At 36.2% G+C, this 72,089-nt stretch overlaps 4 protein-coding genes across 5 annotated transcripts; 1 reads left to right on the plus strand and 3 right to left on the minus strand.

The window, feature by feature from the left end:
* Nucleotides 1-13,535: 13,535 nt before the first annotated feature.
* Nucleotides 13,536-17,201, minus strand: LOC136209492 (uncharacterized). 2 transcript variants are annotated; one of them, XR_010677554.1, is made up of 7 exons: nucleotides 16,981-17,201; nucleotides 16,624-16,684; nucleotides 16,165-16,300; nucleotides 15,712-16,039; nucleotides 14,788-14,916; nucleotides 14,031-14,707; nucleotides 13,536-13,873 (listed from the first exon to the last, which is right to left on the minus strand). XR_010677554.1 is itself a non-coding variant. In XM_066000962.1 (6 exons), the coding sequence occupies exons 1-6, from the start codon at nucleotides 17,069-17,071 to the stop codon at nucleotides 14,226-14,228; spliced, it is 1,227 nt and encodes a 408-aa protein (XP_065857034.1). In that variant the 5' UTR covers nucleotides 17,072-17,201; the 3' UTR covers nucleotides 13,971-14,225. The 2 variants fall into 2 exon arrangements, 1 of the variants encoding a protein (XP_065857034.1); XM_066000962.1 differs by lacking the exon at nucleotides 13,536-13,873 and having other exon boundaries at nucleotides 13,971-14,707.
* A 10,754-nt stretch (nucleotides 17,202-27,955) lies between these two features.
* Nucleotides 27,956-34,264, minus strand: LOC136209842 (monosaccharide-sensing protein 2-like). The gene is made up of 5 exons (XM_066001440.1): nucleotides 33,908-34,264; nucleotides 31,712-32,278; nucleotides 30,545-31,455; nucleotides 29,379-29,566; nucleotides 27,956-28,665 (listed from the first exon to the last, which is right to left on the minus strand). Exons 1-5 carry the CDS (start codon nucleotides 33,984-33,986, stop codon nucleotides 28,227-28,229), a joined length of 2,184 nt encoding a protein of 727 aa, XP_065857512.1. The 5' UTR covers nucleotides 33,987-34,264; the 3' UTR covers nucleotides 27,956-28,226.
* Nucleotides 34,265-42,196: 7,932 nt separating this feature from the next.
* LOC136208315 (mitochondrial phosphate carrier protein 1, mitochondrial-like) lies at nucleotides 42,197-51,003 on the plus strand. Its single transcript, XM_065999141.1, has 6 exons — nucleotides 42,197-42,905; nucleotides 45,549-45,898; nucleotides 46,728-46,771; nucleotides 48,103-48,317; nucleotides 49,365-49,489; nucleotides 50,666-51,003. The coding sequence occupies exons 1-6, from the start codon at nucleotides 42,729-42,731 to the stop codon at nucleotides 50,748-50,750; spliced, it is 996 nt and encodes a 331-aa protein (XP_065855213.1). The 5' UTR covers nucleotides 42,197-42,728; the 3' UTR covers nucleotides 50,751-51,003.
* Nucleotides 51,004-51,887: 884 nt separating this feature from the next.
* LOC136209078 (eukaryotic translation initiation factor 6-2) lies at nucleotides 51,888-56,602 on the minus strand. Its single transcript, XM_066000449.1, has 8 exons — nucleotides 56,474-56,602; nucleotides 56,332-56,400; nucleotides 56,124-56,220; nucleotides 55,952-56,037; nucleotides 55,802-55,846; nucleotides 54,299-54,429; nucleotides 52,337-52,447; nucleotides 51,888-52,249 (listed from the first exon to the last, which is right to left on the minus strand). Exons 2-8 carry the CDS (start codon nucleotides 56,339-56,341, stop codon nucleotides 51,992-51,994), a joined length of 738 nt encoding a protein of 245 aa, XP_065856521.1. The 5' UTR covers nucleotides 56,342-56,400; nucleotides 56,474-56,602; the 3' UTR covers nucleotides 51,888-51,991.
* Between the last annotated feature and the right edge of the window lie 15,487 nt (nucleotides 56,603-72,089).

A 72,089-nucleotide genomic window follows, 5' to 3' on the forward strand; every position in this document is an offset into this window, starting at 1 on the left:
AGATTGAGTAGAGGATCCGCCCCTGAGCCTGACAAACTCTAATGAAACCCAAGGAAAGGATTGATCAACCCGTTCACTTGCAAGCCGTCGAATGTTTCCATGCTCCATGTTCTCTGTAAACTTGTATCAATTTATATTTCATCTAATAAAGTCCGTTCTATTCGATAGATTTTTATGCAGCACTTATGGTAACCAATCCACTAAAGTGACTGCTGGTGTTTTCATTAAAACGTATTTAATCCAAAATCTTTACAAGGAAACTTTGTTGAACACTTAGGCAAATTATTATCTCGAAAGAGTTTTAATTTGATTAAGGGCAACTATCCCGAAAGGGTTTTGTCATGTTCAAAGCCAATTAATTAGAGGTTCCGTCATTTATTTCATCTTTATAATTTGTACAAAGTTTAAAGTTGTTTTCTTTGCTTAATGCAAACAAATACATTCGTTTACTTTTCTAAAAAGTACTAAACGTTCCTATCTTGCAAATTCATTCTTAAATCAGAATATTTTCTAACGTTTTCATACTCTAATCTAATTCTCGTTCTAGCAATTTCAAAACCAAAACCGATTAAACGATTTTTCCATATTATAAACCTTAAAGTAAATTTAACCAATTGTAAATAAGTTTTGTTAAAAAAACGTTCCCTGTGGGATCGATATCTTTTATTACTACAAGCGTATACCGTGCACTTGCAAAAATCGCTCAACATGGACTACTTCTGGCGTCTGATCTTCACCACCCATGGACCAGTTGTCAGTATTGGTTTAAACGATCCACCCTAGTCCAATAAGGACTAGGAGAGTCGGGCATCCGGTGTTTGTGAAGGGAGACGGATGACTCCATAGGATGGAACCCTGTATACACTTTGGGCTCCGAAGTTAGCCCGTAGTGTGTATCCTCTTTGGAGCGAGGTTACTATACAGGGAGAACATTCAGGATGGAATAGAGAGACGAATTGACATGATACTTTAAGGGGATAGACTCTTCGGTAGGAGTTGGTTGGCCGAGGATTTGAGGAGTTCTCGATGCCACCGGGGTTTTGGCCTGGCTTAGACCTGACCCGTGACATTTTGTAACGATTCGATTCAGAATTCATGGACTGTACCAAGGTAGAAAAACCGGGTAAGGAACGGTCCTAAGAAATGATAATGGGGGACATGTATGAACTGAATCTTACATCGAAAGAGAGAGTGATTGTGGCTTCTTAACAATGTGGATTTGCAATACATGTAGACGCATTTTAAAGTCGTGAGATACAATGTGTTGGATTTGAGTCAAAAGAGCAATATCTATATAGCATTGTACCGTAGTGTTTATTTTCAATAAAATTATTGAACTTCATATTTGATTTCAGTATGATTTCTGGCTAAGTTAAGTTAGAAACTCATTTTAATCTTGATGACATATAGAAGATGGTTTGTATACCAACTATATATCATGCAATCCTAAACCACAAAAACTAATTTAAAAAATTTTAATACATCTGTTGTCTTCTGAATTTGTTTTAATTCGCCTCCTAAAATTATATGGTGTCTTATTAGCTTTTTAACCTTAGGCCTTGTTTGATACAGCACTTAATTACTTAAATTAAAATGTTAAGCACTTATTTAATTTAAGTGCATTTGATAACAGTTGTTTCTCTACCATTTAAATTAGTTAATTAAGTTTTTTTTTTTTTTTGAAAGAAGTTAATTAACTCAGGGAGAGAGGAATTCCGTGGATCTGGATCTAGACTTCTCCTTCTTCAAGGCTGCCGGCGACAATTTCTTTCTGCCTCTGTTGCCGTCCGCGTTCATTCCTTCGCCGTCCGCGTTCATTCCTTCGCCTTCATCGTTTATCGCCGTCTGTCCGCCTTCATCGTTCATTCCTTCGCCGTCTGTCCGCCTTCATGGATTAGATTCATTCTGAGAAAGTCGACCGAGATCTGGATCTTCCAAAGGCTGCCGGCGACGATTTCCGTTCCGCCTAACTGATGTTTCCGTTCGTGCCTCCTTCGCCGTCTGCGTGGCTGTCGCCATCTTCTGGTGATAGGCTGATTGAAGAAGGCGATCGTGATCCAGTGAGGGACTTGATTGATGGCTTGAATCTACAATTTGTATAATCTGAGATAATATATAATATAGTTTGACTTAAAAATTATTTAATTAATTAGTTTGAATGATAGGGTTCAATTAGTTCCACTTTTGAGGAATTTGATTGGTGGATTCATAATTGGAGTTCTCACATCCGGTTTAAACTTCCATGGATTACTTAGATAATTATCTAAGTATTGGGGTTTTATTCAATCCTAAGGCTCATGTTCCGCAATTGCATAGAGTTCCACTGTTGCAATCAGGATTGAACTCTCCGCCGCTGCAATCGGGATTGAACACGGATAAATCAAATTCTGGGGTTTTGGAAAGATCATTTGCAAAGGTTGTTGCTGGGAATTTGGATTCGGCACCCATCTCAACTGCTGTGATCTCGGATATTGGAGGTCTTAGATCGGTAAGAATTAATCAGTCTGCTTATGATAGACGGGCTGTTGTGTGTTCGTCTTCTCTTATTGGTAGGTTAATTCTTAACAAGAGGGACGTCCCATGGAAGGTCCCTGCTTTGAAGGAGGCATTAACAAAGCTTTGGGGTTTGAAGAATCCTTGGCGTCTAATTTCCATTGGGAGAGGATTTTTCCATGTTGTTTTGGATTCTCAGGAGATTAAAAATCAGCTGCTCGCACGGGGAATTATTAATATTAAGCCGGGAACCTTTCGCTTACAACCATGGATTCCGAACTTTGACCCTCATGTTGTGAAATCAACGAATGCCCAGGTTTGGGTTAGATTATACTCTCTTCCGTGGGAATACTGGGATCCCCAAATTCTATCTGATATTGATAAGGGCATTGGTGGGCTTATCAGATTTGATAATACCACTCTTGAAGGTGAATTTGGACATTATGCCAGGATGTTAGTTGATGTTGATTTGATTAATGATTTACCTGTTAAGCTGGGTATTGAACGAGAGGGTAAGCAAATATGGATTGATGTTGTGTATGAACGGCTCCCGAGCTTTTGTAAAGTATGTTCAAATATTGGTCACATGGCATATGATTGTAGGAAAAATATAAAACCAATTGGGGTTCAGAAGGAGCAAGAAAAAGCTTCAGAGGCTATGATCAGTGAAAGGAAGCGTGTCATGGTTTCACATGATAAGGCACTGGGGAAAAAGCCAAATCATGTGCAGAATGTGGTTTCGGTTCAGCAAGTCACTTCCCGGATTATCTCAGAGCTTGGGCCTTCTGCTGCTGCTCGAACCCTTGTGGAGGAGGTTGATTCGGCTTTGTCTGGCAGTCCGCAGATCAGAATGGAAGATGAGATTATTTGCGATGATGCTGATCGGCCAGCATCTCCTGGGATGGATAATATTCTTCCTGTTTGTAAGGGTGTCGATTCAACGTCTGAATCATCGCACTCTAAATCATGGGCTGATATGGCAGAGGAGGAGGAAAATAGCTGGAACACTGTCATCGCTAAGAAAGGAAGGCGCAGGGAAAGAATAATGACAACAACGGAGAATTTGCCATCTCGCAATAAGCGAGCCAGTAACCCTCCGGTTCGTTTTAAATGATTGTTCTTTTTTGGAATTGTAGGGGTATCCAAAATATGGATACCTAGGGTTACTTGTATCGTTTGTGTTTGCTTCATAAACCGGATTTTTTCTATTTGGCAAAGCCTATGGTGGAGTTCAACTCAGTGTGTGATGCCTTTTGGCGAAAACTTGGTTTTTCTTTAGTGGCGATGAATAATAGGGAACTTTCTACTCTTTGGGTTTTTGCTAGGAGTAATTCCTCTCTTGCTTCTAGCATCCATGTTAGGCATGATCAATATGTTATCCTGAGTTTGCTGACTTTGAATACTTTTGTTTGTTTTGTTTATGGAAGTGTCTGGGCAAATCGTCGTGTTAATATGTTTGAGGATATTTTGGTTCATCAAAGTAGATTAAAAGGGAATTGGATTCTCATTGGTGATTTTAACGCGGTCCTTGGCTCTCATGAGAAATCTGGTCGGCCTCCTGCTTCGCGACCGTGTAGAGAGTTTCGTGAGTTTATTGACTCAGGGATTTTTGTTGATCTTTTCTGCGCAGGGGGCGTTTTTGACATGGTCTAATGGCAGAGCTGGTTCTACGAGAGTTGAAAGTCGTCTGGACCGTGTGTTGTTATCTACTTTGTTCACGGATTTTTGGGATTCAGTTAGCTGCAATGCTCTGCCGCGTCATCATTCTAATCATTGTCCTTTGTTGTTTAACTGTTCAAAGGGTAATCGGATTGCTTCTCGTTTTAGATTTCAATCTATGTGGAGTATGCATCCGAGTATTAGGGAGGTTATTGCTAATTTTTGGAATGGGACTCATCCTAGATTGCCTCCAATGCAAGCTTTGTGTGATAAACTAAGGAGGCTTCGCCATGTCCTTCGTCGCTGGAATAAAGAAGTTTTTGGGGATATTGATGTCAATATTACTGCTGCTGAATCTCAGTTGGCTCTGATTCAGGCAGATATTTCTGAAAATGGACACTCTTCTGATCTTCATCATGCTGAGCTTAATGCACATGCCCATCTTGATAATGTTCTGCGCCAAAAAGAGGCTTTCATGCGTGACAAAAGCAGGGTTAAATGGCTAAAAGAGGGCGATCGGAACACTAGCTTCTTTCATCGTATGGCTTCCGCTCGCGCTGCGGCCTCTGGGATACCGGTCCTGCAAATTGGGGATGAAATGGTCTCTAATCCACAAATAATTGGTACGCATATTGCTGATTTTTACTCAAATTTGTTTAAAAATGAGGACATCATGCCACATAATTATGATTTAGTTTATGATATTGTTCCGCGTATGGTCTCTGACTCCGATAATGAATCACTAATTAAAGGTCCGGATATGAATGAGGTTCGCTTGGCTATTTTTTCGATGGATAAAGGCAGTTCGCCTGGACCTGACGGGTTTACTGGGGTTTTCTTTCAGTCTTTTTGGGATATTGTTGGATCAGATGTCTTTGCTATGGTCAGAAGTTTTTTTACGAGTGGTTTGCTTCATCCTGGCTTGAGTTCAAGCATTATGGTCCTTATTCCGAAAATTGAGGGGGTGCTTTCTTTGGATCATTTTAGGCCCATTGCTATGAGCAACTTCAGCTATAAAATTATTGCAAAAAAATTGGCAGACAGGCTGGCTTTGGTTGCTTCACGCATTGTATCACAGAATCAGTTTGGTTTCATTCCTGGAAGGAGTATTCATCAATGCATATCCCTGGCTTCGGAGGGCACTAATATGCTTCGAAAAAGATGTTTTGGTGGAAATTTGGCTTTAAAGGTGGATATCAAGAAAGCATTTGATACGATAAACTGGAATTTTTTGTTGGCTGTATTGGATGCGTTTGGTTTTTCTTTACAATTCAGGGATTGGATTTTAAACATTTTATCGGCTGCTCGGATATCAATTCTCAATAATGGTGTCATCAGTGGCTATTTCAAATGCTCTAGAGGGGTTACACAGGGTGATCCCTTATCTCCTATTCTATTTGGAATTGCTGAGGACTTTCTTAGTCGCTGGCTTCTACTTTTGAGTAGCACTGGACGTCTGAATCCGATGCATTATACCTCATCAGGGGTCTTTCCCACTCACTTATTATATCTGGATGACATTCTTTTATTTTGCAGGGCTTCTGTGAATAATCTTGTTGTTATCAAGGAAGTCTTTGAGATGTATGACTCTATTTCGGGTCAATGTGTTAACTGGAATAAGTCGGAGCTTTTCCTGGGTTCTTTTGTCACTGCTGGACGTGGGAATCATCTGGCCGGTATAATTGGAATTCGTCAAAGGAAGATTCCTTTTCGCTATCTTGGTGTCCCGTTATTTTTTGGCGGGCCAAAAACTTCACATTTAAATTGTTTGATGGACATGGTCCTTGCCCATTTTACTAAATGGAAAGGCAATGTTTATCAATGGCTGGTAGAGTTGCCCTGGTAAATTCTGTTATCACTGGGAGCTTTATTCATTCTTTTATTATTTACAAGTGGCCTGATGCGTTGCTCCGCCGTATGACTAAAAGTACGCGAAATTTTGTATGGTCCGGTTCAATTCACTGTAGGAAGCTGGTAACGGTTCCTTGGAAAGTATGTTGTCAAAATCTCAAAGATGGAGGGCTTGGCATCAAGGATTTGTTTCTTTTAAACAAGGCTCTGACTGGGAAGATGGCTTGGGGCTTAATTCAGGATAGCTCGCTATGTTTTAACTTGCTGAGAACCCGATTCTTAAATAAAGCGGGACAGCCGCGTCATTTGGTTTTGAACTCGTCTGTTTGGGCTTCGGTTAAGGGCATTTATTTGGAAATTTCGCAACATTGTCTCTGGTGGATTGGTTAGAACTCGGTCTTAAACTTTTGGAACGGGGGATGGATGTGTCCCTCACTGGCTGCTCAGGTTGGGTTAACAGCTCGACAACAACGTTCTTGTTTGGATTCGGTTGAAAATTATCTGGATGGAGATAGTTGGAATAACCTGCATGTGCTTCCTTCAGATGTTGAGGGTAGGGTTCGATGCATTAAGGGTGGAAAGGACGCAGATGATAAATGTGTGTGGAAGCCTGCTATCAGTGGGGTTCTTACGGTTAAATTGTTGTATGCTTGGCTTAGGGATCCAGATGATCAACAACAATGGTGTCATTTCCTTCGTCATCCGTGCGTTCCTCCTGCACATTCGTTGGTCGCATGGCGTGCCTATCTCAGCTATTTGCTTACTCACGACAAGCTGAGATTACGTGGATGTTTTATTATCTCGTGCTGCAGCTTATGTTTGTCTGATGTGGAATCAATTGATCATCTTTTCATCTCATGTCCGTTTGCTAGAATTATCTGGCAAGGTATTAGCTCGTTGTTTGGACGCCGGATCAACACAAGCTCGACACTTAAATCTCTCATAGGTGATGCCATTGTTCAGCGCTTTAGCTCTCAAATTTCTGAATTATGGGCAGCTGCAATTGGAAATTCTATTTGGGCGTTGTGGATTACTCGGAATAGATGCATTTTTGAGGATGAAAAACCGGAAACAGTAATGGTTTTAAGACGCATTTGGAGAGCCTTGAGAGAATCTTCTCATACGGGCCGGGGTACTACATGGAATTCGTTAGTGGAAACACATATTTTGGGAGAGCTTGGGATTCCTAAAAGGCTTGCTAAAGGGCCGCGAATCATCCCGATTGTTTGGCAGCTTCCTCCGAGGGATTGGACGAAGATTAACACTGATGCCTCTGTATCGGGTTCCTCTGGACCGGCGGGGTGTAGAGGAATTTTTCGCTCAAGTACTGGTTTGTGTCTGGGAGCATTTGCTTTTCCAATCACCGGTTCATTTGCCTTCCTTGCTGAGCTGTCTGCGGCTATTCATGCTATTGATTTGGCTTACAACAAAGGTTGGCGGATGATTTGGATTGAAAGCGACTTTATGTATGTAGTGCAGATGCTGAAATCCAAATCCACATCGGTTCCTTGGGTAATTAGACAGAATTGGTTAAATTGTTTGACACAGGTTAAAGCTATGAACTGTGTTATTTCTCACATTTTCCGCGAAGACAATCAGGTTGCTGACTTGCTTGCAAACTTTGGACGGACGGCTTCTAGTTTTACATGGTGGGATGATATTCCGAGCTTCTGTGAATCGGCTTTTCTTCACAATAGGGGAGGGCGGTGCTCTTACCGTTTCTCTTGATCATGTTCTGTATTTTTTTTTCTTCCATTCTTTTGTATTCGGATTTTTTATTTTTATTTTTTATTTTAATAATATTGGTTCGGGGTCATGGGATTGAGGTCGGGGGTGCCAGCATAGCTGGGATGTCCGTCTTCGACTCCTCCTCGATAACCAGCCTTTAATAAAAAAAAAAAAGTTAAAAATCATTTATTTTGATAAGTCAAAATATTTAACTTAACATTTTAAATTAAATATTATCAACTAATATTTTTATAAAAGTTACATCATTCAATATTTTCAGCACTTATAATATTCAGCACTTAAAATTCAGTATTTATTTTTTCAGCACTTAATTTTCAGTTTGATCAAACATCACCTTACTTAAAGTGTCATGATTAAATCCATAAATCTATAAAAACGTCATAAAAACATACAAAATAAAAAGTTAATTTGTTTTAAAGACTTAAAGTCACGAATTAAGCCTTTACCTTTTAAGGTTTGATTTTTTTTTACGGATTTAGATAAATTGTAATGTATGTCACTTTAAACAAGTTCAAGGGAGCAATAGGTCATTTTAAACAAATCTAGGTGGACAATAGGTTATTTTAAGCAAGTTGAGGGGGTTAACAAAACATTATATACGTTCATGGGACCAATCAATCTTTTTGGACAAGTTTAAGAGCTTTTAATGTTTTAAGCCTTTAAAATCACATCTTTGTTCAATATGCGCTTAGTTGGTGATGAGGGCATCTCTCTTCAATCACCAAGTCAAATATGAGGGGGAGCTCATACAGCATGTCACCTCATGTGAGTCGTCTACTGAAGGGAGGAAGTGATGGACGAAGAACCACACAACGTGTCACACGGTCACACATCGTGTGGCTAGCTTGTTGAAGCTCCTGGATAAAGTAGTTATAATATTACTTTTTAAAGTTTAGTAGTCACGATATTAGTAGGAATAAAGTTTAGTGACAATTAGTGTAATTTACGGCAAATTATTAGAAGCACCCAGTTTTCCATGTCAAATGAATAACCTTCCATACATATTTTGACACGTGTAATATGGATCCACGTATATTATAAGAGGTCCCACTATTTTAATTACTACGTAGGGTCACAATATACGTGTCCAAATGTGAATTGGGGGTCTCCCGAATGACATGGAATGCCGGATGCTTAATATAAGAACTCGTAATTTACCCCTATATTTTACAAAACTGAAAGAAAAAGAGGGAAAAAATCATGATGATTTGATCTTCCTCCCTTTAAAATGTATTCTCAAAATCATATTTAGTAAATAAATCCTACTAATTTAGGGAAAATAAAACATTCTAATATTAATTAAGAAAAGAATAAGGTGCAAAATACCCTTAACGTTTAGGGTCAGAAGCAATTTTACCTCTAATGTTATTTTACCCCTAACGTTGATAAATTAGATCAATTTGAGAAATAATTCATTAAATTGTCTTCTCAGCTATGAATCTTTTCATCTACACTTCATATGTGCGTCATTTTATCACTAATTAGTAACAAATCACAAACATATGATTAGACGTGAAAAAATAAAATAAAAATTAAAAAATATATTGTATTTCGTAAGAGTTTGACAAAAAAAATTCAAATATTTCATCAAATTTTTAAAAAATTAATCTCCAATTCTTTTATTAAATCACAAAAAAATATGTGAAATTGACCCAACTTGTCAACGTTGGGGGTAAAATTGTTTTTGATTGCCAATATTAGAGGTAAAATTGCACCATTTTAGATGTTAGAGGTAAAATTACTCCTGGATGTAAACGTTAGGGATATTTTTGCACCTTATCCCTTAATCAAAGCTTCCTAAAAATTATTGTATTCTCACATCCTAAATTGTGGACTTAATTTTCCTAAAAAAACGTTGGAGTGTTGTTAGCTACTAGTAAATCTGTTTATGGGTTGGGTCGAATCTAATCAGATTTACTATTTACTTATCTTGTTCAATCCCAATCTAACTCATATAATATTTACATCGGATTTTGGCCGAGTTAGACCAAAATAAGAAAAGGGTGAATTACAGAGAAGTCATGGATGAAGTATATATTTACAATTTCTTTATAGTCAAAAAAGAATTTCTTATTTTATCATATTTTTTCAGTTTTTTTACTACATCCGTATTTCAATTTTCTTTTTTTTTTTTCAAAATTATGGTTTTTGAATAATAATAAAAATAACAGAATTTGATAAAATTAGAAATAAAAGTATGAAATGATAAAATATAAATATAGAAATTACTTAATCTAAAAAAGAAAATTCTCTAGCCCAATATGCTCAATTAATGAATTAAGCGTAAATTTGGCTTTTAAAGTGGGTGGACATGTTGAGTTTAGCATGGGTTAAAATTTGGGAAAATTACATAGAGATTCATCTTTTAAAAATAAATTACAACTATATGAAATTATAATTTTGTATTATATCAAATTAGTAAAATCAGTACTTTTAATATATTTTAAAAATTAGAATTTATAAATTAGAAATCTATAATATATTTTTTAGGGTTTATAATTTATGAATTGGAGTCTATAATTTTAAAATTACAGTGTAAAATCATAATATATGAGGAATAATAACATATTAAGAATTAAATTTGATGATATGACTTAGTTGTAATTTTTTATTTAATTATGACCCTTAAAATTTAGATATCAACTCAATCCTAAATTTTGGAATATTTAACAAATTAGCCCATTAGAATATTTCCTGTAATGGAATTAATGATTACAAAGTATAAAAAAAAAAAAAAATTAGAAAGAGATACGTATGATATTTAAAAACTTAGTAGACAAATTTTTTGAAATTTTAATGAGCTAGTTTTACACTTCTCTATTTTCTTTTTTGCAAAGAATCTATAAATGTTTTGCAGGAAAAAAAAAAAGATTATTTCCAGAATTTCAATATAGTTGTGCAATATATTAATTTGTGATTAATAGGGGAAATGTATAAAAATAACCTCGTGGTTTGGCCGATTTGGAAAGAAGCCAACAGACGTGTTGTTTTTTCTCCTCGCCTCCGCAGTCAAAACTCGCCTCTCCATCTCGATCCTCTCTCTCCGTTTCAGAGTACGATAGCCGCCTTTTATTATTATCTACGCAATTAGTTCGGAAAAAACCCGGGTTTTAGCAACTTTTTTTTTATCTAAAATTCAAGATTTTAGAACATGAATTGGCTGTTCTGAACCTAGATTGCTTAGCAAGGGTCTTATATTCTATATCTATAATATTATAATATATAAATAAAAAATATATAAATAAAAATTCTTATTTATATATTTATATACTTAATTAAAATTCTATATTTTCTATTTCTATAGAAAAATAGAAAATATAGAATTCTATTAAATAGAAAAATAAAAATAGATAACTAGAAAATATGTAATTCTATAATTCTATAATAGAATATGTAATTTCGATGTAATCCACGTGGTTTAAAAGTTTATAAATATGGGCATGTACTTTGTGAATTTTGCAGTAAAAGGATATACGAGTCAAATTTTCGGCCAAATCATATTTGTGGTTTAATTAATTTGTAAAGTTAGATTTTGAATTTTGGATAATTTACAAAGTTAGTCTTTTTAGTTGCTCCAAATGGTTCTCTTTTGAAGCAAATAATCACGACAACAATTTTTGAAGGAATGACTGAATTTATAAGCTGAAAAAATACAGGTTTCTGTTTGCAAATTTTTAAACTACGTGGATTACTTTTACAAATAGACCAAACCTTTTTTTTCCTAATTAATATACTATAATTATTTGATTGGTGTTTGGCTTGTAAGTAAAGAATGGGTATCACATAAAATACTATGATTCTAATTCTTGGGGTAATCTTTGTTATAGTTAAGGGTGGGCCGGGCCGAATTCGGGCTTTTGAGACCAATTCTAAACCTAATTCATTTTAGGTGTGGATTTGGAGCGGACCACATCTAATATCAAATAAGCATGTCCATATTCAATCTATGAAAAGTGAGATTAGGTGGACTAACGAATTTATGAACACTGACCGTGACTAGGTTAAAACTAGGAACGAGTATGGTTCACTACAATTCGTGGATTTAAAACTGTCCATAATTGTACCTAATAAATAAGGGTCAATTACATGAATATCATAATTAAATACAAAATTACAATTAAATCATATCACCAAACTTAATTCTTATTATGTCATTATTTTCTATATATTATGATTTTACATAGTAATTTAAAGATTCTAGACTCCAATTCATAAACTATAAACCGTAAACAATATATTATAGACTTCAAATTTATAAATTCTAATCTTTAAATATATTAAAAGTACTGATTTTAACTAGTTTGACATAATCCAAAATTATGACTTGACATAGTTGTAAATAGTTTTTAAAATATGAATTTCTGTGTAATTTTTCCAATAAATAATGGCAGATCCAGGATTTGAAAGCAGGAACAAAACTCTATATAATAAAATAGCATTAATTGAAAAAAATATACTTTAATACATAATTGCTATTCGATACAAAATGTCTTAAAATAATAAAAAAAAACTTCTAATGCTAAGTAGATCGACGATTACGATGTGGCAATTGACATCTACGATCTGTCATAGTTTGAAAACGATCTGCTGCCTCTACCTATACTGCTTCTTTTTAGGGTTAAGGTGTAAAAATACCCCTAACGTTTTGGGTCAGGAACAATTTTACCCCTAACCCTAATGTTTGTAGCCAAGAGCAATTTTACCCTCTAACGTTGATAAATTGGATCAATTTCAGACACTATTATAAAATAGTGTCATTTTTTTTCTTTATTTTGCACCAATTGCATATCAATTTGTTCCAAAAAATGATATAATGTTTTTTGTAATTTAATAATAAAATTGGAGATTAATATTTATAAATTCGGTGAATTTTTTGAATTTTTTTTGTCTAATTCGTAAATTGGAGGGGGTGGATCACGTGTCTCCTGTTGGTAGGAGGAAATGTGATTAGATATCGGGGTCTGATATCCCTCAAGCCCACTAGGCCGGTGATTCTCGTGATCGGGCGTGATTATGGCAACGATTAGATCCTTAACTGGGTCTAGTGAGACGTCCTGATATGTATTCGTATTACTTTATTTTGTTGAGGAGATCCCACGCACTCTCTATCTTTAAGAGTGAGTTCTGGCCTCTGCAGCGCCATATGGTATAGTTATATTTACCTGATATCAGTATCTAATGGAAGTCAATAGTTCAATTTAGTTCAATTCTAAAAAAACAGTCACGATTCAATTCAATTCTGAATCTTATTATTCATATATCTCAATTCAATTCGGAGTCTTATTATTCATGTATTCGGTTTGATTCAAGAAGTAAGACACAAATTTACACAGTTCCATCTAATCAGCTCCCAATTAGTCCTTAATGTCTCATTTTAGCCAATATAAACCCTGCAATGTCAAAACAGAATATCAATTCAATTAAAAGGGAAAAGAACGGTTTTAAGCGCGTAACTCTGCACTGATTCCGCATTAAGCGCTATTCAAACTCAAAGTAACCCGTTGGATTTAATCATTACTGTTTGCTTTCAGTATTTTCAGTATTAGTTGTTACTAATAGATAGTAGATATTAGTCGATTTTTCTGCTAAAAGTTGTTGTTTTCCAATTCTTACTAAACACTTCATCTACTGTTTTGAATTGAAATGCAAAAAGTAGCTCCAAAAATTAAAAACAAACAGACACTACATAAGAAAAGTAGTGATGAAATTGATTTCGTTTTTATTATCAGTAATAATTGAGAATCTGATTCAAACTCTATAGAGTCTATACATACGACTACTTCATTCATACACGGGATAAGGGTTGATTTTGCTCGAGCAGTCGAATGTTGCCCCCATCGTAGAAAATCTAGTTCAATTTTACCATTTGCTCGAGCAGTCGAATGTTGCCCCCGTTTCATATGTTGAGTTCCTCTTCATCATCACTGCCACCACCAAACATGGTAGCCATTTTCATTGCCAGATTCGCTGCCATTTCTTTCCGTTGGTAATCAGGCATTAACCTTAGATTATCGCGCATATTTCCGATCTCAGACATCAACCGTTCCAAGTCCTCAAAGTCGAAAGGGGAAAACTCGTTTCGTTCTGTCTTTTTGAGGATCTTCTGCTTTTGACTTTGTTTCTAATAGATAGTAGATATTAGTCGATTTTTCTACTAAAAGTTGTTTCGAATTCTTCATCTTTTCGGAATTGAAATGCAAAAAATGGCTCCAAAAATCGAAACCAAACGGACACTACATAAGAAAAGTAGTAATGAAAATTGAACTCGTTTTTATTACCAGTAATAATTGAGAATCTGATTCAAGCTCTATAAAGTCTATACATGCGACTACTTCATTCATACACGGGATAAGGGTCGATTTTGCTCGAGCAGTCCAATGTTGCCCCCATCGTAGAAAATCTAGTTCAATTTTACCATTCTTTAAGTAAAAAGACCATCGATTTTCCTCGAGCAGTCGAATGTTGCCCTCATTTCATACGTTGAGTTCCTCTTCATCATCACTGCCACCACCAAACATGGTAGCCATTTTCATGGCGAGATTCGCTGCCATTTCTTTCCGTTGATAATCAGGCAGTAATCTTAGATTATCACGCATATTTCCGATCTCAGACATCAACTGTTCCAAGTCCTCAAAGTCGAAAGGGGAAACCTCGTTTCGTTCTGTTTCTTTGTTAGTATCTTCTGCATTCGACTTTGTTTCCTTGTCGCCGTGTAATTCAACTGCTGACGTTGAGGGTTGCAGCTCTTCTTCGTCGAACTTTTCCCAATCCGCGAGATCACATTCTGTAACAGGATTAATTTGTTCACTCGACGATGATACCCCTACGTTAGATACAGTATTCGTGCCATTTGCAGAAATCCATTCGATGTTTGTGTCATCGAATGGTTCAGCCGAACCAGCAGACAGCACTTCGTACTCGAATTCATAATCAGATTCTTCTTCTTCTGATAAGTCTGTGCAAAGCATGTAAAAAGATTCAGCACTCCGAATCAATGAATGCAAAATAATTTATACCGAAGAATATAAATAAAACCTTCTTTGTTACGTAAGACGGGCAGAGTTACGCTATTGCCGGATTTTAGGACCATCCCCGGCCACATATGAGCAGAAAGAGCACCAAGCAGACGCTCGACTCCTTGTAGATCTCCATCTGCTGATAAACCTGTCAAGAACAGCATTTCATTATCGAGTCAAGCGGACACCGAAAACTGATACTTAGAATAGCATAATTAGATATGATTTTCTTCTCCTGATTGTCTATCTATTATTCAAGCTGCAAACAATCTGACGCTTAATTCCTACTTCTATACAGCTGATTCAAAGTATATATAATTCTTAACCTTTAGTCCGTACGCTGCAAAAGTTTCGTGTGGGACGAAGCAGAGCTTCTTTTAAAGCATTCGGGATAGCGAAAACTCGCAACTTCCCCAATCTTTCCTTAAACCCCAGACACCAAAAGGAAAATGTACTCAATAGGCTGCCTTCTCTTTTCGGATGTCTCCACACCACAGCGACGTACATGAGGAAGAAGCCTCTGGCCACGGTCACAACCGCAAGACCTAACGACTCTAACGAATAGAATTCTAATGTTGCCCGCGTTGAGGCGAAAAGAAAGGCTCTGCAAGACCTATATAAGCTCATTTCTTCTTCAATCAATTCATCTCGGCCTTAGACTGCTACAGTTCACTCTTGCCCCGCACCTGGACTGCTATCTCTCAGTTCATAATTAGCGATAAGATCATAATAGGAACACTAGAAGATCATCTTATTGCTCTTCATACCACTTCATAAGCACCCAAATAATTGTAATCCTAATAATAAATATACAGAGAAACAACACAATCTAATTCAGTTCGGCGATTTTTCATAAGCTAACCAAGTTTCCGAAATAAATTAACCATCGTATAATGACCGAATACTTGTTAATCAAAGGCGAAGGGCAACTATTACTTCTTACATTTGTCAAATTCAGCATTGGAACCACAGGCTTCAATGTACTCAATATTGTGCTCGCTGCACCATTCAAGACACGACTTCCTGATCTCCAATGACGGCTCCTCACCACCCAATAGACTATTCCCTTCAGTTTCAGATATCCCGTAATCATACAACTCTGAATAAGGATCTGCAGACGAATCATCGAGTTTAAGAAGGCGTCTTCTATATTCAGCATGAACTGGATGACCTGGAATCAGATCCACTTTGTTTCCAATGCATAACAGTATTTCAAACTTGTGAATATCAGTCCGAGACACCCAATCCTGAAGCGCAACGAGGGAAGATAGCTGCACGAAATCCATTAAAACAAGCAAATTCGTATCAAATCAAATACCCTTCTACATCAGAGCTAACCCCCAAATGGAGATTGAAGTAAAGCAGTGAAATTATCAATAGGAAGGAAGAGGCTAACATCATTCATGTCGAAAACCATCACTAAAGCGGAAAGGGCGTTGTAAATTGGGAGCTTTCGGATCGAAAATTCATCATGAAGATGAGTCATCCACACAGAAACATCAGCTGTATAATACTTTGTATCAATAGTCCACCTATTAAAAGAACAAAAGTAAATTGCCATATTCAAAAAATTCGAATTCGAAGCAGAAGGAAACTGATTGAACCCGGACTCAAGACTCAAAATCTCACAAGCAGCGGATGCATTTACAAGATGGACCTGTCACTTGAGCACGGGCTAAGAAATTCCAAGAGGAGCTTCAAGTGCAAATGTTAGATATCTTTGGTCATATATCTAACATTTGCACCACATATAATTGAAGCTCCTCTTAGATACCCGGTAATCGCATCCGCTCCGGGCGAGATTCGGAGTCTTGAGTTCGGATTCTATCAGCAACAGTATTATCAGTGGACGCACCCGTAAGCAAGTACTTCAGATGAAGAATCAGAAGCATCATCAAAATCTACAGATAATAATCCTACAACCAGAGCACAGATTTAATTGGAAATTAATATTTTCTTCAGCTTGATTAACTTCTTCATACACATTACATCATAATATATGCAATCATCTAAAAACAAAAATCAATTTTATCCAAAATTGCCTATGAATGTAAATGAAAAATTGGGGATTAAAATTCACAAACTACACAGAAGAGCAACTTCATAGTTAAGCAATGTATAAATGATCAGAAGATTATCAATGCTTCACTGGAAGAAGCTTCCTCCAGATGAATAAAAGCTGGATCAATAAGAAACAAAAGAGAGAGATTACGGGAAAGAAGAGTGCGTTTGCCGACGTTGGAGGATCCGATGACGAAAATACCAGGTCTGTCCTCCAAAGCTGTTCGATCCGACGATTCCATTTCTTCCCTGTTCAATCAATTTCCGTTTTCAAATTGAATTCGAGCTTTAAATCTCTGAAATTTTTGGAAACCCTAGACGAAGAAAGAGAGAAACAAATGTTCTAACTTGGGATCAGCTCTGGCCAATCTAATTAGGAGTTCATTTACGACCCAATCATATTTTCCCACGTCATTTACGACCCAATCTCTGATATTTAATTAGTCATTTATTGAATGATTTATACTAATTAAATATTAAAATTTATCAATTAAATCTCATTCATTAATTTTATAATTAATGGTTGAGATTACAACTCCACCAACTCTAGAGGCTTTTCAACTCTAGAGGATCCCTAGGCATTTTATTTAGTACATTTGCAACTTTTTTTTCTTTCCCTCTTCTAATTTAACTAAGGATGCAACCCGAACGGGAACATTCCATCGGGAATCCCCATTCCCAGATCCCCGTGGAGTAGGAATAGAAATAGAAATGAGAATAGGAATTGTTCCCCACGAATGGAAATGGAGCATGATGGGAATAGGTATCCTCATACCCGTCATCGATATGTCATAAGTATCTAAGCTTTGACTGAACATCCGAAGTTCTTGCCGAGTTCGACGTTTGACCTATAAAACAGAACAAAAAGTTAGAGAAGGGACGAAGTCCAGCGAATCTTCTCTAATGTCTAAGTTAGTAGGTATTGGAAAAGTTGAAAAATAAGGATTAGTTGTGAGATAGTAATGGTAACGTACCATTTCGTGTGACCATATATGTTTATTTATAAGGTATGTGGCCGAACCCTTCTTCTTCTTCTAAGAACCCTATATGTATGAGGATTCCTACTTTCGGTGAATATCTGGCCTTGGAAAAGAAAATAACGTATTTCCATTTTTGCAGAGAATAAAAAGTTGTTTTTTTTTTGTTTAATCTCTTTCTATTTATAATATTACAAATGGATCAGTTGAATTGGTTCGAGTCCCATCAAGGGTGATCTACCTGAAATATCCAACATTAATCCAGACAAACGAACTAGTATGAAACTTGGCTAGTGGACTTTATTTTATTTTTTTGGGATAAGGTATCAAAATAGTTTTAAATTTGTTTGAAGAATATCAATTTAGTCTCGAGGTATATAATAATATCATTTTAGCCTCAATTTTTGTGAAATAGTATAATTATAGGCCGAGGCAGTGCCGTATATAGGATTACTTAGTTGGGGAGCCGATTTTACACGTGAGTCCGCAAAAAAATTGTTAAATCGAACTTGTTCAAATTTTTTTTACATATATGCATGTTATAATTTGAATGGTTAAGAACCAATTTTTAAGGATTAATGTACTTCTTTCAAAAAAAAAAGTATCAATGTACAATTTTTTAAAATTAAGCTAGATTTCGTTTAATAGTTTTAATATGTAAAAAAAATGGATTTATGGAGGGCTAAACAGGTAAAAAAAATTTTAAAAAAAAATCGATTTTAAAGGGCCTACCAACCCAAAAAAAATTAATAATTTGGATTTAACGAGGCCTAATACGTCAAAAAAAATTAGAAATTTGGATTTAGGGAGTATCTAGGCCAAAAATATTGAAAATTTGAATTTTGGGTAAACCTAACACGTAATGGGCCATTTTGGGAGGGCTAATTCCATACTCGATAAAAAAAAATACGACAGGGGCCGAAACTATCGGGGTCAAGGTGGTTCCAGCAGCCGAAGGAGCCCAAACCCCCGGGTAACGGAACTTGTATATTTGAGGTATCAAGTTCTATTAAGTTCCGTTTACTCATGCTTATAATTGCACTATTTCACAAATATTGAGTCTAAAATAGCGTTGGTTAGGGCTGTCAATATGAGTCACAACACGATAACACGATTCGCGTAACACGGAAATTAAACGAATTAGGGTTGAGATAAATGAGTTTGGGTCATAAATGGGTCGACACGCTTAACCCGTAAAATAAATGGGCCGGATCGCGGGTTGACTCGCGAATTCGTTGTAACCCGTATAATTTAGACGAGTCTATGGATCGTGTGAACCCAACCCGTGAACCCATCTAACCCGACCCATATAACCCATCTAACCCATATATCATGTAAATATAAAAAAGTTTTATGGATATTAAAGTAATTTTAATTTTTAACCATAATATATATATATATATATATGTAGATTACAAAACACATTAGGTTTCCAACTTTCTTTCCCCAACAATTTGTGTTGTCTGCCTCTATTCATTGACATCCGGTGAACGCTTCAGTCTCTAGCTACAAGTAAGTCTTTTGTTGAGTCAACTTCTAGTAGGATATGTGTAACTTCTGATTATTGGTCTTCTATTACAACAGATGGGTATATCTGTTTGACCGAACATTTTATTGATAAAGATTGGAATATCCAAAATAGAATTTTAAACTTTTGTTATTTGTCTCCTCCACATAATGGTGTAGCTCTGTGTGAAAAAATTCACAATTTCCTGTGGTAGGATTTTTTCACTCACTTTGGATAATGTAAGTGCAAATGATACATGTGTGGACTTGTTGAAAAATTTATTGAATAGCAAGGGTGATCTATTAAACCGTGAAGATTTTTTTTATATGAGATGCTCTGCTCACATTCTAAATTTAATAGTTCAGGATGGGTTGAAAGAAATTGACGACTCAGTTGGAATGCATTGAATCAAAGACTAATGAACAAGATACTAATTTTGTTGTTGTTTTGGATTTTAGACTTTTAATGTTATCTTGTTGAATTTTTTTTTGTTAGTTTGTATTAGATTTTATTTTTTTTCATATGCAATTATGCATGTTTTTATTTTCTTTTTCATTTTGTTTAGTTGGATATTTTTTTTAGTATGGAGTTGCAAAATTAAATAGGTTAGCCAGGTTGACACGTTCAACTCGCTTCTTAAACGAATCGTGCCGAGTCAACCCATTTATTAAATGAGTTGGGTCAGGGTTGGGATAAATGGGTCACTTGAGTAAGTCGACACGACACGTTTACAACCCGTGAACCCATATTGACACCCCTAGCGTTGGTTTGTACATCAAGACTAAATTGATACTTCACAAAAGGAAAAATTGAAACTATTTTGATGCCTTGTATCTTTTTATTTTTAATAAAACCATTAAATTTCAAATTTGATTTTAATAAAGTTATTTAGAGCAACTTGTTTATAAAAACACACATGACTGCACGATTCTATTACGTCAATCATGAAAGTCAAACATATATAGCGTAACGCTTAATTAACATGTAATCAACAGTTCGAGCTGTCAAGTTCGGTTAAAAAAAATTTAGAAAATTACACAGAAATTCATCTTTTAAAAACTATTTATAACTATGTCAAGTCATAATTTTGGATTATGTCAAACTAGTAAAATCAGTATTTTTAATATATTTTAAGGATTAGAATTTATATATTAAAAATCTAGAATATATTTTCTAGGATTTATGATTTATAAATTGGAGTCTAGAATTTTTAAATTATGGTGTAAAATCATAATATATGAAGAATAGTGACATATTAAGAATTAAGTTCGGTAATATGACTTAGTTGTAATTTTTAACCATGTATTTGACCCTTTTTCTTTTGTTAATCCAGGCCTATAATCTGCACTATTTCATAAACATTAATAAAATAGTGTTATTTTATACGTTGAGGTAAAAAATTTCTTTTACAAAAGTGGATTACTATACCCCGAAAAAAGATGTAACCGCCCTTTAACCAAAAATTGAAAATTTCAAACCCTCTCAAACTCTCTCAAACTCTCCCAAATACATTTTGATCTGAAATCAAAGACAACACGTTTGATGGAGAGCAATCTGTTATCACCGGAAAGAGACGGGAGTGATGCTGTGTCTGAAGTTGAGGAATTTTTTCGATTGAACTTCCTTTGATTTCTGTCGTTTTTTTAAAAAAAAAATTCACTTGTTCGATACTCGGGCGTGTGAGCATCACGCCCCACCATATGGTGGGGCATTACATTCCAACACGTTTGAACATCACGCCCCACCACATGGTGGGGCGTGATAGCCACATGCCCCACCATGAGGTGGGATGTGATATTCATACGCCCCACCATGAGGTGGGACGTGATGTTCATACGCCCCACCTCATAGTGGAGCGTGATGCTCACACGTCCCACCTCATGGTGGGGCGTGATGCTCACACGCCCGAGCATATTTGTGGCTGCTTTTCGGGTTTAGACACTGAAACACTTTAGAAATATCGCGTGTTGGAATGTAATGTTCGTTATTTATCATTTGCAGGAGGTTTCGTAGGAAGAATTTGGCGGAAACGGTATTGATTACAGTTCGCAGTTTTTTCCCAAACAAACGTTTCAAACATATCATGAAGCTGTTAACTGGGCAAAACAGAAGGCAATTGGGATCGGCTTCGAGTTAACCACAGCGTTGCACAAGACAGGGGGCAAGTCAAAGTAGATATTGGTTAAATGTGCTCGTGGTATTAAGAATTATAGAAGGAAAAGGGATATGGATATGGATGTTATACTACGGAGTGATACAAAAACAAAGTACTGTGGTTGCAAATTCCAGATAAAGGTTCTGGAAATCGCTGAATTAGGCGGTTGGGTGGTGAATGGGATTGCTGGAGATAAAAGACAACACTGTCATCAGTTGGCTGTATATCGTCAGGGCTACAGACAGATGAGCGGACTAAGCCCGGGTTCCAAAAAACTTGTTCGTGAAATGAGTTCAGCTCAAGCTAAGCCTTGTGCTATTTTTGCTGCAGTAAAAGAAAAACATCCGGAGGATTGCCAGACATAAAGACATATCTATAACTACAGGGAGAAAATCAGGACTGAGAGCTTTGAGGGTCGGGATGTAATCAATCAATTTTATCGGCTTGCTATAGATAAGGAATATGTACATTGGGCGCAAGCGGTGCCGGGCAGCAATGTTGTGACTCACTTATTTATGGCACATCCTACATCGATCACACTGTTCCGATCTTATTACTTGTTTGTTGGTATGGATTCAACATATAAAACAAACAAGTATAAGATGCCATTCTTTGAGATCATTGGAATGACGCCTTCAAACAAAAACTTCTTGATCGCCTATGCAATCATGAAGGATGAAACTGAGGGAAGTTATATGTGGGTGTTACAAAAATTGAAGCTTTTGCTCCAACCTGATGTGCATCCAACAGCCATGGCTACAGACCGGGAGTTAGGACTGATGAGGCCGATTCGTGAGGTATTTCCGCATAGTCATCATTTATTGTGCAGATGGCATATTAATAAAGATGTGGAGGATAGAGTAGGCAAGTTGTGTGGAGTGAAGAGTTTTGGTGAAATTTTTAAGAATTTCAAATGGAAACGTATAATTGAAGCCCCGACAGTAGCCGAATATGAGGCGGCAGTGTATGCCATGAAGGATACTACTGCCAATTGGCCTCGTGTGATAGAGTACGTGGAGACCACATGGCTAGTGCATAAAGAGAAGTTTTGTCGAGCATGGACGAACAAGGTGTTGCACTTAGGAAACACCACAACCTGTCGAGTGGAGAGTTCACATGCACAGTTGAAACAGTGGTTGAATTCATCTACAGGTGCACTCGATACAGTGTGGGCGAAGGTGCACAAGGACATTGAGGCTCAGATCGAGGCGATCGAGTAAAACATTTATTCTGTTATTTGCTTTAATCTTTTAAAGTGTAATACATTAGTTTTGTAACATTTACGGTATATAATCCGATACTCACTCGAGGACTCGAGAAGAAGATCTGCGGTGACTCACTGTGGAGCACCTTTCAAGTATCTCGACTTACACGTTTCACATTACTGCTTGCGTGTACTAAATGCTGAGCTCAAGCGTATGCACGGATTGAGTATGGGTGTGGTAAGTGAATGCGGATGCGTGTTGCCCATGACTCATGGCATTCCGTGTGCATGTGAGCTTAAAACGTATATTGACACGGACACATCGGTCCGTGCTGACCGAATCCATCCTTTTTGGAGATCTCTTTGCGTTTGAAGGTTTGAGTGACATACCAGTTAGTGCTCCCGTATATACTGACGGGTCTGAGGATCACCGAATTTTTCACTCTCTTGTGGAAAATGTTGAAAAATTAGATCCTTCAATGGTGCGTAGCATATCGATGATGATTCATGATCAGATAAACCCAGAACAAAGTGGCTTCAAAGAACCTGAGGTCAAAGACACTGTTAGGGGTAGACCAAAGGGGAATTCATCAACGAAACAAAATCCGAGTGTATGGGAGTACAGTCAGGCACCACGAGGTCGAGCACGGTCATCAGGTTCGAGGAGTAGTCGTAGTCGAGGTCGTTCCTCATCCTCATCTGTGCATAACAACGAGATGCCGGGTATATTTTATTTTATTAATATATATGTTGAAGTTAAATTTCATATATTAATATTTTCAGTCGGATTTGATGCGGATATCGCCGGTTACCACCATTTACATCGGGTTCAAGGTCTCATCGTACCATTTATTACTGGATTCCATGATGTTGTGGCAGATGGTAACTGTGGATTTCGTGTTTTAGCCGATGCCATCACCTATAACCAGGATGAGTGGAAGCTGATGAGAGTGCTCATAGAGAATGAGATGTGGGCAAACCGTGATCTGTATGCGCCAGTGTACGGGAACGGATTTGATGCTGCCCTCATGCGTATTAAATGGACAGGAGCGGGGTGTAGTGAGTCCCACTGGATGGTGAGTCCGGATGACTTATATGCTGCTGCATCTGTTTTGAATGCAATAATATTCCTTTTTACTACATCACAATTAGGATGTTGCACTATACTGCCGATACGTTCGGACGAAGGAAGACCACCAGAGCGAGAGATTGTGATTTGTCATTTGGGGAGTTATCATCACTACATACGTCTTTATTTACATCCTACATTTCCAGTGCCTCCCATTGCCACCCAATGGCGTATATTTCATCATCCGAGTGTTTGTCACTTGGACAATATATTCGCTGAAATGAGAGAGGCTTGGACTAGATTATATTAGTTTTATATGTTGTAATTAATAATATTCATTAACTTATATTATTGTTACTGATTTTAGTTAAAATTGTATGGTATTTTTAGGTTTTAAGTACAATTCTGTAGTTACGAGTTTAACGGCCTATTTACGGGTGTAAAAAGCTTTTTTTTTTTACCAATCCGACACGCGGGCGTGTGGATATCACGCCTCACCGCGTGTTCGGACGTGATAGCCACACGCCTCACCGCGTGGTCGGGCGTGATAGCCACACGCCTAATTTTTCATTTTTTGGTTCATTAAATTCTTGATTTTTTATTTGGATACATTAAGCTTGTGATCATTTATTTTTTATCTCATTAAGCCCTTGATAACCAAATTAGTAAGTTGTGAATATCTAATTCCGTTAAAAATTAGTTATTAACTTCATCTATATTTGAAATTATTAAAATATATATTTTTTACAATTTGAACTAAGGTTTGTACAGTTTTGCTATAGACGCATTACACATCCAAAACTGCTTTCAAACAGTTAAAAAAAATACAAATTTCGAATGCATGTATAATGTATAACAGTCTGTTACAGAATTAGATGTTCACAACTTACTAATTTGGTCATCAATGGGTTAATGAGACCAAAAATAAATGATCAGTGGCTTAATGTATCTAAGGTATCCAAACAAAAGATTAAGGGTTTAATGAACTAAAAAAAATGAATGATCAAAGGTCTAACGATGTTTTTTTTTGTATTAGATATCTATATATACATGATTTTTTATGTGTGAGGAATACGAGAAGAGACACCAAATTGGGAAGAGTAGATTCTCTCCCCCTCAACGCACTCTCCTCTCCACTTTTTACGTCACAATTGGTGGGGCAAACTTCTCATCCCTTTTCCATCAATTTACAGTAAAACTTCTATAAATTAATAATATTGGAACCATAAAATTTTATTAATTTATTAAAATATTAATTAATCAATAAATTAATAATTATTAATTTATAGAGTTATAGAGTTATTTTTAAAAAATTAAAATAAATTTTAAATTACTAATTTAAATAAAGTTTCTGTCTAAAATCAATGAACAAATAAAGTTTTTGTCTATATAAAGTACTATAGAGTCATGTTTCGCTAAATTATCCTGAGAATAGTTAGAGATGAAATTCAAAGTGCTATAGAGTCATATTTTGCTAAATTATCCTAAGTATATATCTATATATACTTGGCATATGTATTTGAGAAACTATTAATCTATAGAGATAATAAAACAATGTATTTATAAATTATTGTTTCAAAAAATTATTATCTTATTAATTTATTAAAATTGCTCATTTTTTGAACTGTCCTAAGTCGGGACTAGAAGAAATTATTATTTTAAAGAGATTATTAATTTATCGAGTATTAATTTATGAAGTGTTTCTTGTAATAAAATTAGTTAGCTGATTTTTTTTTAAATAGATGCATCCAATTGTAATCTTAATACGTAACAAGTTTCGTACTTTGAAGATATTTTATTAGCTCTCCAAATTTATCTACAATAAACTATTGACTCCTTAAATTTGTTTCGGGTCCGTTTGATTCAGCTGTTATTGTTTGCTAATAGCGGATAACCCCATATTGTAGAGCTAATAAAAATAATATTCTAAGCAACTTTAATTTTTAAACGTTTTAATTTTGAGATCATTTAGGTATTATTTTATTAGAAGAGAAATATTGACTATCTAGAGAGAGAAAATCTCTAAAAATGCTTATTTTAATAATAAAAAAACTAATTGCAAACTTGCAATAATTGATGGCAAAACCCATCTTCCCCATTAAAAAAGAACTATCTTTATTCTTAAATCCAATCTCATCTACACTCCGAGAGAAGCTCTAGCTTCTCTCTAACTTCTACACCCTTCTCTTCTGTTTGCTCTTCTCTTCAAAATATCCTTATTTTTTCTAGCTTTTCACCATTATCACTACCACTTAACGATTCCGATATTGTCTTTTAATTAGGTTTACTCTTAGAGGAGTTCCTTCTTCCTCCTCCCATTTATATTTTAGTTTTCGTTTTTACCTTTAGATTGACATTTTCTTGTTAGTTTGAAGTCTATATACCTTCTTGAACTTCTTTTTCTGTCGGATCTATACTTGTGAGCTATATTTCTTTCTTTTATTCTTTTTTCGGTCTTAGCAAGAGCGGAAAAGGTTTATCTTGTCCGTAGATCTATAGATCTGCATGGATGCACAAACAGAAATGACTCAGATCCGAATGTCTGGAAGAGCCTAAAGGATGAAGTATGGATTACAACGGTTTTTCAACGGAATTCTAGTTACGAGAAGGATATGACTTCTATGTTTGTTGTATTTGTATTTTTTTTCTGGTTTTTAGTGCTCTTTATAGTCTTTTATTGCTCTTTGTAGTCTATGTATTGCTCTTTGTAGTCTTTCCTTCCCTTTGTGGGTCTTTGTCTGTATGGGATGGAGGTTTTATTCCTCTTTCTTTCGTGCTGTATTTGTATTATTAAGTTAATGGAATGATATGTGGCATTTTATCAAAAACAAATAATAATAATAATAATAATAAAACTTTTTTCATGGTAAATATGATTATAACTAACTTAATTCTTAATGACGTTTTGATTAAGAATGTCTCGTTATTGATAAAAAAAATTTCTCTTAGATTTCTTTTCCTATTTTTATTTTTTCTCCTTTTCTCTCTCTGATGCCATGCGTATTTTAAGTTGGAATTGTCGAGGCATGGACAATCCCCGATCAGTTCCTATAATTTGGAATAATAAGAACGTCCGAGTTGGTTTGATTTTCAGTCACGCTACTGCTTTGTTTTCGAGTTGGAACCAAGCTCAGTTATGTTCAATGCCTGCCAGTATGTCTTCTACGACTGCCTGTCCAGTTGCTAAGTGATGTCCGCCTTCACCTGATATGTTGAAGTGTAATATCAATGTTGCTATTTTCCCTATTCAAGGCACTGCTAGTTTTGATATCATTATCAGAGACAATTATAGTAACCTGGTCAATGTGCCAGTTGGGCTTTTATCTTGTTCCTTAGATTCATATATTGTTGAGTGTCTTAATGTGCAGAAAGCGTTGAGTTGGTTGAAAGGGCATAATTACAAAGATATTATCCCAGAATCTGTTTCTCAGACATTTGTTAATGTTTTTCATTGTATAGTTGAGATAAATTATGTGTTTGGTTTTACTATATCTGATTGTAAATCTCTTTATGCGGATATCATTAACTATAGACTGCAGTATCAGTTTGTTAATCGATGAACGAATCATATAGTGCATACTTTAGCGGGAGCTACCAGTTCTGAATATGGTTATGGAGTTTGGGATCATGTTCTCCCTCTCGTGTAAAATTACATCGCCATATATATAATTTACTTGAGAACATTGTTCAATAACACATCATCATTTTCAACGGGGTTAAAAAATGGTGAATTACTTAGGGCCTGTTCGGTTGAACTGTTGTTTACTGTTACGGTTTGTTGTTTGAAAAAACTGTTTTTCCAAAAAGCAAAGAAGGCAAACATGAGATATTTAACCAAACACTTAAATCTCTCCATTTTAAAGTGAAAAGGCAAATAAGAGGAGGAAAATGAGTAGACAAACACCCTCTTAGTCTCGTATTGCCACCCAAAAAGAGAGCAGATCCTTATCTATAAATAGACCAAACCAGAAGAATTTTATTGGAATTACACCTTAAAAATAGAGTATTTATTTATGACTACTAAACTTCAAAACGTAACATAAAAACGCTAAATTTATATTTTCTAATATTATGTCACTAAACTTCAATTAAAGCCTCAAAATCGTCATTGATAACCTCTTTTGGATGTGCCAACTTTGTTGGGATACTTACAGGTCGCTTAAGCTTAGTTTTCTAGCTTCCCGCCTTTCAATCACAATTTTTTTGTCAATTCATGGAAAAATATTTCAACTTTCTGATAATTGTTGAATGAACCAATAACAATTTCATCCATTAAAAGATGTAATATCCTATGAAAAAATATGAAAGAAAAAAAGGAAAAAAGAACACATGGTTTAATCTCAAAACTCCTAACTTCCTATGACAGATTAATCAAATCAAATTTCCTTTTTTTTTTCCTTTGTTTCTGTTCATAATTTCTTCACTGATTCTATTGCTGCCGTTGCGCAAATCGGACATCGAATTGACGATCCTTAGACAGAGAAATCAGTCATTTTTTGCAAGAGCAGTTGCGCCAACAGCAAAGAACTCAGAAATGACTTCCAATGGCATCCCTTTAGTCTCGGGAACTTTTAAGAACACGAAAATCCATGCTACGACGCAAAAAAAAGCGAAAACTGAGAACACGCCAACTAGGCCAATTGAGTTGAGAAGCAAAGGAAGCATGTATGTGATTGCTATGTCTCCAATCCAATATGTCAAAGCACATAATGTTATGCAGAGTCCACGAACGCTCGTTGGGAAGATCTCCGAACAGATTATGTTAGGTATCGCCCCGAGTCCCATCACGAAAAAGCATATGTAAAACATCACTCCTGCTGCTGAGATCATTGCTTGTAAAAATGATCCAAGATGCACAACACTGCTCAGTACTAATGCCAAAAGTGACACTACCAGTACCGGAATTGTGTACAGCATTATCGACCTGCAGCCAAAAAAGCACGTAATCCGCATTTTTCAAGGATTCGGAGAGCATTCTATATCGAAAATGAACTAGAAAAATGAGCGTAAGAGCTTGACAATGTTAAGGGTTAATCAGTTCGGTTTTGATCATAGTTAGAATTCGAGTCGTATTATGGTACGACTCGAAAGCTTCATGAATCGGACGAGTCACCACAGATTCGGCCGATTCACCGAGTCACCCGATTCGGTCGATTTAGGCCACCATTTTATAAAAAAAAAATCAATTTTTAACAACTAAAAAACGTACAGTATAAGAAGTTTCGAAGAAGATAACTATTCACTTTAAAAAAACAAAAAAACGTGCAGATGTTATGAAATACAATTAGTTTCAATTAGATGACTCTTCAGTTTACAAATTCCAAAACCTTCACTCTTCTTTTCTATTTATTTGTTATTATCTTCTTCTAGTCTCTATTTTCTATATTCTATCCGTCTCTACTATCTTTTATAACTTGATATAATTTCTATTTAGATATTAAAATTACATCTTGAACTAATATTTAATGTTAAATAAATATGGTTAATATTTTATTTTTTATAGCATTTTGAATTTGATCCGAATCTTACGATTCGATTCGATTCACGAGTCCCGATTCGCAAAATGAGATTTCAGAGTCACAAGTCGAATCTCGATTTAACAACTATGGTTTTGATAATTGAATGGAAGAATCTTACCTTCTGCCAGCTATATCCATCAGTCGCATAGCGACCATAATGCAAGGAAGCATTGCGAGTGCCGTAAGGAGACTTAGGAAGAGAGATGCAGAATCTGATCTCAGGCCCATATTTGCTAAAAGAACAGCTACACCGGCTTGCTCAAGAATTTGAGGAGTGTAGTACAGAACTCCATTTATGCCAGAAACCTGAATAAACAAACAAGAAAGTTAGCTTGTGGATTCGGGTTTCGGACATATAATTCGTAACAATCAGTTCAGTTCAGTTCAATTCAATTCAGTAATAATCAGATCAGTTCAATTCAGTAGCAATCAGTTCAGTTCAGCATCCAGTTTTAGCATTCAGTTTCAGTATTCGGTAATTTATCATTATTATTATTTTTTTGATAAAATTTATCATTATTTATTATAATTATAATTATTTATATATAATTTATTATCATTATTATTATTATTTATCTATAATTTATCATTATTTATTATTATTATTATTATTATTATTATTTATAGTTTATCATTATCATTTATAGATAAAAGTCAAGAAATTATAGTTTATTAAAGTATATATCGTTTAATAAAAAAAATAAAATTAAAGTATGCATCCATATTTGAAAATTAGGAATTGCATTATGAATTATTTCTCAAATTTACCCAATTTATCAATGTTAGTGATAAAATTGCACCATTTTAGACGTTAGGGGTAAAATTACTTCTTACCCAAAACGTTAGGGGTGTTTGTGCACCTTCACCCTTAATTGTAATAAAAAGTTAAGAGTTTGTATTCATATGAAAATTTGTATTTAATTTCATAGACTTTAAATTATATGTAAATTGTGTTTATATGTAATTTGTATTTTTTATTTAAATTAGACCCATTTTTATTTAATTTCATAAAGATTTTATCAAGCTAATCTTTTATTTGATATTCAATTTAGTTTTATCTTTAATAATATATTTATTTATTTATTATTATTATTATAAGCTTATTAATGTCCAATATTATCATTAAAATTATTTTAAAATCTAATATCATCATTATTGTTAAGTTCGGTTAAGTTCGATAGCATTCAGTTAAATTCTGTTCAATTCAGTATTCACTAGCATTTAGTTCACTTCAGTTCAATTCAGTTTTTTCAGCGATAAAGAACAAAGCTTAAATTAGTTTACCTGTTGAAGTAACTGAAGACCTATACCAACAAACAAAGCACGCTTAACTCCAGGTTCGAAAAGATCAGAAAAGCTCGGCCCTGGCGCTTTTTTGCTTGCTGCTGTTTGTGATGGTTGAACTCCAGGTGCTTTGTCAGGAATGTTACCAAGCACTTCCTTTGTCCGCATTGCAGTTTGGCTGACTATAGCAGAAGCTTGTACGAATTCGCCATCTCCAGACATATCGCCACCAACATTCGAAAGCATCGATCCTCGCATAGAACCAGCAACACCACCGTCCTGTTTCAAGTACATCCTCTGAATCCCGGCTTCCTTTCTGCCATCTTTACCTGTCCTTTCGGAATACTTGTAAGCAAGTTGCCAACCGCCACCTATACCAGTAGCACCATCTTCGCCAGTTGCAGTGAATAGGCTGCTATTGCGGCGAATGCCAATAGGTCGGGTAGAATCCTTTTCGCCATGAGAACCTTGCCACGACAACAAAGGACTTCGCACATTATCGTCTGAGTCACCATTGTCGGATTCTGCTGCTGAGTCATCGTTATCCCCTTGATTCTCTTCATCCCATTGCTCGTTTCTACCTTGATTCGCTGTCATGTTCAACATGCTTGCTGTGCTAGGAAGCATCATACTTCCCATTGAAGGCATATTCTCGTGAACACTTCCGAACAGAGTGACAAGAGGATCCATGAATGGAACACTTTGGTTCGCCATGCTTCCATGGCGAGACACAAAGCCAACATTACTCTGTCCAGTTACAGGTTTAGCAATCCAAGACGCACCATCTTCAGCACCGTATAATTTCACATCCCCTTTCTCAGTGCTCTCCCCATCATCAGGTCCTATGATGTATTCTTCTATAATTCCGTCCTTCCCGACCCCAAGTCCTTCAAGTAGCAAAGCCAGTTCTCCTGATAAATCAAACATCCATAAAACAAAAAGATTCAGAAATTGGCATGTAAACCTGAGTGAAACATCATAGCATAGCATAGCATACTATGTTGCACGGAAATGGAAACTAAAATGAAAACACACCCCGAAAACGTTATTTCTAAAAAAATACAGCTAGGAAATGGAAATAGAAACTGAAATGGAAACAGACACAAAACGTCTACTAAAGAAGAGTTTCCGTGCAACACAAATAACATATCTAGTCCATGAACAAACCTGAAACATCCTCTCTTCCGCGAAGTTTCTGCAACGTTTTTTTAGCCTCGTCCATCCTTCCTTTACTCACGAGCCACCTCGGAGATTCAGGAAGGTAAAAGATAGTCAAAATGATATAAGCAAGAGAAGGAAGTGAAAGAACTCCAAGCATGAGCCTCCAATTTGGTGAATCAGTCAATGAAATAGCAAACACCATACAATATGAGAAAAACATACCACCTGAACCCATAAACTGCGGAAATGTATTCAACAGTCCTCTAATTTCGGGAGGAGCGGTTTCAGAAATATAAATTGGAACCAAAGTAACAGCCAAACCAATCCCAAATCCATTAAAAGTCCTCCCTAGAAGGAGGACATAAACGTTAGGTGACCATAACATCACTACACCGCTAATGAGATACATAAATGACGAAATTATCAGCATCGGACGCCTTCCGTGTATATCTGATACAGGCCCTGAAAATGTTGTGATAATGGTTGCTGATATAAGTGCCATTGCTGCAATTAGCCCTTCCAATGTCGGTTGAGTTTGCAGATGAAACTCTTTTTTTATGTAAAGAAGGGATCCTGAAATTCAAAATTACAAACATGAAATCAGGGTTTTCTTCCTTTTTGTTCAATCTTACAATTCAAATCATATTTTTAAATCCCTTAAATCAACTTTCACTGCATTTTATGCAATTGAATCTCTTTCTTAAACATAAACAACATGAAAACACGTCTTCTTTTCCGATCATTCACACATTATACATACATGATTAAGAATTACAAACATAAAATTGGGGGTTTTCTTCCTTTTTCTTTCAATCTTACAATTCAAATCACATTTTTAAATCCCTCAAATCAATTTTCACCGCATTATATGCAATTGAATCTCTTTTCTTAAACATAAACAACATGAAACTATGTCTTCTTTTCCGATCTTTCACACATTATATATATACATGATTAAGAATTACAAACATGAAATTGGGGTTTTTCTTACTCTCTTTTTCTCAAACTTACAATTCAAATCACATTTTTAAATCCCTCAAATCAATTTTCACAACATTTTATTCAATTGAATCTCTTTCTTAAACATAAACAATATGAAACTATGTCTTTTTTTCCGATCTTTCACACATTATATATGCATTAAGAATTACAAACATGAAATTAGGGGTTTTCTTCCCTTTTTTTTTCCCTCAATCTTACAATTCAAATCACATTTTTAAATCCCTCAAAACAATTTCCACCACATTTTATGCAATTGAACCTCTTTCTTAAACATAAACAACATGAAAACATGTCTTCTTTCCCGATCTTTCACACATTATATACACATGATTACATGAAATTGGGGGTTTTCTTCCTATTTTTTCAATCTTACAATTCAAATCATTTCTAAATCCCTCAAATCAATTTTCACCACATGTTATGCAATTGAATATCTTTCTTAAACATAAAGAACATGAAAACATGTCTTTTTTTTTCCAATCTTTCACACATTATATATACATGATTACATGAAATTGGGGGTTTTCTTCCTTTTTTCTCAATCTTACAATTCAAATCAAATTTCTAAATCCCTCAAATCAACTTTCACCACGCTTTATGCAATTGAATCTCTTTCTTAAACATAAACAACATGAAACTATGTCTTGCTTCCTGATCTTTCACACACTATATATACATGATTACATGAAATTGGGGGTTTTCTTCCCTCTTTTTTTTCGATCTTACAATCATTTCTAAATCCCTCAGATCAATTTCCACCACATTTTATGCAATTGAATCTCTTCTTTAAACACAAACAACATGAAACTATGTCTTCTTTTCCGATCTTTCACACATTATATATACATGATTACATGAAATCGAGGTTTTCTTCCTTTTTTTTCAATCTTACAATTCAAATCATTTCTAAATCCCTCAAATCAATTTTCACCACAGTTTATGCAATTGAATCTCTTCTTTAAACACAAACAACATGAAACTATGTCTTCTTTTCCGATCTTTCACACATTATATATACATAATTAAGAACTACAAACATGAAATTGGGGGTTTTCTTCCATTTTTTCTCAATCGTACAATTCAAATCACATTTCTAAATCACTCAAATCAATTCCACCGCATTTCAATCTCTTTCCTAAACACAAACAACATAAAAACACACGATCAAGATGAATAAAGAATGATAAAAGATAATCAAACCTGCAACAGTCGCATTATCCCATCCTTGTAACATATTCCCAAAAGCAGCAGCAAGTGCTACAAGAACAGCACCTCTCATCCTGCCTGATAACGGAGAATCTGATCAAACAAAAAAAGAAGAAGAAAAACCCTAACAACGAGTAAAAATCATTCCTAGAAGGAGAAAGAGATTGAAATCAGAAACATAATGCGGGAAAAGGGAGAAGGAGTGGAGAGGATGAGTATATGTAGGAGAGACAGACGAGTGAAGTGATTAACATTATCTATCGTATTACTCGTTCCAATCTGTAAACGAAATTCTATAATTGGCAATGGTTATCTCCGATGATTACGTGCATTCATCTTCATCTCTTCCCTCTCTTTTTTTCTTTTTTCAATCTTTTTCATATTTTTTTTTGGGGTCAATACATCATTTGACCCCTAAATTTGTCCACAAAACTTCATTGGCCCCTGAACTTTTACAATATCTTGATAGTCTTTCAACTTGCATAATATATCTAGACAGCCCCTTAACTTGCGTAAAATATAATCAATTAATCATTCGGTTGCAAAAAAAAAAAATTAAATTACATGCGGAATGTATGTTGCACGCGTCTTAGAGAAGTAAAACGACCAAGATCGGAGTACAGGGTTTTAATATTAGAGAAGACAAGTGATACTAGATAAAACAACTAGGCCGACAAGGGTCCGGCCGAAACAACAATATGGGCTTATACCAATGGGCCATATTAAAGTAAGCTAAAAAGATCTGGGTTGTGCGGTAATTTAGAAGCTTCAACAGGAAGTTATCTAGCTTAACACGTGGATCAATGAGTGCTTCGACCCTCAAAGGTACGCTTATGTTCCCTAGATCACGCCATACATTATAGAATGACATAAAGGAAAAAGAGTCTAAAGCCAACCAGAAATCTACACGTGGAAAGGGACATTACCGAACCCAATCAAGAGTTGGCACGTGTAAAGTGCAAGACATATTAAGTAATCATCTATAAATAGCTTTGGAAATAGAGCTCAATGTACTTTTAGTATTCACATTCTCCCATTAACTTCTATCAAGTTTATACTTTCTCTCAAGTATGTTACTAACTTAAGCATCGGAGAGTAGATGACGGATTCCAAGTCCTCCCTGACTGTTTACTATTGATTTAGGTCACCGGATGACAGATTGAAAAATGTTATTCATAATTGAAGATATTAATTGGTGCGATGAGCATGGAACAATTTTCATACAAATGGCTCATTTACACAGCTTTGTGGTTCATCCAGTTCTCCAACAAACTATAGACATCCCCAAGCACTTTGGCTGCACCTAATCATTGCCTAGTGGACTCAAGCAACAATCTCTCCAGCTCTAGACCAGAGAATTGATGCTTGTTTGGGATCATTAGACCACGAGCAATGTTGGTTCATGGATGGTCTCACAAAACAACTCATATATAATATTGGCTCCATCTAGGAGTCCATAAACATTCTCAGAGCGGAGCATACAACTCAGATGGAGGTGATGAGAATTGAGCTTAAGGAGGCAAGAGAAGCAGGCAGGTATAAGGATAGACATGTATCTACAGCTTGTTCTACAAGATATCATAATGTCCGACTAAGATTTTTACCACCAAATCTGTATTCGGTCTGGTGATGAGTGGGAGACCGCTTTTAAGACCCGGGATGGGCTATATGAATGGTTAGTGATGCCGTTTGGAATGACCAATGCTCCAAGTACGTTCATGAGGCTAATGAATGAAGTGCTCCTTCCCGTGATTGGGAAATTTGTAGTATTCTATTTTGATGACATTTTTATCCATAGCCAAACATTGGAGGATCATGTGGAGCACTTAAGAGTGGTATTAGATTTGTTGAGGAAGCATCAACTATACACCAATGCAAAGATATGTGACTTTGTGATGGAAAGTTTGATCTTTCTTGGGTACGTTATGAGTGGAGACGGAATCCGAGTAGATGAAAAGAAGGTTAGGGATGTCTAGGAATGGCCAACACCGAAGAATATGGGGATATTCGTAGCTTCCATGGGCTTGCAACATTCTATAGGCGATTCATCCGGAATTTTATCGCCATTATAGCACCCTTGACCGAATGCCTAAAGAAGGGGAGCAAGTTCAAATGAGGTGATGAACAAGAAAACAGTTTCACCTTGATTAAGGAGAAGGTAAGGACGGTTCTGGTGTTAGATTTTCCAAATTTTGATAAACTATTTGAAGTTGAATGTGATGCAAGTGGAGTTTGAGTGGGCGGAGTATTGATGCAAGAGATGAGGCTGATAACATATTTTAGTGAGAAATTGTGCGACTCGAGGCAGAAATGGACTACCCCACGACAAATAGTTCTATGTGGTGGTTCGGGTTTCAAAGACATGAGAGCACTACCTTGTAGGAAAAGAGCTCATCCTCTACACTGATCACCAAGCCCTTAAGTACTTTGGAAGTCAAAAGCAACTCAGGATCTCCATGCACATGGGATGGTCCGCCTTCATGGATAAGTTCCCCTACAAACTTCAATAAGGCCTAACAACAAAACAAAGTAGAGGATGCCCTAATCCAAAGAGTGACTTTCCTAAAGACGTTGGCTTTTAAGTTAGACTATTTTGAACACTTGAACGGGGACTACAAAGAGGATCCAGACTTCGGGGCCATTTGGAAAAATTGTAAGGGTCAACCCGGGGATGAAGAGTATCACCTACTTGATGAGTACCTCATGCGGAGCAACCAACTATATTTACCGTGCATTTCCATCCGGGAGAAAGTGACCTGAGATCTTCATGGGGGAAGCCTAGGAGGGCACTTTGGGCGAGACAAGACCGACGAATCGGTTAGTTCCTGATACTTTTGGCCAAGGATGATAAGGGATGTGGCCTACCTTGTAGAGCGTTGTTACAAGTGTCAAACTTCCAAAGGGCACTCTACTAATTCGGGGTTGCACATGCCGCTACCAATTCCAGATTCCGTATGAGAGGATTTGTCAATGGATCTACTAATGACAGAATGAGGCATGGATTTATCTTTGTGGTGGTGGACCGATTCTCCAAAATGATACATTTCATCCCGTGTCGGAAAATAATGATACCACGATTATTACTAAACTATTCTTTCAAAGTATAGGTGGATACAGGAATTTTCACATGCACCTTAATGAGCGAGTGAATTTGCTCATTCACCATTAGATATAGGCTTATTAAATCTAAGCCTCATGATGCTTTGAATCTCTACCTTAGAATTCTAATAAGTCTAGATCTAACGGCGAATGAGCAAATTCTACATACTCATTAAGCTACATGTGATCAAGACTGGGATAATTGAGTTGGCCAACAAACACGGAAGTTTTTGAATGTATTAAGCCATTAGCAATGTATTTATACCAAATTTGGTCAAAATTTAAGAATAACATTTTGCCTTATTTTTTATTTCTATTTTATTTTCTTTTTATATTTCCAATTTTTGTGAATTCACAATAATAAATAATTATTATTAATCAACTAATCATTAATATTTATAATAATTGCAATATGTAAGTGCTTTTTTTTTTTTTTGGTAGAAAAGGAAAAGAAAAACGAATAACAACAAACTACCCAGGAATTAGCCTAGGGAAGCTAACCCCAATCCTATCTTCTAAGAGAAGATGAGAGATGAAACTAGGGGAAACAGGAAGGGTAGTAACGCCTAACGTCCCTTCATGGCCCGCCGCCGCCAAGCGATCAGCAACACGATTCTGCTCTCTAAAAATGTGTCTGAACTCTACGAACTCAAAGGAGGAGCAAAGCCTTATAATAACTTTGATGAGGTTGCGACTGTTAAGACCCATAGAATGATTCTCAGAAATCATTTTGATTGCTTCCAAATTATCAGACTCCACAGAGAGCCTCTTAACACCCAGCCTTTTAGCAAGATTGATTCCAGTAAGAATAGCCCAGAGCTCCGCAGAAAAGGAAGAACCCAACCCTAAATTCTGGGAGAACCCAGAAAGCCAGACGCCCCCTACATCTCTAAGCACACCTCCAGCCGCAAATATTTTAAAAAAAATAATAGTTTTCGAGAAAATAATAACAAATTCTATTTTAAAATCAAACTAAATAATATAGGGTTAAGGTGTAAAAATACCCCTAACATTTTGGGTCAGCAGCAATTTTACCTCTAATGTCTAAAATGATACAATTTTACCCCTAACATAAGCTAAGAGCAATTTTACCCCTAATGTTGATAATTTGGGTCAATTTTACCCCTATTATAAAACACAAATATTTTTGTTTCTTATTCTGCACCAATTCCATATCAATTCGTTCTAGAAAATGGATTTCATGTTTTTTTATAATTTAATAATAGAGTTGGATATTAATATTTATAAATTCGGTGAATTTTTTGAATTTTTTTATCCAATTTGTACAAAAGACAGTATATTTTTTGGGTTTTGCTAAATACCACCCCTAAATTACTTATTACCACCCCCTCTTGGACATTTCTGCCCTTTTCATTTTTTCTATCCAAAAACTCAAAATCCTCTCTCTCCCGAGCAAGAAATTGGAATTTTACGAAAATGGATCCGAGCATTCCGGAAGTGGACGAATTCGAACACGAGATAATGTTTCGATCCTACAACTAACTAAATTTCTGAAATCTGTTAAAAAATTTAAAAAAATTTATGTGCTTTGCCTGAACGGGTGGCGCACGCTGCCTGTCCCATGGGCCGAATGGATGAACTTTTCGTTCGGCCTGTGGAACGGGCAGCGTGAGCCACCCGTTCCGTCCATGGGATGGACAGCGTGCGTCACCCGTTCCTGCCTGGGGTAAAACGGGTGTCTTGCCCGCCCCCTTTAAAAACGGGTCGAAACGCACTGAAACGTTAAATTTGTAGTTTTTAACGACTTTTTAAACAATTGTTATGCATTTTTTATATATTCAGGAACCATTAGAAGATTGGAATGCGGACGGGATTGATTACAGTCGCTGTTTCATAACGGACACCGTTTTTCCTTCATGTTCTGATGTTGTTGAATAGGCAAAAATGTTGCTATTCAGAATGTGTTTGAGCTAATAATATCTTCGCACCTGAAATTCGCATGGACGGGTGACTCACACCACCTGTCCTAGGTCCAAACGGGTGCGGCGCACCAGTCGGTCCTAGGGCCAACTGGTGCGCCGCAAATGTTTGGCCCTAGAGTGGAACGAGTGCGGCACCATTTCTCCACCTAGGGAGAACGGGCACCGTTACCGTTTTCCCTAAGGTGAAAATGGGTGCGCCATCCTGTTTCCCTTAAGACGGAAACGGGTGCGCCGCACCGTTCCACTTAGGGCCGAACGGTGCGACGATCCCGTTTCTGCCTTAAGGAAAACGAGTAGTTGATCCGTTTTTCTTAGGTGTCGAATGGGTGGCGCACCCGTTCAGGCAAAATTCAACGAGTTCCGTCTCCGATTTCGAAGACGGAACTCGTGTTTTCGAACAAATTTTTAAAAAAAAGAAACTTACCAGAATACCCATGAAGCCTTTCCCATCCTGTATTTTAGTGCTATGAGGTTTTAGGTTAGGTTTTTGAAAATCAAAAAAAAGTTGAGAGGATTTGAGAGGTTTAAGAATTTTGGATGGAAATTATGAGAAGAGCATAAATGTCCGAAGGATGCGGTGATTAGTAGTTAGGGGCAGTAAATAGCGGTTTACTTTTTTTTCACATCTCATCATATGTTTGTGATTTGTTACTGATAAAATAACGCATGTGTGAAGTGTAGATGACAAGATTCATGAACGAGAAGACAGTTCGATGAATTATTTCTCAAATTGATCCAATTTATCAACGTTAGGGGTAAAATTGCTCCTAACCCAAAATATTAGAGGTAGTTTTACACATTAACCCAATAATATATACATATGTTTCTAAGTTTGGCGGTATCATTCAATGATGCCAATATCTCCTTCTCTGTAACAACAATTACTCTGTTCGGTTTACAAGGTGACAAGCTAATGAGATGGCCCAGAGCTTAGATCAGTCTTCTCATTTACACTTTGTCCGATTTTATCATCAACATTTTTAATTCCTGAGATCGTAGTTTTACTTTTTAATTTTCAAATAATTTGGGTCATCCATGCTGGTTCACCGGTTTGATACTGATTCATCGATTGACACTGGTTATTAACAGATCAATCATAGTGAAATAGTGAAATGGTGCAGATTTAACCCTAATGTATGAAATTGTGCAAATGTAACCCTAACGTTTCCAAGTGAGATCAATTTTAGCTATACGCTATCAAAAATTTGAAAACACTTGTTTGACTGTTAGTAACTATCACATCAGACTTTGCAAACAAGTTTGTCGATAAATTGAAACAATTTTGTATATATTTTTGTTGATTTTTTTGTAACTATATTAATAACATAGTGAATATTTTACACAGTTTGACAAAAAAAATTGTGATTAACTTATATGTAGTAAATTTAGTTTTTAGTATTTTAGCAGAATTTTTGTAATTTTGTTAATAATATATTAAATACCTTAGGCATAATTGATAATTGGAATGCCTGAAATGACAGTCAATCAAACCAGCTTTTTCTAATTTTCAATAACATAGGACTAAAATTGATTTTTCTTGAAAACATTAGAGTTAAATTTACACAATTTCATATGTTATGAGTAAATATTCATTTCCCTTAAAACGTTATGATTAAATATATGAACTGCTAAATACCACCCCCAAATTACTTATCACCGTCCTTTTTGGACTTTTTTGCCCCTCTCATAACTGATCAAAAACTAAAAATTCTCTCTCCAAAATCATAAACATGAACAACAATAATTGAAATTATGAAAATAATTGATGTGTGACAATCCGAACCCCGAAAATGGATGATTACGAGTCCGAAATATTAAGATTTACATCTTTTTTACCAAAGAACTCATGAAAATAATACATCTTTTTCATGACGATTTTGCATTTTTCGTCACAAAAAACTGAATGAATTTAGTATTTTTCGTCACTAAAAGGTTTACGATTTTGCATATTTCAAAATTTGGCCTAAACGGATGCGGCATACCGCCCGACCCATGGCCGGAACGGATGCGGCATACTGCCCGATCCATGGCGGGAACGGATGCGGTGCGGCATACCGCCCGACCCTGGTGGGAACGGATGCGGCATCCGTTCCCGCCATGGGTCGGGCGGTATGCCGCATCCGTTTAGGCCAAATTTTGAATTTTCTCTCAAAAAAAATTTCTCCAATTTTGGAAAAAAATTTATGCCAAGGGCAAAATTGACCAATGGAGGCGATGATAAGTAATTTGGAGGCGGTAAATAGTAAAACCCTTAAATATTTATCCCAAATATATATAACCAGTCCGAATATATGACCGGTCCATGGCCGAACCAGACAACGAACCGGCCGATGGGTTGGTTTTTTATATGAAATGGGTCGGTTTATTTATTTTTTGTTTTTGAAAAAAAAATGGGTGTTGTTATACCAAACCTTGAATTCCCACCCCTAGCCCCGTGAAAGGACGAAAATACCTTTTCAGGGTTTTGGATGGGAGAAGGCTTTTTTTTTCATTTCCGACACACGAGCGTGTGGCTATCACGCCCCACCTTGCGGTCGGGTATGATAGCCACACGCTCAACCATACGGTGAGGCGTGAGGCTATCACGCCCGGCTGCAAGGTGGGGCGTGATAGCCACACGCCCGACCACACGGTGGGACGTGATAGCCACACGTCCGCGTGTCGAGAAGGTAAAAAATAACAAAAATCTAATTAAATTAAACTAAGTTAAAAAAAATTGCCCACACGCCACACGGGCGTATTGGCATCACGCCCTCGCCATTGTGAGGGCATGAGGCTATCACGCCGCACCACAGGTGACGGCGTATGAATATCACGTTGTCGTCTGTGGTGAGGCGTGATCGCCACACGCCCCATGTCCCGATTCAGATTTCTAAAAACATCCAACTCTGATGCAAAAAAAACGTCCAAAAAACATCAAAATCAAACGGAAATACGTAGCATATGTCTCTTTCCTTTGTCGCCCCTCTGTCGATCCATGTTTTCGTTGATAAATTATTCCGGATTAGATTAAAGAGAATTTATGTTGTTTGAGAGGATTTGAGAATTTTGAAATTTGACTAAAGGGTATTTTGATCTTTTTTCGGAGCTGAAGGTGGGAAATTGAGGCTGAATATAGTAATTCACACAAAAAAAACGGGTCCGTTTATTAATGGCCTAATACACAAATAACCCCCTGAAATTGTCCAAATGTTACAACTGCCCCTCTGAACTTTCGATTGTAACAACTTACCCCTCAAACTTGTCCAATTATAAAACATAACCTCTCAAACTTGTTCAATTGTAAAACAAAACCCCAAATTGCTGACATGGACTGCAATTGAAGAAACACATGAAATACAAAAGCTGCAACGGTCGTGGAGTGTGATAATCATATCTTTGACGTGATACGAATCCGAGGAAACATTTTTACGGTTGCTTCAAGTACGGGGTAAAAAAATTTCAAATTTGAAGTTATATTTTACAATTGGATAAGTTTAAAGGGTAAGTTATTACAATTGAAAGTTGGAGGGGGCAGTTGTAATATTTGGACAAGTTTCAGGTTATTTGTGTATTAGGCCTTTATTATTACATTGGTTTCAACAATAAAAGATAGAATAATATGATGTGGACTTCTCAATAAAATTAAAAACGAAACTGCAATTCTAATTTTGAAAGGGTAAAAGTACAGATAAAGTTGATGCCATTAACCCCAAAACTGTTCGCGAAATTGGGAAGATGAAGACGAAATTCGGATCCAGTATCGGTGAAAATGGCTGTTGAGTGCATTTGAGATGAAGAACAAAACAGTAGATGTAGATTCGATTGAAAAACCTTGTGGATTAATGAAAGATTATAGAGACGCAGCAAAAACTGATTATTATGCTCTTTGTGCTGCTAGTGGAATGCTCAGCGCTGGCTCCACTCATCTCGCCATAACTCCTCTTGATGTTTTGAAAGTCAATATGCAGGTTCTTTCCTTATCTCTCTTTCTCTGTGGACTTTTATCAAACACGTTGTGCACCTTTTTCTGTTGTTGATTATATTCAATAATGACCTGCAAAGTAGGGCCTTAGCTATTCGGTCATTTGTCTGGATTTGTAAACGAGTCTAGCTTGAAGTCTCATTTACAAATCTAACTTGAGCACGACAAGTCTCGAGCATGTTCGGTCATAGTTTTGTAAATAAATTCAATCATAACGTTCATGAACAGTCTGATCAAGTTTGTTTCAATTGTTTTTATTATTTCTACGAATAAAAGATCCAATAAAGTATCAATTTAGTTCATGAAGTTGGCTGATAGTATCAATTTAGTTGAAAATTAAGTTCTGACATCAATTTGGCCCTCTAGATTCAAATAAGTCCGAAATGATAGGTGTGCACGTATGATTGGTTATTTCATTATCTCTTTTTCTCTTTTGGATTGTTTCTTCAGCTAGGACTTTTATCAAACACCTTAGCCACCTTCTTTTTTTTTTTTGTTGTTGACTATATTCAATAATGACATGCAAAGTAGGGCTGTAGGGGTTTGGCGTTCATGAACGAGTCAAGTTTGAGTACGGTGAAACTCGACTTGAAAGTTCGTGAATATGTTCGGTTATAATTTCGTGAACAAGCTCGATTATAATGTTCATTCGTGAACGGATTAGTGACAAAGCTCAGTTCAATGGTTCAATCTTTTTTTAAATTGTAGTATTTTTATGAATAAGGATCAATTTAGTCCAAAATCAAGTTCGGTATCAATTTGGCCCTTCAACTTGACATCTACAGTCAAATAAGTCCAAATTGACATGTGTTGTGATGAAGAAATGACACGTGTCAAATAACTACCTATCATATATAAGCACGTATTGTTTTGAGCTAATATGCCAAGTTGAAGGACCAATTGATACCGAACTTGATTTTGGACTAAATTGATCATACTAATCAATTTAATGGCTAAATTGATCTTTAGAAAATGCGTAGTTTTGTGTCAAATTTAGTTTTTTAGGTTTCAAAACTACGTAGTTTATGAACATAATGAATGAGTTATTCGCGAGCAAAATGCATGAACAGAACTAACGAAGTACTCTTGATCAGATAATCTTCTTAATGGACCGAGTTCAAATAGGATATTAAGCTTGAACAGTGCTTGAGCTCGTCCTTTTTTTTTGCCAAACTGAGCATAAATAGATCAAAAGTCAGCTCGGTTCGGCTCGATTACTGCCCTACTGCAAATGAATTAATTAATTTGTAGTTGATTGGAGGTTAACCCTGTCAACTACAACGTGTCCCTTGCTTTGTTGATTATATTTTTTTCTTTTCTTCCTTTTATCTCTTTTTTCTTTCTTTCTTTCCCTTTTGGACTTCTGCACATGGGTTATTTCTTTCTCTGTTCAGCTAGGACTTTTATCAAACACCTTGTTCACCTTTTTTTTTTCTTTTTTTTCTTTTTCTTTTTGACTACATTCAATAATGACCTGCAAAGTAGTGCTGTAGCAGTTCGGTCCAATAAAAACTCGATCATGTTTAGTTCAACTTATAAACGACTTGAGTTTGACCACGATTTTGAGGCTCGATTCGTAAATGAGCCGAGCTTGAGTGTAGCGAAATTCGACTCGAAAACTCACGAGCAAGTCCAGTTATAGCTTCGTGAACAAGCTCATAAACAGACTCGTCAGCAAATTCGGCTTGATGATTGTTTTTATAATAGTATTTCTATGAATAATGGATCAATTTAGTCCATGAAGTTGACTAGTACGATTAATTTAGTCCAAAATCAAGTTCGAATATCAATTTGGCCCTTCAACTTGACATCACGAGTCAAATAAGTAATTAAGGGTAAAGTTAATAGATATGTTCAGTTTATTCCAAATTGAAGTTTAGGTATCAATTAAATCAAATTTACAATATTTGACAAATTAGTCCAAATTTGATAAACTTTTAAGTATTAAAATTGATTGTATTTGGGGTAATTTGTCAAATATTGCCAACTTCAGGGACCAAATTGACCCTTAATTCGTCAAATAAGTTTGAATTGACATGCGCCATAGTGAAGAAGTAACATGTGTCATATAACTACCAATCCTATATAGGCACATGTCATTTGGGGCTAATTTGACCCTAGATGCCAATTTGAAAAGCCAAATTGATACCCAAACTTGATTTTGGACTAAATTGATAATACTAACCAACTTTAAAAGCTAAATTGATCCTTAATTCGTATTTCTATGAAGTGAGAAATGTAAAACTATGTAGTTTTATGTGACACTTTAGTTTTCTAAATTTCAAAATTGCCTAGCTTATGAACATAATTCATGACTTGTTCGCAAGCAAAGTACATAAATAGAACTAACGAGCTGTTTGCAATCAAATCGAGCTTGCTCATGAGCCTGTTCATGAACACTATAATCGAGTTTGTTGTTCATTAACTTGTTCACAAACATATCAAGCCTGCTCTCGAGATTTTGAGCTGAGTTTCGCCGTGCTCAAGCTCGGCTTGTTTACAAATCGAGCTCAAGCTCGGCTCGATTATAAATGGAGCCGAACACAGTTGAGCTGTTATTTAGCTGAACATTGAGCCGCTCGGCTTATTTATAGCTCCTTGGAATGAATTAATTTATAGTTGATTGTAGGTGAATCCTGTCAAATACCACAGCATATACTCTTGCTTTATTACTCTATTAAGAGAGCAAGGCCCTTCTGCATTTTGGAGAGGATGGTCAGGCAAGTTGTTTGGCTATGGTATTCAAGGTGGTTGCAGATTTGGGTTATATGAATACTTTAAGAACCTTTACTCCAATGTCTTCCCTAACAGCAATAGGAGTTTTATCTTCTTTATGAGCAGTGCATCAGCTGAAATGTATGCCAATTTAGCACTCTGCCCTTTTGAAGCCATTAAAATCAGAGTTCAGGCACAGCCCCATTTTGCAAAGGGGTTGACTGATGGAGTTCCAAAGTTACATGCATCCGAAGGTTTCATTGGGTAAATAAGGTCCAATCTTTGTATATTTGTGTATCTGAATTATGTTTCTGGTTAGGCTGCTTAAGACATCTTTAGCTTTTGTAGTTGTCTAAAAAAAGTCAATTGTCCCCCTAGACTTTGAAACGTCTTATTTATCATCTGGACTGTAATCGAGCCGAGCCGAGTTTTTGTCTTGTTTCTGCTCAGAATATTGATGAGCTCGAACTCAACATCCTATTTGTGAGCTGCTCGCGAGCAGCTCGTGCTCGTTAATTCTGTTCATTTGAAATTTCTTTAACACAAATTTACATAGTCTTAAAACCTACAAAACTAAAGTTTACACAAATTTACGTTGTTTTACATTCCCCTTTATAGAAATATTATTATTAAAAAAATAATTGAACCAAGCTTGCTTCAAAGGTATTTATGAAGGTTATAATTAAGCTGGTTCATGAGCTTGTTCATGCACCTATAACCGAGTGTGCTCGCAAGCTTGGCTCGTTTATAAATTGAGCTTTTATCAAGCCGAATGCCAAGCTGCTCATAAGGGGCTCAGCTCATTTACAACCCTACCTATTTGCCCCGCTAAACTTGCTTAAAGTAATCTATTAGTCCCTAAATTTACTTAAAGTGTACGCACATCAACTTGTCCAAAATCTCCTTTTGTTCTACCATGTGGATTTTAGGGGTTAATAGGTTATTTTCAGCAAGTTTAAGAGATAAATGAAACGTTTTTAAAATATAAGGGGAATTGATGTTTTTTTTTTGGATAAAATCAGAAACTAAAAATGTATTAGGTCTTCCTTGATATTCTCCCTCTGAAAGACTTATTACTGAATGTTGTTTGCAGCTTTTACAGGGGGCTTGTTCCACTTTTGGGTCGAAATTTGCCATGTAATTGCACTCTCCTTCAACTTCAAGTTTCTAGTTTTCTTTAATATTTTGGTGGTGGTTAGCCGAGTTTTGGCTTCCGGACGAGCTTGAGCTCAACATCCTGTTTGTGAGTAGTTTGTTAATTTTGTTCATCTTCGCTCGTCAACAACTCATTAGTTATAGTGATTTGAAATTTTTTTAACACAAACTGCTTTGTTTTTAATCCTATAAAACTAGAGTTTCACCCAAACTTTACATTTTCCCTTTTATAGAAATAGTATTAAAGGGCGGCCCGTGCACTAAGCTTGCTCACGGACCTATAACTGAACCTGTCGAGCCGAGTTTCACCATACTCAAGCTTGCCTTGTTTACGAATCAAGCCTCAAAATAGTGTTCAAGCTTGGCTCCTTTATAAATCGAGTCAAATACGGTCGAGCTTTTATCCGCCAAACGGTTCCACTCGTTTACAGCCCTAAGAAGAGATGCCTTGTAGGATGAGTTGATGAGAGGGCATTTTCAGTTCTATTATATGGTTCTCATTTGACTACTCTGGTTGATCTAGGGTAGGGTCAATCATAACCTCTATAGTGCACATACAAATTTTCAGTACTAATAGAGCTGTAAAGCTGAGCAGTTAATAAGCGGTTTGCGTTCATCTCAATAAAAGCTCAATTATGTTTGATTCGATTTATAAATGAGTCAAACTTGAGTACTATTTTTGAGGCTCCATTCGTAAATGATCAGAACTTAAGTTTGCGAACAAATTCGGCTATAGGTTCATGAATAAGCTCATGGAGAAACTCGATTATAATGTTCATGAAACAGGATCGTAAGCAAGTTCGGTTCAATTATATTTTTAATAGTGATATTTCTTAAGTGATGAGGGACAAACAAACTTAGGATTTTCTCAAACTTTAGGATTTTAAAATCATTGATGACTTCAAACATTTATATTTTTTTATGTATTAAACATCTAAACTTTATATTTTTTTTATTTACTATCAGCTGAGTTCGTTCACGAACACAATAAACGAGCAATAAATGAACCGTTCGCGAGCAACTTGTTTATTTGTTCACGATCTTTGCTTGTGAACTTACTTATTCTCATAATTAATGAGCTGCTCGCGAATAAAGTTCAAGAGTAAAATTAACTAGTTGCTCGTAAGCAAAACTTGTGAACAAAATAAACGAACTACTTGTGAGCAACTCACAAACATATACTTTACTTAATGAGCCGAGCTCGAAGCTCGACCCTAGCTTGTTAATATTCTAGCGAGAACATGAGCGGATAAAACTCTGCTCGGCTCCGTTCGATTACAACTATATTGACACTATAACATATTCCTTGGCAGTCTCTATGGTGATGTTCTCAACATTTGAGCATTCCGTGGATTTTATTTATCGAAATGTCGTTCAACGAAGAAAAGAAGAATGCTCAAAAGCTCAACAGCTCGGAGTGACATGTTTAGCTGGATATACTGCTGGTTCTGTTGGTAGCTTTATATCTAACCCTGCCGATAACATCGTTGCTTGTCTTTATAACAGGAAAGCTGATAGCCTCTCATCGGTATGATCTTTTTTTCCTATATATAAATTACTATATATCATTGATGTCAAATCGAGATTCGACTCGTAAATCGGAATCTTCATTTTGTGAATTGTGACTTGTAAATAGACTTGAATCATAACATTCATGGCCTCTGAACTTTGCTCTTACTTTCTTTCGTTATGACCCCTGAACTTCAAAACGGGACATTATGGCCCCTGAACTTTGCATTTTACTAACATGATGACTCTTTTATCGTTGAGCAAGGTGACTACTCTAATAGCAGGTAACTCCATTGTAAAGCTGATGGGATATTCTAAACAACTTTTAACTCTTGAACTTTTTGGTTTTGAGGTCATTTGATTGTTGTTTGGTTAAGAGAGAAAAAGTGGCTGTTTAGAGATAGAAAGCTCCCAATATGGTGATTGAAAAATCGAAAATAGTGATTCTATTGGAAATGTGGTTGTTAACAACTTTACTTTTTCGACTTTTCTATTTTGAGATCGTCATTGGTGATTTTGACTTTGGTCAACGGTAAAAAAGGCCCGTTGTGTTATTAAAGTGCAAAGTTCACATATCAAAATGTTCGATTTTGAAATTCAAGGGCCATAAGGAGAGTAAGAGCAAAGTCAGGAGCCATGGGTGTAATTTATCCCAAAAATTAGTCTACAAATTCAATTTTGATTTGTCAAAAAAAGAAGGACCTAAACCATAAGCAGTGCCTTATAGTTGCCCATTTTGGTCATTTTGCTCCCTGAATTTAGACAATCCATTAACTACTCCGACTCTCTGAAAGTTACGTAACGTGCCCCTTATTTTTTTTCAATCGGAAAAGATTTTGACCACTCGCCTTTCGGTTGACTTCCCATATGCAATCCGACTTCTAACTTATTTCTAGAATTGGCTGACTCGACCGATTCACACCCGATTTAGTGACAATTTCGATTCGTCCTATAAATCCAACTCGACTCGATTAGTATGATTCGAATCGCGAATTGCACGATCTTGGTAACAGTCTATACATATTTGTGAATTTGCTTAATAAATTTCATCTTTTTATATGAACAGGCTATCAAAAGAATTGGGTTTTTCAACTTATTTACAAGAAGCCTTCCATTGAGAATAATGCTTGTTGGACCTGTTGTGACCTTACAGTGGTTTTTGTATGACAGCATTAAAGTTTTAAGTGGATTGTGAGTACATATATCCTCATCTTACTTTTATTGAGTTATAACTTATCCATGTTGGTATTATGCTCATGAGCGGCTCGCATTCGATTCGATAAAAGCTTGATGATAAGAGATCATAAGAGTTTGAGTGTGATTTTGAGACTCGATTTGTAAACGAGTTGAGTTTGAGCACAGTGAAACTGAGCTCGTGAACAAGCACGGTTCGATTTTTTTTAGTAATAGTATTTCTACAAATGGGGAAATGTAAAACTACTAGTTTTGTGTTAAAGAAATTTCAAATGAGATTGAAACCCTTCGATTCTTCATTTCAAACAGAACTAGTGGGTTATTCTTGGGCATTGGTTATGGACATCTATATATAATATAAAACAGTAACGATGGATCTGAGGTGTCACTTCCTCCTTTTTTACTGATAAAAAAATATAATATAATATATAATATATTAATTTTAATTATATTATTATATTTATCTATAAAAAGATTATTTAAAGTAAATGTGAAAATAAAATAATAATATTTAATTTATATAGCACCTTTATATCATTAATTGTAATTATTAGATTATATTTTCTTTAATATTTATATGTTAAGATGAGTTCGTGCATCGCACGGGCCAAAAACTAGTAATTAATGAGTTGTTTACGAGTAAAGTTCATGAACATGATTATCGAGTTCATTGCGAGCAAAGCTCGATTCGAGCTCAACATCTAGTTCGAGCTCGGTTCATTAAGAAAATTATTTGATCGTGAACTGCTTGATCGAGCTCGAATCATAAGAAAATTATCGGATCTTGAGCAACTCATGAATAACTTGCTTATTTGTTCACGAGCTTTACTTGCAAGCAGCTCATTAATTTTGTTTACCAATTCACTCGCGAACTTTCAAGCCGAGTTTCGCCGTGCTCAAACTTGGCTCATTTACGAATTGAGTCTCATAATTGTGCTCAAGATCGGCTCCTTTATAAATATATCCAAGCATGGATTGAAACGGGCATTATGATGATTTGAAGGTTGTGCACCTAATATGTTATCTCATATATATGTTCCATATGGTTTTATATGTTATAAATGTTAGAAAAATGATTTTCTGTCAATCGTGTCAGTCGGGTTGTCTCTGTAAATCGTGTTTTTGTGTCAGAAATTACCACTCGTTACGTATTTGTTGTTTTGAACTTTGCAGGCCTACCAGTGGAGAAGTTAGAAGTGAAGTAGAAGTAGATGAACATAGTAAGAGTAGATTCATCAAAAATGAGATACAGATCTAAGCTAATTTATAGGCTTAATAATTATTCGACCTCGATGAAGATTTAAAATGGAATTTACGAATTATTTATCAATAAAGGATACGTTTTAACGACGTGAGGAATTGAACTTCAAACCTGACAAGAACAACCCTCCTTGACAGCAGGAACCAGTTTTTGCTCAAGTTTTTTACTGCTAAAATATTTGTAGATTGAAGTCTCTTTGATAAAAATAATTTAGAATCTGTTTGATTCAACTATTAGCTAATAATTGTTGTTCGTAGTTAATTGATTAATTATTAATATTTGATAAAATTGTGATTAATTGTTGTTATTAGTATATAAAATGTCTAATATGGATAAAGGTGACAAAAGCACACAACGGTATGAAATCCATACATAATTTTAGCGTTTAGACGAAACTTAGTAGGTAAAGTGTCATTATACGTTGGGTTAGGGTTAACATGCTAATCCGAAAATGATATGAAATAGCACAAATGTTTGAAATTATTTGTTAATCTTTATTAATAAAATTACAATTACTGTTAACATCTCAAACTTCTTATACTGTTATAAACATATAACATAACCTCCCAACATGATATTAAGGGTCCGTTTGTTTTATCTGTTGTTTGCTGTTGCTGTTTCCTGTTACGGTTTGCTGTTTAAAAAGGCTGCTGTTCCAAAAAGCAGAGATTCCCTGCTTTTATAAAAAACTACTTTTTGGCTACAAAAGGCAAACAGGAGGTATCTAACCAAACACCTTAAACTCTCATTTTCAAAGTGAAAAGGCAAACAGAAGACCGAAAAGCAGCTATCAAACACCCTCTAAGATTGTTAATATTAACATAAAATAAATTCCAAAAGAAACCCTTCTAGTTACGCTTTTTTACAGTAAGGATTGTTTTATTTTTTGTCAAAAAAGTGATTGTAGTTGTCACCGTTAGCAAGTCAAAGATTTTATTAAAAGACTATCAAGATATTTTAAACGAGTTGATTTGAGGGTTTAGAAAGCAAGTTTTTTTAGACAAATTTATGGAAAATGATGTATTAAGCCAAATATAGAGAACTGCTAAAACAATTTCCTATGTAATCCTCAGGGTAATATATGATTCGATTGACTCTTATAGCTTCTCATATTCATCACTTTATAAAACTCAAAACTCAAACCAGACTTTCATAAAACTTCAACTGATATTTCAACAATAATTCTCAAAAACTTTATGGTATCTAAAACATAATACCAAGTTTTAAATAAACCAACATCAAACATAACTGTCAATCAATGATTTCCTCATCTCATCAACTATGGCACTAGGCTGAGCTTCCCTCAACTTGAAAACACTCTCGATCACGGAAAGTTCGGTAGCTGTCGTATCTGAACCGCAGAAAGCTGTCCAGTCATTCACGGTCATGCCAGCAGCTATCACTTCACTACCACGATTAATTGTCCCGGCTACTAAAGGCACCTGAAGTAGTGTCGATAGCTCGTCCAAGTCTTCTATAGATGTATGAGGATGAACCTGAAAAGAGAATGGATGAGAACACCGCGACGCAAAGCATATAAATAATCTGAAAACTGGTAAGAAAAGATGGATATGTATTCTTACCAAGCCACCTCTATTGGAGAAGGCACAGTAGCTTCCCACGAGAATATTACCAGCAATTGTCTGCCTAAAAACCTCAACACCGAGAACATCTGCGATCATTTCCTCAGTTTCCTGTCAATAATATGGTGGCATCAGAGTTTATGTAAATAGAACCTAGGAAGTACAGACACGAGTACTTGTATGAATGCAGCAAACAGCATTTTTAAAAAAGATGAGACACGGGTACAATGGGGACACACCAAGTATATATATATATAACATTCATTAGTCATTATAAACCATAAATAACATACATAATAAGTCACTAATTCATCAAAAGAAACATTTAATACTTCAAACTATTTAAACTACCAAAAAAAGGATGATTGCTATATTTTTTTTCATTAGATTTTGATTTCTTTTTTTATTAGGGTTTTAATTTTATTTTTGTATATATCAACCCCTCTTTTTTGTAAAATAATGAAAAAATACCCCTATATTCTACTTAATTAACTTAGAATCCATGTCCCCAAAGGTGTCCCTGAAGCGTCCACATTAAAAAAGTAAAGAAAAAGGGGAGACTTATAATCCGAACCTATAGCAGTAACAAAGTTTGAACACAAAAGAAAAAAGAAATTTCCCATGAAGTTTCTTTTTCATTAGATTTTGATCTCTTTTTTTATTAGGGTTTTACTTTATTTTTGTATACATCAACCCCTCTTTTTTGTAAAATTGTCAAAAAATACCCCTATATTCTACTTAATTAACTTAGAATCCGTGTCCCCGAAGTGTCCCCATTAAAAAAGAAAAGACAGGCGACACGTATAATCCAAATCTATAGCAGTAACAAAGTTTGAACACAAAGAAGAATAAAGAAATTTCCCATAAAGTTTCTATTATATCAATGCAAAATAACTAGCATAATATGAAAGAGAGAGATTCATGGAGAAGTAGATGAACGTTTTCCTTTGCTTGTTTATGGAGCTAGAATTTACCAATCAATATGAATAAGATTGCATCTTGTGAGTAACAATATCTAAACAAATTGATTGGCAATTCAAGCTCCGCAACTAGTAAGAAAGAGAGAGATCCCAGATCAAGAAATGAAGAACATTAACGTTTTCCTTTCCTTTGCTTGTTTATGGAGCTAGAATTTACCAATCAATATGAATAAAATTGCATGTTGTATATAAGGACTAACAATATCTAAACATATTGATTGGCAATTCAAGCTCCACAACTAGTAAGGATTGCCTATGGCTAAAGCTCTTCACTAGGATGGTATTTATAACACCCGAATGTTTCCCAGCCTTTTATTATGTCTTAGAAATGACGTTTCTGGTGTCTGTTTCAGTATCGGTGTCCGTTTCTGTTCCGGTGAAAAAATATTTTTAATCAAGTCAAAACAAAATGTATGCCACAAATGGACATTCATTGGGCATCCGATACAAACCATGTAACCAACTCAATTGGAAAAATCAATGATGCCAAAAAAATTATATAAAAATTATGTCTTAGAAATAACATTTCTGGTGTCAGTTTCCATATTGGTGTCTGTTTCTGTTTCGGTGCAACATAGGTAATAATTATAAGAGAAGAAGATACAGAAAACAAATATAGCTATGCACATGAATTAACGTAGCAATTACTGTTTTGGTACATTCAGGAAACTAAACAACATGTTGCATTCACGCTTCATGAATTATGAAGTCGCTGTCAATTAGTAAAGTTAATTGCTCAGCTGGTAAGAAGCTCGATAAACTTACAACAAGTAAGTGGCTCTTTCTTTTTAAATTAAAGCTAGAACTTTTTAGTAAAACTTTGCGGAAGATAATTCAAATGAAGGATCGTGCAAAAATATTTTTCATGAATAAAGGAGAAAAACTAAAAAAAGGCTACGTTCAGAACAGATATGCAACCAAATAAGAAAGAAAACTCATGACAACATCAGATACGTGTGGATTAGGAGGAAGAAAACCATACTCTGTCAAGATCTGTGTGTGTTAAAGCAACATGGTCATTGCAGGCTATACAATTTCCCAATGCAGATAGTCTCTCTTCAACGCGCTGAACAACAACGCCATCAGGCAGGCTGTTTCTCAAGTGTTGAAGTTCTTCAATAACAAAAATAGCAAATCAGTAAAGATAATAACACAAGATGGTCAGTTATAAACGTATATTTACTGAAAATAAATGTTCAGAATCCAGATTTTGAATTTAAGAGTATTAGCTTGTTCTCGTGATCCTCGAATAAAGATTAAGATACACTACTATGTTTTTAGATGTAATATATGCACTCAACATTCAGAAAAAGTTAAATTCTTCATCAACTTCAGAACACAAAATAAGACGGAAAACCAGTGCACGTGATAGGATGACATTTATATGTTCCAAGTTAAGATCAGACAGGAAACAGGAAATTGTGACGGATGTTTCATCACATTTTAATGATGCATAGTAAAGTTGCCTATTGTTTCAGTTAAAACACTTAACAACAATAATAGCATCATTATACTGTTCAATCAATAAGCAAGCAATTCAAATCTCTGGTGAAATAAGAAAATCAGTATCCAGTTAACTACCTACAAGTCAAATAACTAGTACATCAAAAAAAAAATATAAAACATAATAATATCACGTATTCCATCTAATATTCTACATCCGAATAACATATATTAGAAGTACAATCAATATAATCACATGCATTATATATAGAACACAGTCTAAAACATGTCTATAGGATAAAAATACTATCCTAAAAAGTGGAATAGAAAAATAATGGTATAATACATCAAAGTCCCCCTGAACTTGCTTAAGTGATCTATTAGCCACCTAAATTTGTTTAAAGTGACTTATTCGCCCCCTAAGCTTACTTAGGGTGATCTATTGACTCCCTAAACTTGCATAAAGTGATATACATTTCAGTTTTTCTAAATCCTATCTTGTTCTGACACATGGACTTAGGAGTTAATCATGCCACTTTGAGTTAGGGGGATAACGAGACACTTTGTAAATTAAAGGGGGCAATCAGTTTTCTAGGCTAAGTTCAAGAGGCTCTTGATATATTAAGCCAAAAATAATATATGTACAACAATCTGTTAGGCCATATGAGGAACAATTATTTGTAATCCATCATCAGCCATCGGAGATTGACCTTCTAAGTTTTGATAAACTATGTTGCACGTAAACAGACATGAGGAAACTTTATTTCTAAAACATAGTCTTCAAAACTTAGCAAGGAAATGGAAACCTAAACTGAACCCAAAACTAAAACTGAAACAGACTGGAAAACTTTATTTCTAAGACATAGTTTACAAAACATAGCCAGGAGACATAAATGTAAAGGGGGAAAGTAAACTGAAACGAAAATGGACATGAAACATAGAAACGCTAATGAAGAGAAGTTTCCGTGCAACATAGTTCATAATTATCTTGGCCACAACCAATTCAGATAATCACATTAAAAATAAAACTAGAAAACCTCACCTTGATCCGTGGTGGTGTGGGGCAAAAGAAGCCCATTTTTGTTTCCTACAACGGAACCAAAAAGATATAATAAGCTACAGCTTCTTGACATAACAAAATCAAAGCGATTGCACATTATACACGAAATAAAAAATAAAACAAAAACAGTACCAGCACAAAGACGTCCAATAATCCTAGTGCCAGCAATGGAAGTTTTAACCACAGGGATAACATCTGCTAACTCAGACTCAAATGCACTGCAAATCAACAACGCATAAACTTCTCAAAGACTTACAAAAACAAATAAAACCAAAAATGACTTGAAAATCGATTAAGAATAAACCTGTAAAAGCTTTCAGAGCCTCCAATCGCAACCAAGCAGTACGCATTTGTAAGCTTAGAAAATACTCCAACCTCACATGAGTTCTCAAACATAAGCCCTGTCCATAATTAGCACACAAAAATCAATTTCACGGACCTGCCTCTAAATACAAAGAGCACCGACATAGAACAGAAAACAAATCCAAAAATAAACATAAAAAAGCACTTACTCGTCGCCATTATTGAAATTATTCAGAGATAAACCAAAAAACTAATAGGTAGAAGGCGAAAAGGCGAATCTGCATAAAAGCAATAGAAGAATCAAAGAAAAATTCAAGTTTAATGTTCGAAACCCTAAGCAATTAAACGTACCTGTTTCGGAACGCTGCGGGAAGGAAGACGATTGGAGAAAAATTGGGATTTCTTTCTTCGATTTCAGAAAAGTTTAGGGTTTTACAATCAACGATTTGTCAAAAGAGAGACAAAGGAACCCCTTATATAGTATAAATCTTTGATTTACCAAATATACCCTCAATTTTGTTTTGTTTTGGGAGGAGGATAATGAGAGTAAATGGGAGTAACGGAAGGTTAAGTATTAATTTAACCAACGAGTTATTTTTTAAAAGTAAATGGAGGTTAATGGGGTTAAATGTTTACTTTTTCTAACCTCTAAACTCTAACCTCCAAATTGGGGGTTAATGGAAGTAACGTAAATTTTTTTAAAATTTCTTGTCTCTGCAGAGTAAATTTAACCTTCGTTCCCCTTCAAATTTAAACTCTCAAACGAAGTTAAATATTTAACCTCATTTACATCCTATAAACTCTCAAACAAGGTTAATTTTTAATCTTCATTTTCATCACTTCCTTTTCCTTTCCATTACTCCTTTAACTCTCACCTTCATTAACCTCCAAACTCCCAAACAAATGCTAAGTTTTTCCCATTTTGCAATTAAAATTTCTTAGGTGCGAAAAAATATTCTAACGTCCGGACGATTTTACTTCCAAAGTTTAAAATTGTGCGATTTTATCTTTAATATTAGTAAATTAAGTCAATTTTAAAATTGATATTATGTTCCTTATTTTCCATTAATTGTATATTAGTTTATCTGGAAAAATCATATTTTTTATGATTTAATAATAGAATTAGAGATTAATGTTTTTAAATTCGGTGAAATATTTAAATTATTGTTTCAACAACTCGTACAAAATACAGTTTTTTTTTATCTTTTTTATGTTTAATCATATGTTTGTGATCTCTTTCTAATTAGTGATAAAATGATGCACATGTGAAATGTATATAAAAAAATTCATGACCGAAAAGATAATATGATGAATTATTTCTCAAATTGATCCAATTTATCAATGTTAGGCGTAAAATTGCTCTTAGTTGGCAATATTAGGGGTAAAATTGCACAAATATAGACGTTAAAGGTAAAATTGCTTCTGGATGTAAACGTTATAGGTATTTTTGTACTTTATCCCTACAATAATTGAAGTTTTACTACCAAAAAAACACATATTTTATTGTCGTATTCTGCATCAGTTGTGTAACATCCTAAAAATTATGGTACCTAATTAATTAGGAATAAGTAAACATCTTAAAAATTGTAGTTATGTAATTAATTAGAATTATAATAAATTATGGTGGTATATTAAATTATATTTTTAATTAAAATAGTTACTACAAATAAATATAATAATGATAACATTCCAAATTATTCTTTTTAGAGTGGAGAATAAGGAAAAATTAATAGAAATAATGGTAAACTATTATTCTTTTTAGGAAAAGGCTTAATAACGATTAATGCGTAATTAATGTATAGTTTTTTTTAATGTTTAATGTATAGTTAATGATAATTAATGTATGATGAATGCAGAATTAATGGAGGATTGATAATAATTAAGATTGATAAACGTCCAACTTTATTTTTGAAAAAAATATGTAAAAACATAGGAAGAAAATGAGCCCCTAGCATTATACCACGTCATGCGGATTGTAACGAGATATGCCGTTAACAAAGATACGCGTCAAAGAAGGATTAGACATCCAAATATCCGTCATCCATACTCTTATGGATAAGGACCCGCCGGCGAATCTCCAGGGCTGTTACAAAGATACCAAAGGACAAAACGACATTAACATTCACAATTATGAGAGTTGTTACACAACGGTTATCAAGAAAGTCATTAACAACATGACTCTTGTGATTATTCTTATTATTCATAAATACTATACTGTCTTTGGCATCAGAGTGTGTCCCACCGATCTCAACGACATCTCATAGGGAAGGAATCCTGATCAATAATTTTTAACCATTTATCAAATAATTAATATGATAAAATTACGGGTAAAACATCTATTAAACTAAATTTGAAAGGAGAAATTATTATAAACCTCGATTTATATATATAGAGAGAAATAGAAAATCCTACATTTTTTGTATCGTCACCCTTCCAAATTAAAGTTTGGTTTTTGAGATTCATATTATCTATTAGAAGAAAAGTTCGTAAATCATAATTCATAAGTAATATATCAATATATTAAATATAAAAATAAACATCTAGAAATTCATATATGGAATAGAGATCTCATCCATGTCTCATCCCTACTTCTTAGGAATTTTTTTCCACAGTTCTGTTCAAGTGGGCAAAATAAATGGAAAATTCCCTGTTCCATTCAAGTGAATCACCGTTAAGGACGGATATTCATCGCCCCGTTTACAACCTTAATCATAATAAAAAAAAAAAAAAGTTAATAGTAATAAAAAATGATTAATTACAAATAGATGATCCGTGGTTTCATGAATTTGCAAATGAGTATCTGTGGTATTTTTTTGTTACAAACGCAACTCTATAGTTTGTAAAATTTTTAATTTTTTTTTACTTTGCCAAATTTGGTCGATAACGACCTTAAAATAAAAATTTCAAGAATTCAATTATATTTTAAGCAACTTCAATTCTTCAACTTTTTAGTTTTGATGTCATTTTTTTTAATGAAATACAAAAAACTGATGAGATAATGAGAGCGAAACTTAACGCTTAAAGAGAAGAAACTCCAAAAATTATGATTTTAAAAAATTAAAAATGTGGTTCTATAATAAATATGATATTAAACCACTTTAATTCTTGAATTTTTTTTAATTTTGAAGCCGTTATCAGCCAAATTTGATAAGGTCAATAAAAAATGAAATTTTTGCAAATAAAAAGGTTGCTTTTGCAACGAAAAATATCATAGATACCCATCTGCAAATCTGTAAAACCATATAGCACCTATTTATAATTAACCCTAAAAAAAAAACTTAGGTGATAATGGTTGAAACTAAAGTAAAAAAATAAAAAGTTTCAATTATAAACTTGACAGATTGAATATTTCATTTTGCCAAAAACAGAATGATAGAGTGATGAATTAAATAAATTAAAATTTAGAGTGTAAAAGGGAGAAAGTTCTTGTTTTTTTACACTAATAAAAATTATAAACATTTCTCAAAAAAATAATATAAACTTTTTTTCTCCAAAAAAAAAATAAATTATAAACATTTATCAATTTAAGTTTTTTTTTTATTTTGAAGAAATCAATTTAAGTTAATTTAATAGTTAAGGTGCAAAAATAACCCTAACGTTTTGGATTATGAGCAATTTTACGCCTAACGTTGGAAGCCAAGAGCAATTTTATCCCTAACATTGATAAATTTGATCAATTTGAGAAATAATTCATCAAACTGTCATCTTGGTCATTAATCTTATTATATACACTCCACACGTGCGTCATTTTATCATTAACAAATCACAAACATATGTTGGGATGTGAAAAAAATATTGTCTTTTGTATGAATTAGACAAAAAAAATTAAAAAAATTTACCAAATTTATAAATATTAATCTCCAATTTTATTACTAAATTATAAAAAACATGTAATCTTTTTTTAGAACGAATTGAATTGATGTAGAATAAGGAACAAAAATATCGGTGTTTTATAATAGTGTCTGAAATTGATCTAAATTATCAACGTTAGAGATAAAACTGCTCTTAGCTATCAACGTTAGGAGTAAAATTGCATCATTTTAAAAGTCAAGGATAAAATTGCTCTTGATCCAAAACGTTAGGGGTATTTTTGCACCTTAACCCTAATTTAATTTAAGTGATTATCTTGGCATCCAAGCGTAGAGTCAAACGTGGTCAAGATGAGGTGTTTTCTTGGCACCCAAGCGTAGAGTCAAACGTTTGTGCTATTAAGTCAAAATGATGTGTTTTTCTTGGCACCCAAGCATAGAGTCAAGCTTTTTTAACTTTTAGTACAACAAATTAGGGTAGATTACACTCATGGCTACTGAACTTTATTACTTTTCATTATACGGTCATTAAACTTCAGAATGCAATATAAAAGTCACTAAATTTTACACTTTATTAAATCTATGGCTACTAATATTCAATCAATGCCTTAAAATGACCGTTGACGGTCTCAAAATAAAAATATTTAAAAATTAATGATATTGTAATAAACTTTAATTTTTAAAAATTTTCATTTTGAGGTCATTTAGGTGTTGTTTGGAGAAGAGAGAAAGTAAATTTTCAGAAAGGGGAAGTTCCAAAAATTGTGATTTTGGTAAATAAAAAATGTAGTTTTATGGTAAATATCGTTCTCAACAACTTTAATTCTTGAATATTTTCATTTTGAGGTCGTTATGGATCATTTTGATGAGTTAGTTATAGTTTAGTAGCCACATGTGTAACAAAGTGTAAATTTAGTAGCTTTTATATTACATTTTGAAGTTCAATTACCATACCGTGAAAATTGAAAAGGTTCAGTGGCGTGGATGTAATTTAACCTAAGAAATTATGAAAAATGTGGATAATTAGTATTTGCGGTTACTCTTTATACAATATTCTCAAACTGTCGTTATAATGTGTCAAATAAAAATTACTCTGATAGTTTTTTAATCATTTTTTCACCAAAATTGCTGATATGATATCTCAATGTCTTGTTAGTGCCATTTTATATATTAAAAAAATATGTGGATTAATTTGTGGTTAAATTTTTTTAATTAACAATCCCTTTTTTTTATAAGATAGAGTAGCCAAGGGACACAACCTGGAGAAAGAGACGCCCAAAACGTCTTGGAGAAAGATTTCATGAATTGCATTAGGGGATTGATCAAGGATATGCAATCCTAACGGAATATCATAGGCGAGGTTAGCCAATCGGTCTGCACTTCTGTTTCCTTCACGGTACGTGTGGGATATCACCACCATCCAATCTCGGTTCAGCAGCTCCTTAATGACGACAATCAAGTTACAAAACTCATTTGGACTTAGATCCTTTCTCTCCACAAGGCTGGTCGCAGTTTGCTATCAGATTCCACCTCTACAAATTTTAAACCCTTAGACCAAGCAAGCGAGTGACCTTTGTAAATTCCTCAAAACTCGGCCTTAGTAATTGAACAAGATCCAATATTTTTGGCAAAGCCCGTGATCCACCTGCCATCGTGGTCTCATATCAAACCACCCGCATAAAAAAGATCGAAAAAAGTTCAAAATAACTTTATTTTAAAAAGGGTTAAAGTGCAAAAATACCCCTAATATTTTGGGTAAGGAGCTTTACCCATAACGTTGGTAGCCAATAGCAATTTTACCCCTAACATTGATAATTTGAGTCAATTTCAGATACTATTATCAAATACAGATATTTTTATTCCTTAGTTCTGTTCTCGCTATAAGAGATTAATCGGGTCAATACCGCGTAGAGATTTTGAATAAGGAAGATGGTTGGATGTGGATTGGGGAACAAAATGGTGAGTTATCTGTCAGAAGCTGTTATAGAATTGGTATGAATTTTTCAGCACTCTCGTCCTTTCAGCCTAACGTCAATTGGAATGGGATTCGGAACTTAGAAGTTGCGCCAAAAATTAAATTTTTTTTAACGGAGATTGGCTTCTCGTTGTTTACCTACGATGTCTAACCTTGCTTGGCGATATAGTACTTTTGGGAATTTCTGCCCGATTTGTAAGCAACCTGGTGAGAATGAAGGTCATGTTTTTCAATTATGTGGGGTGGTTGTACTGGCTAGGCGTATTTTTTTCGGTGATGATAGGATGAATGGTATTGATTCTTGTTGTAATTAGTTATTGTCGGGGCTGTCAGGGAATGGTGGTTGTGATGGAAGGTTGATTGGTAGTGTTGCATATGTATTATGGGCTCTTTGGAAAAAAATAGGAATCATATGGTTTGGCAAGGGTGTACTGATCAAGCTGATCAGATTGTCGCTGGAGCAAAGAGAGAGCGGGATGACTGGTTGGCGGCTCAGGTGTCTAGGAGTAATTTTCATTTGGCTTTGCGTCTGGCTCCTGTATGTTGGATCTGTCCTGCTAGGGGGTGGTCGGCTTGTAATGTTGATGTTGGGGTTTTCTCGGAAGATGGTTATTGTTCTTTTTGTTTTATTTGTCGTGGTTGAAGGTGTTAGCGATATTTTGCGAGTAACACTAATTTTCAACCTTGTCACGTATGGTTAGTGTGCGGACGTGCCAGAGAAGATTATTTCTCAATTATTAAAGACGGTTAAGTTTATGAAATTTGCGGGCCAAAACTTGAAATCTAAACGAGGCGACTGGCGAGGGACGCAAGGATTGAAAAAGTCCCTCTTGGGTCTCTCGCGCCGTTATAGAAGCTTTGCGAGATAAATTATTTTTATTTAAGCTAATGCGGGTAAATTAAAGACGAAAAAATAAAGGAAATTAAAGTGCGAAATTGACACGAGATTTTAGAAAAATTAGTATTTTATTGATATAAATCAAGGTTTAAATACATGTGTTCAAAATAAGCATAAAAAATGAAATTAATTACAATTGAAAATTTTCTATACTAAACATATAACTAATTCAATTGAATTGGAAAAGCAAATCAAATACAAGGAATTGAAATGCAAATAATAATAATAATTTGGAATTCAACGACAAACTCGAAGTCACAATAGCTATCTCGGTTGGACGTTGAATTTTGGTGTCGGTTTGAGGTTCTCAGAACACCGCGGTTGATTGGCACGAGCGTAATTGATCTTGGCAATTTCTGACTTATGGTAGGTAACAATGGAGCAGATTTGACCTTCAACTTCGGGGGAACCGTATGAGTGCTTACAAACACGGAATCAAATGAATCAAAAGGCTAAATCAAACGTCAAGATGTCAAGAACATATGTTTAGAAGGGATAGAAGGCTGAAACGAACTTTAAACAGACGAAAATAGGCCTAGAAAATCACTGGATTAATCTGGAAAAACTAGAAACAGAATGTTTAAAGAATTTGAGTTGTAAATAGAGTTGTTTGGACACGAAATTGAGAAAATAAATATACTAGATTGAACCTCAGGATGTCAGGAACAACTTTGTTGAAGGGATTGAAGCAAAAAATGACTTTAAATGGACGAAATCAGGTTTTGAAAATAATTGGACGAATCTGGAAAATTAATTTGGAAACAGAATTCTAGCTAAGGATTGAGCAAACTAAAGGCTTAGGAATGCTAGATTGAATTGAAAAAACTTGAAAGGAGGCTATTAGAACTTGAATTAAAGCTAAAGGCAAGCTAAAAGAAGGAATTAAAGTTAAGAAAAATGAAGAACAAAAAGGAAGAACTCAAGAACTAAGAACTTAAAAGGAGAGCATTGGAAAGAACCTTTAAGAAGGGGTTTTTGTTGTGTTGAGTGAGTGAATAATTATGAAGAATGAAAGATCTATTTATAGCATTTTGAGAGGGCATTTTGAGTAATTAATTATCAACTAACCCTTATTTTTCTCTCTAATTTTGACCACTAACTTGCCACCTTACTAACTTCCTCAACTTCCATTAACCACCACCAACTTATTCCTAACTTCCATGCCACATCACTCCACTACCTTGTGGTTAGAGAGACTTTTACGGCTTAGGCATAGGTGTGGGGATAGGCTAGGCTTCGTAGGTTAGCTCGTGGTTGTGTTCGGGTGCGTTTGGAGAAGTCGGTGGACCGAAAACGGGCTCCGGACGAGGACTGACCTCTAGCTCGCCGAGCTGACATCCAAATCGCCGAGCTAGAGGTTAGCATATATATATATATATTATTCTTCTTATTTTTATTTATAAAAATTGAAAACTATACCCTAAAATTAAATATAAGCTTTTTATATACATGAAAATAAAATTTATTTATTTTGGACCAACAGAAGGACATGAATGTTAATCATGTTGAGGTTCGGTCGGATTGTTTAGATGTGGTCCTAACGATTTCCAAAGCTTCTTCTAGTCTTTCCTATTTTGATGAGGTTATCTATGATTGTATTTGTATATTGCGGGCACTGTCTAATGCCTCCATTTCTTTTGTTAAACGTTCAGCGAACTTAGCTGCTCATTATTTAGTTCGAGCGGTGAGTCTGGTTCTGTTCGTGGAGAGTGGGTCTGTCCTCCTCCTTTTCTTGTTTCAATTCTTTTTTCTAATATTCAATAAAGGCTGCTTATTCTTTCAAAAAAAAACCAAACAAACTAAGATTTTGATTCGTCTATTGGTTACCGGTTAATTTACACACCCCTAATTTCTTTGTTAGGTATGCTATTCGAAATTTAAAAAACAAAATTAAAAATGGAATATTCCAACTTGGTAATTTTTTTGATGAAAGTTGGGACGATACTAGGACTGAGACTGACATCCCAACTATGTTGGCACCCCAGCCGCAGGCTCAGCAAAACCCGAATATATTATATAAAAAATGAAAAAAGTACAAAAGGGGAGGAGAGGAGGGGGAAAAAAAGTTAAGACAAACATAAGTGACAGATATTACATAAATCATCAAAAACCATTGGCTGACAGAAGTCTGGAGCCGTATTCCACCAGTTGATGTCGTTGGCACCGACACCGAAGCGTGCAAGGGCGTCCGCAGCCCTGTTGCCTTCGTGAAAGATGTGAGTGACTATGACTTCCATTTGTGAGGATTGTCGAAGACAGTTGAGCTATTGTTGACGAACTGACCATGGGACAGAATCAGAACAGGTTTTGAGCAGCGTTACCATGACCAGTGAATCGGATTCGATCCAAAGGTTAGTCCATCCCTTTTCCCAAGCAATGTCGACGGCAAAAATTACTGCTCTAATTTCCGCCAAAAAAGCATTCGCAGAAGGGATTGCAAAGGCAAAGCTCCCGTGTGCGAACCCGCGATGATTCCTGAAAATGCCGCCTGCTCCTGTTGCACCAGTCCCGCTTATAACCGAGCCATTGGTATTGGCTTTTATCCACCCTGCAGGTGGTCTGATCCATTTCACAATTCTTATATTAGGCTCCGGCGGCGGATGGGGCGCTAAGTGAAGATTACTGAGTATGTCACGGTCATGCCTACTATTACAGCAGCCGCGGTCTATGCCATTCGATTCCTTGATGAGAGTATTGATCGAGTGCTGCAGAATTTGGATTGAAGGGAGCTGTGAATCAAAGATGGCGTCATTCCTGGTTTTCGAGATGAGCCAAGTGCATCTGACGATTGCCGAGTACCACAAGTAGGAAACTTGTGCGCCAAAACGTACCTCACAAAGGCCTGCAAAAAAAGAATTGAAATCAGCAGTAAATGCCATTGGCACATTGAACCTTTCTCCGATGCTAGTCCATAGTGATCTAGAAATTGGACAGTTTATGAACAGGTGGCTCAGAGTTTCGTTGTCGCCAGCGCAAAGTGCACAACGCGAGGCAAGCTACATACCCCGGGCCTTAAGTGCATCATGCGTTGCAACTTTCCCGTGTAAAACCCGCCAACAGGTGAAGGAGCGGGATGGCGAGATATGGGCTCCCCAAATCTTCAGGTTCCAATTGGCCCCGTCCATGCTATTAGAAAGTAGCTTGTAAGCCGTCTGAACCGAGTAGACGCCTTTTGGGTCCGGCTCCCAGACGCAGACGTCCTTGTTATCTAGGCCACGCCTGATCGACATTACTCTTTCCTGTAACGAGTATGGTAACTGCTACAAATTTCCCCAAACATTGCCCTGAAGAAAACCCGAAACATAGTCATATTTACGTCACTGAGCCCCCACCGATAAGCCCAACTGATCAGTAATCGAGGGACGTATCCAGAGGTCAGTCCAGAAGTTTAGCCTCGTCTCTTCGCTCCCAATCCACCACCGGGAGAGAGATATTATAGAGCTGTAGGTCAGCCTACACGATGACCAAATTGAAGATGGTGCAATGCAAGGTTTAGGAAGACCGGAGGCGGATTGAAATCTGGATCGCAGTAAATTAATCACAAAGTCGTTCCCTTGGATGAGGTCCCAGCAAAATTTTCCGAGTAGAGTTGTGTTAAAGTGTGCAAATTTTTTTATTCCCAGACCTCCAGCATCAAGGCGTTTACAACAAATGCTCCACGGCACCGTAACCATTTTCTTACGGTCAATGCACCCCGTCCAAAGAAAATTCCTCATAGCGCGGTTAAGCGATTTTAAGAGGCTTGCCGGCCACTTATAAACCAAAAAAGAATGCACCAACGATCTAGTTAGCGAGGACTTAACAAGAGTTAAGCGGTCAGCGAATGAGAGGCTTGTACCTTTCCACTTGCTGAAATGCATCATGAATTTGTCCGCGATTGGTTTTAGGTACCGTGCCTTTGGTGCCCACCTGAAGAGAGGAACCCCAAGGTAAGTGAATGGCAGAGAGGCTTGTCTGATCCCGAGGTAGCTTACAAGCCTGTTAGCCTGTGTTTTGTTGACCCCACGGCCAAAATAAATCGTTGATTTCTCCCAGCTGACTACTTGGCCGAAAATGCTGCCGTAGAAGTGGAGGACCTCTTTTAGAGCCTTGATATTTCTCATAGTTGCATTCCCAAACACGAGGATGTCGTCAGCATATAACAAGTGGGTAGGAAACACAGAACCACCCGAATATCGCATGGCTGTATACTGACCCTCAACTTCAAGCTTAGAGAGCCAACGGGAGAAGAAATCATCTACAATACCAAAGAGAATAGGGGATAGAGGATCGCCTTGACGAACGCCTCTAGAACAACCGAAGTACCCTTTAGCAGTCCCGTCAATCATGATCGAAATTCTCGCAGAAGCCAAAATATTAAGGATCCAATCCCTGAAGGAAAGTGAGAAGCCAAAGGCTTTAAGCACAACAAACAAGAAATTCCAGTCAAGTGTACCAAATGCCTTTCTGATATCAATCTTCAAAGCCATCTTACCGCCAAAGCTACGTTTGTCAAGCATATTTACCCCTTCTGAGGCAGTAGCGATACAGTGGTGCACGCTCCGGCCTTTAATAAACCCAAAATGGTTATCTGATACAATGTGGGAGGCTATGCCTGCCAGACGGTCTGCTAGGATTTTTGAAATAATCTTAAAGCTGAAGTTGTCCATCACAATTGGCCTGAAGTTTTCAATTCTATTAGCTTCCGCAGTTTTAGGAAGTAGCGCTAATAGGTTAGAGTTGAGCCTGGGGAAGATACAACCCGTCTCGAAGAAAGACTGAACCATGTTGCATACGTCATTGCCGACGATGTCCCAGAAGCTTTGATAGAACAGGCCACCAAAACCATCAGGCCCTGGTGCACTGTCCGCATCCATACTAAATACAGTATGACGAATGTCCTCAGGAGAGGGTTTGGCCAGCAGGAGATCATTATCTGAAACAGAAACCAGACAGGGGATGGTAGAACTAACTGCAGAGAGATCAGCCGGACCCATGTCGTTCTTGAAGAGGTTCGGATAGTAGCTGATTATATGATTAGCGATACTATCAGGCTCAGAAGTCGGTTGATCACCGGAAATAATTAGGTAAGTGATACCAGAGTGTGACTTCCGGATTTGTGCCGCCCGATGGAAAAAAGAAGTGTTTCGATCCCCCGCAGCCAGCCAGCGGACCCTGCTTTTCTCCCGGTACATTTGTTCCTACCGTAGTAACTGTAGGTTAAGATCCTCAGTCGCTTCTTTTTCCTGAAGCTGAAGATCCTCTGTTAAGCCATCCCTACTAATTCCGCTTTGAATATTCGATAAATGCCTTTCAGTGGTTTGAATGTTACTGTTCACATTCCCAAATACCGTTCTATTCCATTCCCGAAGTATAGGGCGGAGAAGTCTGAGATTGTGACAAAGAACTTGAGCCGGAGGCAAGGAGATTGACGAGGCAGCCCACTGACTTGCAATAACCTCACGGAGTGTGCTATGTGTTAACCATATTGCATGAAAACGGAAGCGCGCGATGCGTGGTGCCCCAGATTTACAGCAGAGTAGCAACGACCGGTGATCAGAATGGTAACGGGTGAGAGCCGAGCAGGTAACTGAATCCCATACGTCTAAGAAGTCCTCACTTACTAGGGCCCGATCTAAACGGCAGTCAACATGAGCATTGCCCCGACGGCAATTTGTCCACGTGTACTGGAACCCTGCAGTTTGAATATCCAGCAGATCGTAAGAGCTAATGAAGGTTCGAAAGTCGTGGCAGGATCCCACTGCAGGAGAGGCCCTAGACTTCTCGTGTGCCCCTATGATGGCGTTAAAATCACCCAAGCAAAGCCATGGTGAACTGTTTGTAGTCCGAATCTGACTGAGATCAGACCATAAATCCCTTCTCTGAAGTGCAGAGTTTTTACCATAGAAAAAAGTAACCAAATGCACTGAGGAGTTAGAATCCACCTGTAAAGTCACGTGCTGCGCGTGAGAGTGAAGAGAAATAACACCTGCAGAGCATTAGAACGGGAAAAGATCCACAAGTTATCAGATTCATTCTAAGCAGTAAACTGGAGGCCTAACGAGGACCAGAAGCGCTCAGGTATAGCAGAGAAAGGACCCATGGGTTCAGTAATGCCCAATAAGTCAGGACTGTGTGTCTGGCATAATAACTTCAATGCTCTTTGTGCGCGAGGGTTCCCGAGACCCCTGCAATTCCAGAAGAGCACAATCATTGGTATTTCAAAGGCAGGCGGCTATGCCGCTACACACGGGTCTTTGAAGGTTGAAGAGCAGCTCTGCTCTTGCTCTTCTTCTTCTTTCTAACTGTGATCCAAGAGCGTTCCTTGTCATCTGGGACTATGGCAATTTGTAAATTAGATTCAGCTGGAATAACTGGTCTTGAACAAGAGGCCTCTCCGGGCAAGAATGGAACCGGATTAACAAATTTCATGAAGTTCCATGTGTCCTTGAGAACTTCTTGATAGGGGTATTTTACCCCTATCTTTTAGCGTGATTTACGGGTTGATTTTGGATAAAATAAATAAGTTTAATTATAAAAATAAAGTGTTTTTGATAAAATAAAGAAATAAAAATAAACCTCGTACTTTCAGTTTATTTTCCTCGGTTTTTATTAGTTTAGGAAATAAAAACGTCAAGCTAACTCGGCTCTCAAGATTTGTATTTTAGGTACGAGAAAGGAGCAAAAATCCACTCCATACGCGGGGCGTATAATCCTCTACGCGGGGCGTGAAACATGGTGTCGGTAATGATTGCCTTATCCGCAGAAGCCATGTGGAACTGACTCAGCGTACGCGGGGCGTATGACACATGTCGGCAATAATTGGCCTAATCCTGAAAGTCAGACTGCATTGTCTCCCAGAGTCAACTCTCCATACGTGGGGCGTATCACCATATACGCGGGGCGTAAAAGGCAGTTCTTCAACGTAAAAAGATCAGAGACTCTTTTACGCGGGGCGTACTTCAGCTACGCACGGCGTAAAAGCACCAATTCAAGCAATAAAACTTCAGAGACTCAAACACGCGGGGCGTACAATCCTTTACGCAGGGCGTGCTTTAGACAACAAGACAACGAATTGGTCCACATGCAGGAGATTTCTGACGGAATGGGCATTTGCGCGGGGCATAGACCAATTTACGCGGGGCGTATCATGGGATTTCTGCACCAAATAATGTTGCTCCATACTTGTGCTTTGTGAAATTACAAACTTGCCCTTGCTTGATGTCTATAAATAGGAAGCTCTTGAACTTCATTTGATACCAAGAAATAATTTACACACTAGAGAGCAAACTATACTTGTTTTGTTACTTGTTGTAGTATAGATTCAATTTTTGTAGCTAAACTCTCCACCTCGAGAGCTTGTTCGGTTGTTCCGGCATTCCATCGAAGTTCCGCTCCACCATTCGTCACCAAGCTCGAGAGTTCCACCTCCACGACCTAGGAGACGGCTTTGAGTCCGGTTAGCTAGTTTCAAGGGCGGATTCTCCCCTTTTACGTGCTAATTAGCTTGTACTCTTCCTATGTACTAGGCTTGGTTGTATCCCATTTATATACATTTCATATTTATAATTTCATGATTTATAATCTCTATTTCCCTTTACGTGTTAGTATTTGCTACTTGTTTTGATATTGATAATTGACTATTGTGTAGGAGAACGCGATTTCCGACGCCATTCGGGTTATCTTTAGGGAGTTATATAGGTGTTGCCCTACCGGAAGTGACAAACCGGAAACTGTAGGAATTGACAAGCCATGGAACTTACGGGCCCTAGTTTCTAATTCCCCCGCATTAGACACGCCTTGACTAGGAATTACGTAGTCTAAGTGCTTCACAGGTCGGTCCTACTATACTTAGTCGTCTTTGCAAGAGTAAATTATTATCCGTATACAATTAGAGTCATTATTTATCGCGGTTATAACTTATCAATATTCATCCCACTTCATAGGGTTTTAGCTACACAAATATGAGTCGCCAATAGTTAGGATAGTGTGTAGTTGTATCTTGCTTCACCCCAAAGTAATCGTCGCTTAAATAACATACGAAACCGAGTCGTCTAATACTTGCAGTTATAAATCCCGTGGATTCGATACCCGGTCTTAACCGGATTATTACTTGATACGACGGGGTACACTTGCCCCTAAGTAGTCGTAGTGTCTAGTAGAGTTAAGAGTAATTTATAAAGATCACATCCATAGATTTAGAGTCCGCACTCATAATATATACATTTCTCGTAGAAACTCTACCACTAGGCGCCGCGCTATCACTTCTTCTTCTGACCTTTTCGACTCAACGCCCTTGAATAATTGATGCGCCAAAGGTTGAGGAGCATCGGAGTCTGTCTCAGAATCGCCCCCCGACGCATTATAGTCAGCCCACCTCGGGGATTTCCCTGTTTGCTGGTGACTTGGTTTTACGATATCCCGTTTGGGATTTCTTCTGCAGTTGGCTGTGGAGTGACCCACCGAATTGCAGATAGAACAAAGATCCAGCAGTCTTTCATACTCCAAGAGAAGCCAGTGCATCTGAGTGTCTGTGTCAACCCGAACCTTGTGCTGTAAGGTCTTAGAAAGATCAACATCTATCAGTACCCTTGCAAAATGCCCAAATTCGTCTTCCACAGTGTTTTTGTCGAACCGCAGAGGGACTCCTACAGCACGGGAAATGCTGGCCATAATCCGTTTGTCCCAAAACTCCCAGGGAAGATTGTAGAAACGGACCCAGACCTAAGCAGATGTCGACCTATGCGAATTCGGGTTAAATCCAGGCGACCAAGGCGTGAATCTCATGATACCAGGCCTGAGAGAGATTGTCCTTTGCCCCCAAACCGTCTGTAAATCCTCCGAAGAGGGCATAATTATGTGGTAAAATCCCTTCTCGAGAGAGATTAGACGCCAATCAACTGTTATTCCCCAGATAAGATTCAGCTTACGTTTCAGTTCCTGGTGTTTCCAAGCAGCTTCGCCCTTTGACAGGGTCACATGGCCAATGACAGAGTGCTTACATAGTAGAAGTCTTTCATTATAAACTGTTTGTTGAACTTTGACAGCTTTAAAACCCCCCTCTTCGGAGATCAGAGTTTGATCTGATTCTGGAATCATAGGTGAAGCCCGTAACTCATTAACCACAGAGGCAAAAGTTCTAGACGTACCTGGGTTAGATTTAGAGGACAGGAGGTTCTGATCCTCTACGGTGAATTGTGCGGCTTCTGCGGCTTTCTCAAACGCGGCCCGTGAGAACAAGTGAGCAATAGAAAAATCGTCAAAAGAGGGTGTCATGGCGGCACACCGCCGGCGGCAGCGGCTGAT

The sequence above is a fragment of the Euphorbia lathyris genome, chromosome 10 (genome assembly GCF_963576675.1).
Source record: "Euphorbia lathyris chromosome 10, ddEupLath1.1, whole genome shotgun sequence".
NCBI classification, from domain to species: Eukaryota; Viridiplantae; Streptophyta; class Magnoliopsida; order Malpighiales; family Euphorbiaceae; genus Euphorbia; species Euphorbia lathyris.

What these genes read in the sequence shown, in the direction of transcription:
- LOC136209492 (XM_066000962.1), bottom strand. Translation starts at nt 17,071, where the DNA reads ATGGAATCGTCGGATCGAACAGCTTTGGAGGACAGACCTGGTATTTTC. An exon ending in TGGTTTTCGACATGAATGAT is followed by an intron (nt 16,040 to 16,164) that starts GTTAGCCTCTTC and finishes GATTTCGTGCAG; the next exon opens with CTATCTTCCCTCGTTGCGCT. An exon ending in CAATGCTGAATTTGACAAAT is followed by an intron (nt 14,917 to 15,711) that starts GTAAGAAGTAAT and finishes TGTTCTTGACAG; the next exon opens with GTTTATCAGCAGATGGAGAT.
- LOC136209842 (XM_066001440.1), bottom strand. Translation starts at nt 33,986, where the DNA reads ATGAGAGGTGCTGTTCTTGTAGCACTTGCTGCTGCTTTTGGGAATATG. An exon ending in GGATAATGCGACTGTTGCAG is followed by an intron (nt 32,279 to 33,907) that starts GTTTGATTATCT and finishes TTTGAATTTCAG; the next exon opens with GATCCCTTCTTTACATAAAA. An exon ending in GTCTTCAGTTACTTCAACAG is followed by an intron (nt 29,567 to 30,544) that starts GTAAACTAATTT and finishes TTGTTTATTCAG; the next exon opens with GTTTCTGGCATAAATGGAGT.
- LOC136208315 (XM_065999141.1), top strand. Translation starts at nt 42,729, where the DNA reads ATGAAGAACAAAACAGTAGATGTAGATTCGATTGAAAAACCTTGTGGA. An exon ending in AAGCTGATAGCCTCTCATCG is followed by an intron (nt 48,318 to 49,364) that starts GTATGATCTTTT and finishes TTATATGAACAG; the next exon opens with GCTATCAAAAGAATTGGGTT. An exon ending in ATTAAAGTTTTAAGTGGATT is followed by an intron (nt 49,490 to 50,665) that starts GTGAGTACATAT and finishes TGAACTTTGCAG; the next exon opens with GCCTACCAGTGGAGAAGTTA.
- LOC136209078 (XM_066000449.1), bottom strand. An exon ending in GGCTCTGAAAGCTTTTACAG is followed by an intron (nt 56,038 to 56,123) that starts GTTTATTCTTAA and finishes GTTGATTTGCAG; the next exon opens with TGCATTTGAGTCTGAGTTAG. An exon ending in CACACACAGATCTTGACAGA is followed by an intron (nt 52,448 to 54,298) that starts GTATGGTTTTCT and finishes TATTATTGACAG; the next exon opens with GAAACTGAGGAAATGATCGC.